Source organism: Leucopleurus acutus, assembly GCF_964270905.1.
Source record: "Leucopleurus acutus genome assembly, chromosome: 16".
NCBI lineage: Eukaryota > Metazoa > Chordata > Mammalia > Artiodactyla > Delphinidae > Leucopleurus > Leucopleurus acutus.
Genome location: NC_139158.1, coordinates 44,284,031 through 44,355,533, shown reverse-complemented (window position 1 = coordinate 44,355,533; position 71,503 = coordinate 44,284,031). Strand labels below are relative to the sequence as shown.

General features: G+C 51.6%; 1 protein-coding gene across 2 annotated transcripts; it reads right to left on the bottom strand.

Annotated features, from left to right (window-relative positions):
• Positions 1-13,344: 13,344 nt before the first annotated feature.
• Positions 13,345-69,453, bottom strand: SYNDIG1 (synapse differentiation inducing 1; the record flags this gene model as incomplete). 2 transcript variants are annotated; one of them, XM_082858057.1, is made up of 3 exons in its annotated part: positions 13,345-13,503; positions 46,193-46,330; positions 68,977-69,453. In XM_082858057.1, 3 exons carry the CDS (start codon positions 69,451-69,453, stop codon positions 13,345-13,347), a joined length of 774 nt encoding a protein of 257 aa, XP_082714183.1. The 2 variants fall into 2 exon arrangements, with proteins under 2 accessions (XP_082714183.1, XP_082714184.1); XM_082858058.1 differs by lacking the exon at positions 46,193-46,330.
• Positions 69,454-71,503: the final 2,050 nt, after the last annotated feature.

Here is a 71,503-nt window from a genome sequence, read left to right as displayed (position 1 = left end):
AGGAGGGTTCCCTTTTCTCCACACCCTCTCCAGCATTTATTGTTTGTAGGTTTTTTAACGATGGCCATTCTGACCGGTGTGAGGCAATACCCCATTGTAATTTTGATTTGCATTTCTCTAATGATTAGTGATGTTGAGCATCCTTTCATGTGTTTGTTGGCAACCTGTATATCTTCTTTGGAGAAATGTCTCTTTAGGTCTTCTGCCCATTTTTGGATTGGGTTGTTTGTTTTTTTGATATTGAACTGCATGTGCTGCTTATATATTTTGGAGATTAATCCTTTGGCAGTTGCTTCATTTGCAAATATTTTTTCCCATCCTGAGGGTTGTCTTTTCATCTTGTTTATGGTTTCCTTTGCTGTGCAAAGACTTTTAAGTTTCATTAGGTCCCATTTGTTTATTTTTGCTTTTATTTCCATTTCTCTAGGAGGTGGGTCAGAAAGGATCTTGCTGTGATTTATGTCATGGAGTGTTCTGCCTATGTTTTCCTCTAGGAGTTTTATAGTGTCTGGCCTTACATTTAGCATTTAATCCATTGAGTTTATTTTTGTGTATGATATTAGGGAGTGTTCTAATTTCATTCTTTTACATGTAGCTGTCCAGTTTTCCCAGCACCACTTATTGAAGAGGCTGTCTTCTCCACTGTATATTCTTGCCTCCTTTATCAAAGATAAGGTGACCATAGATGTATGGATTTATCTCTGGGCCTTCTATCCTGTTCCATTGATCTATATTTCTGTTTTTGTGCCAGTACTATACTGTCTTGATTACTGTAGCTTTGTAGTATAGTCTGAAGTCAGGGAGCCTGATTCCTCCAGCTCCATTTTTCTTTCTCAAGATTGCTTTGGCTATTTGGGGTCTTTGTGTTTCCATACAAATTGTGAAATATTATGTTCTAGTTCTGTGAAAAATGCCATTGTTAGTTTGATAGGGATTGCATTGAATCTGTAGATTGCTTTGGGTAGTATAGTCATTTTCAAAATGTTGATTCTTCCAATCCAAGAACATGATATATCTCTCCATCTGTTTGTATCATCTTTAATTTCTTTCATCAGTGTCTTGTAGTTTTCTGCGTACAGGTCTTTTGTCTCCTTAGGTAGGTTTATTCCTAGGTATTTTATTCTTTTTGTTGCAATGGTAAATGGGAGTGTTTCCTTAATTTCTCTTTCAGATTTTTCATCATTAGTGAATAGGAATGCAAGAGATTTCTGTGCATTAATTTTGTATCTTGCTACTTTACCAAATTTATTGATTAGCTCTAGCAGTTTTCTGGTAGCATCTTTAGGATTCTCTATGTATAGTATCATGTCATCTGCAAACAGTGACAGTTTTACTTCTTCTTTTCCGATTTGGAGTCATTTTATTTCTTTTTCTTCTCTGACTGCTGTGGCTAAAACTTCCAAAACTATGTTGAATAATAGTGGTGAGAGTGGGCAATATTGTCTTGTTCCTGATCTTAGTGGAAATGCTTTCAGTGTTTCACCATTGAGAACGATGTTGGCTGTGGGTTTGTCATATATGGCCTTTATTATGTGAGGTAAGTTCCCTCTATGCCTACTTTCTGGAGGGTTTTTATCATAAATGGGTGTTGAATCTTGTCAAAAGCTTTTTCTGCATCTTTTGAAATTATCATATGGTTTTTCTCCTTCAATTTGTTAATATGGTTTGTCACATGGATTGATTTGCATATATTGAAGAATCCTTGCATTCTTGGGATAAACCCCACTTGATCATGGTGTATGATCCTTTTAATGTGCTGTTGGATTCTGTTTGCTAGTATTTTGTTGAGAATTTTTGCATCTATGTTCATCAGTGATATTGGCCTGTAGTTTTCTTTTTTTGTGGCATCTTTTTCTGGTTTTGGTTTTAGGGTGATGGTGGCCTCATACAATGAGTTTGGGAGTGTTCCTCCCACTGCTATATTTTGGAAGAGTTTGAGAAGGATAGGTGTTAGCTCTTCTCTAAATGTTTTATAGAATTTGCCTGGTGAATGTGAATGTGAAGCCATCTGGTCCTAGGCTTTTGTTTGTTGGAAGATTTTTAATCACAGTTTCAATTTCAGTGCTTGTGATTGGTCTGTGTATATTTTCTATTTCTTCCTGGTTCAGTCTCAGAAAGTTGTGCTTTTCTAAGAATTTGTCCATTTCTTCTAGGTTGTCCATTTTATTGGCATATAGTTGCTTGTAGTAATCTCTCATGATCCTTTGTATTTCTACAGTGTCAGTTGTTACTTCTCCTTTTTCATTTCTAATTCTATTGATTTGAGTCTTCTCCCTTTTTTTCTTGATGAGTCTGGCTAATGGTTTATCAATTTTGTTTATCTTCACAAAGAACGAGTTTTTAGTTTTATTGATCTTTGCTATCATTTCCTTCATTTCTTTTTCATTTATTTCTGATCTGATCTTTATGATTTCTTTCCTTATGCTAACTTTGGGTTTTTTTGTTATTCTTTCTCTAATTGCTTTAGGTGTAAGGTTAGGTTGTTTATTTGAGATGTTTCTTGTTTCTTGAGGTAGTATTTTATTGCTGTAAACTTCCCTCTTAGAACTGCTTTTGCTGCATCCCATAGGTTTTGGGTTGTCGTGTTTTCATTGTCATTCGTTTCTAGGCATTTTTTGATTTCCTCTTTGATTTCTTCAGTGATCTCTTGGTTATTTAGTAGTGTATTGTTTAGCCTTCATGTGTTTGTATTTTTTACAGATTTTTTTCCTTTAATTGATGTCTAGTCTCATAGCATTGTGGTTGGAAAAGATACTTGATACAATTTCAGTTTTCTGAAATTTACCAAGGCTTGATTTGTGACCCAAGATATGATCTATCCTGGAGAATGTTCCATGAGCACTTGAGAAGAAAGTGTAATCTGCTGTTTTTGGATGGAATGTCCTGTAAATATTAAGTCCATCTTGTTTAATGTATCATTTAAAGCTTGTGTTTCCTTATTTGTTTTCATTTTGGATGATCTGTCCATTGGTGAAAGTGGGGTGTTAAAGTCCTCTACTATGATTGTGTTACTGTCAATTTTATGGCTGTTAGCATTTGCCTTATGTATTGAGGTGCTCCTATGTTGGGTGCATAAATATTAACAATTGTTATCTTCTTCTTGGATTGATTCCTTGATCATTATGTAGTGTCCTCTTTGTCCCTTGTAATAGTCTTTATTTTAAAGTCTATTTTGTCTGATATGAGAATTGCTATTCCATCTTTCTTTTGATTTCCATTTGTATGGAATATCTTTTTCCATCCCCTCACTTTCAGTCTGTATGTGTCCCTAGGTCTGAATTGGGTCTCTTGTAGACAGCATATGTATGGGTCTTATTTTTGTATCCATTCAGCCAGTCTATGTCTTTTGGCTGGAGCATTTAATCCATTTACATTTAAGATAGTTATTGGTATGTATGTTCCTATTACCATTTTCTTAATTGTTTTGGGTTTGTTATTGTAAGTTTTTTCCTCCTCTTGTATTTCCTGCCTTGAGAAGTTCCTTTAGCATTTGTTGTAGAGCTGGTTTGTTGGTGCTGAATTCTCTTAGCTTTTGCTTATCTGTGAAAGTTTAAATTTCTCTGTCGAATCTGAATGAGATCCTTGCTGGGTAGAGTAATCTTTTTTTTTTTGAAATATAATTGTAGTGTTTTCTGATTTCTTTTTCTAGCAGGTAGATACGGTTTTGGGGGGAAGCTCCTATTTAAACATACCTAGATGGACCTAGAGATTGTCATACTGAGTGAGGTAAGTCAGAAAGAGAAAGACAAACATCATATGATATCGCCCATACGTAGAAACTAAAAAAAATTGGTACAAATGAACTTATTTACAAAACAGAAATAGAGTTACAGATGTAGAAAACAAACTTATGGTTACCAGAGGGGAAAGGTGGGGGAGGGATACATTGAGAGATTGGGATTGACACATACACACCACCATGTATAAAACAGGTAACTAATAAGGACCTACTGCACAGCACAGGAACTCTTGGGTAATCTTGGTTGTAGGTTTTTCCCTTTCATCACTTTAAATATGTCCTGCCACTCCCTTCTGGCTTGCAGAGTTTCTGCTGAAAGATCAGTTGTTAACCTTATGGGGATTCCCTTGTATGCTAATTGTTGCTTTTCCCTTGCTGTTTTTAATATTTTTTCTTTGTACTTAATTTTTGATAGTTTGATTAATATGTGTCTTGGCATGTTTCTCCTTAGATTTATCCTATATGGGACTCTTTGAGCTTCCTGGAGTTGACTATTTCCTTACCCATATGAGGGAAGTTTTCAACTATAATCTCTTCAAATATTTTCTCAGTCCCTTTTTTTTTCTCTTCTTCTTCTGGGACCCCTATAATTCACATGTTGGTGCATTTAATGTTGTCCCAGATGTCTCTGAGATTGTCCTCAATTCTTTTCATTCTTTTTTCTTTATTCTGCTCTGCGGTAGTTATTTCCATTATTTTATCTTCCAGGTCACTTACTGTTTTTCTGCCTCAGTTATTCTGCCATTGATTCCTTCTAGAGAATTTTTAATTTCATTTATTTTGCTGTTCATCATTGTTTATTTGCTGTTTAATACTTCTAGTTCCTTGTTAAACATTTCTTGTATTTTCTCCATTCTATTTCCAGGATTTTGGATCATCTTTACTATCATTACTGAATTCTTTTTCAGGTAGACTGCCTATTTCCTCTTCATTTGTTTGGTCTGGTGGGTTTTTATGTTGCTCCTTCATCTGCTGTGTATTTCTCTGTCTTCTCATTTTGCTTAACTTACTGTGTTTGGGGTCTCCGTTTCTTAGGCTGCAGGTTTGTAGTTCCTGTTGTTTTTGGTGTCTGCCTCTAGTGGCTAAGGTTGGATCTTGGGTTTTGTAGGCTTCCTGGTGGAGGGGACTGGTGCCTGTGTTCTGGAGGATGAGGCTGGATCTTGTCTTTCTGGTGGGCAGAACCATGTCCAGTGGTGTGTTTTGGGGTGTCTGTGAACTTATTATGATTTTAGGCAGCCTCTCTGCTAGTGGGTGGGTTTGTGCTCCTGTCTTGCTAGTTATTTGGCATAGGGTGTCCAGCACTGTAGCTTGCCGGTCGTTGAGTGGAGCTGCGTCTTAGTGTTGAGATGGAGAGCTTTTGCTGTTTGATATTACATGGGGTCAGGAGGTCTCTTGTGGACCAATGTCCTGAACTCGGCTCTCCCACCTCAGAGTGCTCAGGCCTGGTGAGAGCACCAAGACCCTGTCAGCCACATGGCTCAGAAGAAAAGGGAGAAAAAGAAAGAGAGAGAGAGAGAGAGAGAGAGAGAGAGAGAGAGAGGGAGAGAGAGAGACGGAGAGAGAGGGGGGGGGGAGAGAGAGAGAGAGAGAGAGAGAGAGAGAGAGAGAGAGAGAGAGAGAGAGAGAGAGAGAGAGAGAGAGAGAGAGAGAGAGAGAGAGAGAGAGAGAGAGAGAGAGAGAGAGAGAGAGAGAGAGAGAGAGAGAGAGAGAGAGAGAGAGAGAGAGAGAGAGAGAGAGAGAGAGAGAGAGAGAGAGAGAGAGAGAGAGAGAGAGAGAGAGAGAGAGATTAAGAAAATAAATAAAATAAAGTTATTAAAATAGAAAAAATATTAAAAATAAAAAAGTAATTTAAAAAAAAGAAAGAGAGAAAGAAGGAAGAGAGCAACCAAACCAAAAAACAAATCCACCAATGATAACAAGTGCAAAAAACTATACTAAAATAACAAACAGAACAAAAGAAAAAATGGGCAGTCAGAACCGTAGGACAAATGGCAAAAGCAAAGCTATACAGACAAAATCACACACAGAAGCAGACACATACACACTCACAAAGAGAGAAAAAAGAAAACAATGTATATATAAAAGAATTAAAAAAGGAAGAGAGCAACCAAATCAATAAGCAGATCTACCCATGCTAATGAGCTCTAAACACCAAACTAAGATAAACACAAAACCAGAAACAAATCAGATGCGGAAAGCAACCCCCAAGTCTACAGGTGCTCCCAAAGCCCACCGCCTCAATTTTGGGATGATTCGTTGTCTGTTCAGGGATTCCACCGATGCAGGTACCTCAAGTTGATTGTGGAGATTTACTCCGCTGCTCCTGAGGCTGCTGGGAGACATTTCCCTTTCTCTTTGCTCACACAGCTCTTCGGGTTCAGCTTTGGATCTGTCCCTGCCTCTGCGTGTAGGTTGCCTGAGCGCGTCTTTTGGGAAGTCTGAGGTCTTCTGCCAGCATTCAGTAGGTGTTCTGTAGGGGTTGTTTCACATGTAGATGTAGTTTTGTTGTATTTGTGGGGAGGAAGGTGATCTCCACGTCTTACTCCTCTGCCATCTTGAAGGCGCCCCTCTCGCTCTAATTTTAACTGCACTCTTTTCCAAGTGGAGCGGGTGTCTGCAGTTCTGGGCTCTTGGAGGATGCTGGTAGGTCCAACCTCAAGGGGGGAGGATGGCCAGGGCCTCCGTCACAGAATACTTTGAACGTTTCCTTTTAGGTGGGCAGGTAGATTCTCAGATGCAGAGAAAATCCACACTCTTGGTTTGGAACCTGTCCTGTGTTGCATTTTCCTTTGTAGGAAGAAGAAGCGCCCTGTCTGCTGAGAGGAGTTCCGTTCGGCCTCTGAACCTCAGTTTTCCTGTTTGTGAATCAGAGAACTAATTCCCGCCCTCCTGCATCACAGGGCCTTTCTCAAGAGGACCAGATTTAATCAGATTCAACAATCTATGTACAGCACTTACTGCTTCCCAAATGACCGATGCTGAGGGAATAAACAAACTTGTAAAATAAGATGTCCATCCTCGAAAAAACCATAAAATTCAGAGGAAGGTACAGTTATGTCAACAACCAGGATGCAGGGCTGAACTGGTGATCACGAGGCAATCACAGTCCCGGGACCCCGTCTCCATGGCAATCCTGCTACCCGCCTTGCCCCCACTTTAATGACGAGGGTCCATCACATGCCTGCAAGGGGGCGGCAGGACCCAGCCTGTCCTGCTGGGACTGGAGATGGTGACCCTTGGGAGCAGGGGCTGTGTCTTCTGAACCTCCTTGTGCCTCAAGCCCAGCAGAGTCAGTCTCTGAGTATTCTTTTTTTTTTTTTTTTTTTTTTTTTTGTGGTACGCGGGCCTCTCACTGTTGCGGCCTCTCCCGTTGCGGAGCACAGGCTCTGGACACACAGGCTCAGCGGCCATGGCTCACGGGCCCAGCCGCTCCGCGGCATGTGGGATCTTCCCGGACCAGGGCACGAACCCGTGTCCCTTGCATCGGCAGGCGGACTCTCCACCACTGCGCCACCAGGGAAGCCCTCTGAGTTTTCTTAACCATGAAACATACCATACACACAGTGATGTGTATAACAGTTTGAGGACCATGACCCTCCAGCCCGAGCTCACCTCTGCTGACTGCACCCCTCTCTACTTTCTCCCCATCATCTTTCATCACCTAAGGAAGCATCACTACCGTTTAGATTCTCCTCCTTTGAAGCAGATCTAAATGGACCACGACAGGCATCTTCTAAGACGTGTGTTTTCTGCTTGCCACTGTCTTGAGGTTCAGACAGTTGCCGTTCCCTCCAGGGCAGGGCTGATGGCAGTGGGTCCATGAATGCTGCTGAGTGAAGGCAGCGGGTGTGGGGGGTAAAGACCCCGTGTGCCCGGCAGAGGAGGAGGGGGGAGTCCTGGGCTTGCGGGAGCCTGAAAGCTACCTTGGTGACAGCTGCACCCCCTGGACCTTTGAGGATGGGCCTGACTCTGCTGGGTGCCTTCATGGGTCAGGAGGCAGCCAGGGACTCCAGCCAGACAGGGCACAATGCCATGGCATCAGCAAGGGCAGGGAGAGGGTTCGGGACTCCTGGGGCCGAAGCAGGACTTCAGTCCCTGCAGACACTGCTGCCCCCACCACCTCCACCATCAGAGGAGGCCCCTGCCCAGAGGGGGGGACTGGGCTGCCCACACCCAGGCCCCCTGGTGAGCTCTTGAGTCACCAGATCTCGGCATTTCTAGGTGGGGCCCTGAAAGTGGTCATTCACGAAGTCCAGGGACTCTTCCTGCTCTCTGCCTTTCAGCCTTTTCCTGTCCATGACCTTTCCCAGGACGAACGTCCACCAGACACAAAAATTTCACAGCCCTTCACCCAATTCAGTCCCGTGGCAAGAGCTCCATCCCCGAGGCCGACAGAATACGCGTGTCTTACAAACCTGGCTGGGACCACATCCAGGGAACGAAGACATTACAGTAGGTGACTGAGAAGATGCCCACTCTTCCCCAACTTGTCCCACCTACACATAGTTTGAGTCCACATGTGGATTCTCTGGTGTAGACAGACAGACAGCCGCCCAAGCCACTGTTTATTCTTCAGCTGAGTCACAAGTTGGGCTTTGGTGACCCGAGGGGTTACAACCGAAGGCCCTAGGGAATGGACAGCTGAGTGTCGTGCTGGGATTTTGTGAGACACCCCCCGCCTCCCACCCAAGATGCGCAGGTATTTTATCTATCGTCCATCTCTATCTATCTATCTATCTATCTATCCATCTATCTATCTATCTACCAACCTGCCTACCTATCATCTTCAAACTGGCCTCAAATGACCTGATTCCAATGAAAACACAAGCCCAGTCCCCTAGAGGCCATAGGGGCAATGGATACCCTCCCTGGCACTTAACTGGCCCCTACAGAGCACTGTGAATTCAATCAATCTCTGCTGGTCAGTCGAGTGCCCAGTGGAGGCTGCATTCAGATGCGTGAACCTGTCTGTCTGGCAGGTAAGTGTGGCCCCAGCTCACTGGTTGCTGGAGGGGAGTGCGCCTCTGGGTGACAAGGACACTGGGCAGTGCTCAGCTAAAGGAACAGTCATCTCGGTGTCCCTGCACGGCAGGACCTGGGGCAGCGGCAAACAGGAACCTCGGCCAAAGGCCAGAGCCATCCCAACGCTGCTGATGGGCTTGGTGGAGGCGGGAAGGCTGAGCCGTTTCAGGCCATGCACGGCTCCCCCCTGGAGAGCCCGGGCCCCCTCACCCTTGGGGTGTGTCCACCTGGGGCTTCTTCCTGGAGAACCCCACATTCTGCCCCCGTCACCCCAACTACCCTTCCTGATCCTGCTGTGTGTCTTTTCCATCCAGCAGAAGTGGGAAAATCTTTAGACCCCTGTGATTTCCCCGCCCTGTGACTCACTCAAGACACACTCTCTGCTATGAAGACCCACAGGGAGCCCCGCTCCCAGGGGTCACCATGCCCTGCCGTGTGGGACAGCTGTGCGTGCCCTTGTCATTGACCCTGGAGCCTGTTCCAAGGCTGCAGTGGGCCCCACCTGTCATTCCCGCAGCACCTTAAACGGCCTGTCCATCCTCACCCACGTGGAGCTCTGACCCCTTCCCGTGGGTCAGGGAGATGACAAATTCATGCTTGTCTGGCGGGGAGCCAGCCGTCCGCAGGCCCCGGCTGTCTGCGGGTTTGGCGTCCACCCTTGGTTTGCTACCAGGAACAGAATCTTCAGGTGAGATTCCCAGGGGGTGAGGTCCCGCCCCCTGTCCCCCTCCGGGCAGCTCAGTTCATCCTGAAGACCAGGGAGGGGCTTTCAAGAGGTCAAGGGGGCGACATCACAGCCACAGCCTCACACTACTTCCGGCTCCACCCGACTCTCCCAAGACATTGACAGCAGAGCACAGACGTGAGCCTGGCCTCTAGTTGGTTAGAGACGGGACAGGTGTGTTTCCGAGAGGTCAGGTCAGCTCAGGGTCTGAATCTACACTTAACTCTTTATTGGCAAATTGGGTCAACAGATGTCAACACCCGTGGCAACAAAGGCAGGTGGACTTTGAGGGGACGACACAAAATTGTCCTCAGGGCTGGAGCTGAAGCCAATCCACAGGGGCCCCTGGGAGGCCCTAAAAAGCCTCAGGGGCCCTGGAAAGGCAGCTCAGTGCCATGACCACTGGGCATTCGTGTCCAGAAGTGGTAGCAGCTGTTGGCCTACGGGAAGGCAGCTCGTGGATGATTTTAAACCCGGATGCTGCCCTGAATAAGAGGTGGCCTCCAGCATCCGGAGAGGCACAGGGTGAGTGGCAGGGGTGAGGGACACCCTGCCCTGGCTTTTGGTGTCAGTGGGACCCCATTCCCAGGCAGCTGTGTGGTCCCACTGTCTGTGGCATCTCTGGCAGCCGCTGATGGTACAGTGACCGAGGGATGTGGCCTCCCCGACAGGGTTCTCCTCGGTACCCAGGGTAGTTCCCTGGGGAGAGCTGGAATAGCTGGGCAACCGGGCACGCCTGGTGGGGGGTGACACCCGGTGGAGCAGGATGCCCAGGGAAGCAGGGGCAGAGAGGGGCCTCGGGGCGGCAGGAGCCCGGCAGCCTGTGGCGTCTGCAAGGATGTGGGCGGACCTCTGCTGTGCAGAGGAACCAGACACCCACCTTTGCCAAGACGACACTTCCATGGAGGTTGCCTCGGGCCCCCTCCCCACTCGCCCCACCACCCACTGGCAAAGACTGGCAGCGAACATAAACCAAAGTCCTCTCGGGTCCCTAAGAGTCCTGACCCACTAACGTCTGGGCGCAGATGTGATTCCTCACTGTTTCGGTAAACCACGGCTGAGGCCGCGTGCCGTAAGAGGGGGTGACGGGTTAGGGTCTGGCCATCTGGGTGGCAGCTGACTTTGCTGTTTCCGGGGAGCGCGACTTTGGAGAAATTACAGGCACTGGGTCCCCGCTGCAGAAAGTGTTTTGGCGAGAATGCAACGAGCTGGTGCAGAGCGGACGCTGTGTCTGCGGTTCCGCCAGGCACCCTGTGGCCTGGGGGGTGGGTGCCGGGCGGGGCCCGTCCTCACTCTCCAGACGACATTTAGTTGGTGCCGGGCGAGTTACCTGCTCTCACCCTCAGCTCTGACTCCCACCTGCCGGGGCTCTCGGGACTTTGTGGGGAAACTGGGCCCAGGGCCTGGGGCAGGGCCTGCCTAGGTGGTGCCTCGTCTGGGGCGGCTGCAGTGACAGCCCTAGGGGGGCGCACGGTGGCCCCCAAACACTTCGAAGATGCCGTGTGGGCAGCGGCCGCCCACAGAGGTACCTCCCCGACGAGGCCGAGCTGGTGGCGGTGCTGGGCCGCACTGTGTCCACCTGTCAAGTGAGCTGCGGGGCCACACGCGGCCGGTCAGTTGTCCTCGGACAGGCTGGACCCCGCCCCCTGCACACTCATGGCCACAAGGCACCACGTGTGGTTGTGGTGCGGGTCCTGGGGAGGCCTGGAGGAACCGAGAGGATATGGGGAGGGCTAAACATTTTAAACGGAGGCCAGGGGGAGACGGGAAGGGGGTCCAGGAGCCCAGAGGGGCTGGCGTAGAGCCCCTGACGGTGGCGGAGGAGATGGGGAGAGGACATAATCAAATCCAAAGATAGGCAACTTTGGGCACCCCTTGAACTAAAAATAGACAATTTAGGACACACACAAAGACCATTTCACACAATGGCTCACGATGAATAAACCCTAGAGATTGGGCTGAATAGACAGGAGGGCACAAACCAGCCGGTGGACGCACCCTCAGGGCCTGAGTGACGGGGACCGCCCATCTCTGCATGCCCGCGGCCAGGCCTGGCCTCCCCGCTTCCCCTACTGGCTGTCCAAGGAGGCGGCCTAACCGTCACCCTCCCCTAGAGATGAGGTCCAGAGAAGTGCGCCCACCTGCCCGGGATCAGACAGCTAAAAATCCCAGATTGGTTTGGTTCCAAATCAGCCCTCTATCACCAGGTTCCTCTGACTCGTCCCGGGATGTCTGGGCATCTTCCCTGTGTCCTGCTTAGGGCGTGTTTTTGGTGCCTCCGTAGATGCAAGTGCCTGATGGACCTCGGATCTGACCCAGGAAAGCAGTGCTAATGATTTTCAGAATATTAAGTGTTTAAGGTCGAGGAGAAGAGAGGCAAGTGAGGGGATCAAACCTGAGTCCTTATTCCAGGACAGTGGTTCTTAATTTCTGCTGCACTTTGTAATCACCAGGCTGCACCTCTGCTCAACCACATAAGACTTCTGGGGCTGGGACCCAGACAGCAGGGATGTTATAGGTGCTGTGGGTGGAACCACTGCCCTAGAGAGACGGCCTCTGTGTCCACTGAGGGTATCGGTATAATAATATTTACTAATGTGTTCAAGTGGGAACGTCAGCAGCTGGGAATGCTGTGATTCTCATCTCAGGACCCCCTGCTACTGCTTCAGCAGCTGAGCCCTGGCGGCTCTGCAGCTACTTCAACAACAAGGAGAAGGTATTAGTGAAACCCAAGGGTTGATATTAATCAGAAAGAAAAGCCTTAAGCAAAAAGGTAAAAGGTAACTTTTGTTCAACAATGAACACTCGTGAAACGGCAATGAAATGGTATTAAAATGTCTGTGATTACGTATTTCTCAGCATTCATCTGATAACTAAAGCAGCATGAAGCAATAGTTGCACTTAAAAAAAATGACAAGAAAATAGCTATTCATTTAGTTGACAGAGAAGGTTCGTGTCCTCTGTAAGATCACTAGTGTCACTGTCATCACCAAGGTGAATGTCAGCGCAGGCGGGTAGAAGCATCCCCCTGCGCTCGTCCTTACGCTGAGGGGGCGTCGTGGCTCCTTGGCCTGGAGTTCCTGGAGAAAACCTGGGTCCTTCTGGGAGGAGTCTGGGGAGGGGCCGGCCTGCCCTGGGCCCCAGGTCAACGAGGCCCCGGGATTGCATATTGCCGCGTGGTGGCTGCAGAGTATGGACACGTTCCAGAGGAGGCCTGACGTTCCTAGGCTGGGGACAGCGTGGAGGGAGTGACACTCTGGGCCTGGGAACGACTCTGGCTCTGCATTCTCAGGGCTGGACCCCTCTGGAGAGCCGTGACAGCTGGGGGTCCTGCCAGCAGCTGCTCTGTCTCTCTTGCCGCCCAGCCCTGTTGCCTTCCTGCAGGAAAGGCACGTGGCCTGGGGGGCAGTGCCAGAGGAGTCAGGTGGGGCCACAGACAGAAGAGCACGTGTCCCCTGCCCCCTGCCTGTTGCACCATATTCCATAAAAATAAACACGTGTTCCTGTACGTCTATTGCTAATGTTATGGCATTCCAGGCACTGGCACCAGCGTTAATCCACCAGAATCCATCCAGAGGCAGCCGCGAGGGTCGGGATCTATGGAGCTTCCACTTAGAAGGGTTAGCAGTGCCCATCTGTCCCATGCTCTGCACAGTGCTGTGAAAACGATATGAAAGGGTGAAAACAAAAGGAATCCATGGGCAGAAGGTCCCAGGGCTTTATGGCGTCGTTGGCGATGACTTACACTGTACAGCATCACGCAGGTGTGTCTACCTGTGTGTCCACCCTTGCCAGGCCCGCTCCTCTGCACCCGCACACAACTGGCCCAGGCTCTTCATGCGCATGCGCCCGGGGAGGCTCATAGGTGGTTGCTCTTGGAGAGGTAGGCGATGAGGGCCACGGCCACGCCCACGTAGATGCCGGTCCCGATGGTGATGGAGAGCACGGCCAGGAAGAGGGCCCGCCGGGAGCTGGTGCTGGCCTGGTGAAAGTCCCCCTTGGCCACGGCTTTGTTCGTCTGCAGCGGGAGGAGGGAGAGGAAAAAGGGGGCCAGGATGAGCAAGGTGAACCGAGAGGGACTCACCGAGGGGGAGTTGTGCAGGGAAGGCGGGGGGCTGTCGCTCACCACTGCTCCCCCCTGCCCTGCAAGGCAGTCAAAGCTTAAGGGAAAGAAAGCGAAGCCCCAGGGATACCCAGGCCGGCAGTTGTCAGCTGAGCACCAGCCACGGGAGTCCCGGGTCTCAGGCACCAGGACGCGAGGGCGGGGGCGTCACAGCCCAGCGGCCCCCTTCTGCCCGGTAAAGATACTGAACAGTTTTCTAAAGTGTGTTCACACTTACCTCCTCTGGTCCTTACAGTGTACGGCGGTGTGGGGAAGGAAACGGTAGTGCTCGTTACCGGAGAGGAGCCCGAGGCGTAAGATCCTTCAGTGGAGTGCGGGTACTGCGACTCCGCCCCTCAGCCGGCGGCGCGGGAATCCGCGTGCCCGATGCCCCCTCCCTGCCATGGCGGGGCCGGAAAATTCATCCACCAGTGAAATAGCTCGAGGTGAGACCAGCGCCTCTATCTCTGGTCACCCGATTGCACAGTGAGGTGTTAGTTTAGTAAGATTCATGTTGCCTCGGGGTCATGAGGCCGCTGGGAACATGGAGGTTTCGGGTGTTGTGTCTGATATGGCGTGTTTTTTTTTTTTTTTTTTCAGTACTCGGGCCTCTCACTGCTGTGGCCTCTCCCTCTGCGGAGCACAGGCTCCGGACACACAGGCCCAGCGGCCATGGCTCACGGGCCCAGCCGCTCCGCCGCATGTGGGATCTTCCCGGACCGGGGCACGAACCCGTGTCCCCTGCATCGGCAGGCGGGCTCTCAACCACTGCGCCACCAGGGAAGCCCTGATTTGGCGTCTTGTGCTGGACTCCACCTCCACCACTGCCAGCTCCCTCCTCCTTGTCCCCTCGACAAGGGAGGCCCCGGGCTGTGGGGACCATCATGTGATCCAGCTGTGACATCACGTCTGATGCCCCCTGAGTGATGGCAGATGAGGGTGGAGGCCAGCAGGGCAGGTGCCCCCGGAGTGTCATGGGGCGCTGACCCCCGGCAGGGCGAGGTCCTCCTCGTCAGGGCAAAGGCAGAGGCCACTCCCCATGTGGGACGTCCTGACCCCCTCAGGACCCATCTCCAGAAACCGGACTCTCACCGGATCCCATTTCCATGCGTGTTGAGTGTATTTCTACTTTTGCGGGCAGGATGGGAGATGGCATCCTGTTTACTCAGACACCGAGGTCCCAGACTCAGAGGTCACTAGGAGATGACTTTCCGTCCTCCGCAGCTCTGCCCCGGACCTGATGAGACGTCAGGTGGAGAAGGGCCTCCGGTCTGCTCGTGTCCTTTTATTTTTTCCTCTAACTTCTCTTTCTTCAGGGCCAGTTTTATGTCCTCGTCCCCAATTTTTGGGCTTGGAAGTGAGCCTGGGGGTTCCCTGTGGACGATCTTTGATGAAGCGGATTGAAGAGAACATGAGCACGAAGCTCCCAGGACAACAGTAACTACGTCTCAGCTGAGTTCACCCCAAACTCTCCAGGCCCCTCCCTGCTGGCCCCCGGCCTCTGTCAGGGTGGGCCCCCCAGCCCCAGCCCAGCCGGGGCTCTGCTGCAGGAGCCACAGACAGACAGACAGACACACCGGGAGGCCGGGCCGGGCATTCGCACCCCGCGGGGAGCTCCCAACTCCAAGGGCTGCCCGTCTCATCTGGGTCCATGCACGGCTGGAAGCCCCGGTGAGCTGCTTATAATGCCTGCATCGGCTGGGCTCCCCGAGGGCCGCCCTGGGACGGCCTGACCCGCGGGTGTGGGACCGAATCCGGGCGCTCCGTCCTCTCTCCTGATGAGTGGGCTCACTGTCCTCTGCTGACCTACATCATCCCCAGCCGGGCAGCTTAAATCAAGAACAAGCCTCTAACGTCTCCCAGGTTCCGGGGTTAGGGGTTTGGGAGCCCCTCGGTGGGTGACTCTGCCTGGGCCTGGAGGGGCCTGGGCTGCAGTCTCTTGACGTCCTGGCTGCGTTGTGGGCTGAGGCAGGAGCTCACAGCGTCCCCCTACTGGGAGCCACCCGCTCCTTCCTTGCGGCCCCGCAGCCCTCGGGTCCACCTAGGGTGCCCTCCCAGACGGCGGCCTGGCCTCACGGTCTCTGGGGACCAGCTCCTGGGGCCCCTGCACAGAAGTGGGGCTGTGGCTGGGGCTTGGCTGACGTTTGCACAGCTGAAAGGAAACTCTTGTGAAGAAGGACGCACACACAGGCGACACAGTGGGTGGCCCCTCCTTCCAGGAAGAGCAGAATCCCAGGGGGTGCAGCCTCGGGGCAGTGACAGATGAGGGTCCCGCTGAAGCTCATCCTGAGGGAGTCCCCACGGGCAGCTTTCTGTCCGTGTGGCCTCTGTGACCCCAGAGGCCGACCCCAGGGCTGCCACATTGGGCAGAGGGAGGGGCACGGCGTGTGTCACCGGACAGCCCCTCGGGCCCTGTCTGCAAATGGCCGTCCCACTCCCCCCAGGCTGGGAACGTCCCTGCAGCTGGTTTTCCTTCCCTGCCCTTTTGGCCAGAGATCACCAAGTGAAGTTCATTCCTTTCTTTTTTGAGGTCTTTTGCTCAGAAAACAGAAAGTGCAGGTGACTGGCCTGGTTCTGAGCAGCGTCTTCTGTGCGCCAGGGGCTCAGAGGGACCCAGAGAGTGTGCTGTCCACCCTCATGGACGCTGCTTGGAGTATACGTCACAGGCGAGGGAGAGAGTCTTAACTCAGGTGGGAGAGAGTCTTAACTCAGTTCGAAGAGAGCTGGAGGTCAGAGTCAGGGAGTGCCTGGGCCCCCGAGACACCGCTCGCTGGGCACTGGGTGTAGCCACCGCCCTGACCTGGGGAAACGTCCCCCAACCTACCCAGGACGTGCTGAGCTCACGCATAGCCCACTGGGATATTCCACATTCAAACATGTACTCTGGTTCTTTAGGTGAATAACTACCCTCACTCACCTGGTTTTAAAACTATGTAGAAAACCCAACTTTAAATTCAAGAGCAGAAGTAGAATATCGGTGCTAAAACTCATGGAAACACTGACTCCCTCCCTTGAATGAAGTGTTATTTAAATGGAGGAAATAAAAATCATAGAAACAGAGAACGCACAGCTGGGACCAACGTGCTTAGGCCAGAATTGACCATCAGAGCCGTGATCCAGATACAGCGTGAGGTCCGTCCCAGGTGCTGCCCCCGTCAGCCTCTGAGGCTGGGACGGCTCTAGGTCAAGCACCCACGCGGAGGAACCGGCCATCAGAAGTCGGGAAGGTCCTCAGACACATTTCAAGCTCGTTTTGTGCAGGTTTCTAGGGTGAGAAATGACCCGTTTGCAGGGGAACGAAGTCAAATTCACATCCTCGGCTGCCCTTATCCTCTGACACTTCCTCCCTCTGTGGTGATTGGGAGCGTTTAGGGGCTGGTTTCATAGCAGGCTCGTCTCCTGGTCTGACAGGTGCCAGACCCCCTTTCTTCTGGTGCTTCTGGTGCATCCAGTCTGGCCCCGACCTGCAGCCATCCTCACCCCCTTCCCAGTGCGCCCTGCCTCCCTCCCCCCTGAGGCCCGGCTCACCTGAGAGGTTTGTCTGGCCCTCGGCTCGGGGGGCCCAGGTCCTTACTCCTCCCTCAGCCCTTTCCTTCCTTCCTTCCTTTGCTCACTTGCAACAGCTAGAGGTTTGACATCGCGACAGGCAACGGCCCAGGATGGCGACGGGGCTGCACAGCCGCGTTTGCCAATTTCCAAAACGAGAACGGAACCGAATTAGAGGTTCTGAAGCCCTCCATCCCCCCGCCCCCTGAGGGGACAAGGGGCCGGGTGTGTGGAGGCGGGGAGGGGATCTGAGGGACCAGAATGCGAGTCCGGGTTCTCTCCATGAGGGGCATAGGCGCCGCCTCCCCCTTCAGTCCCACTGAGAGCAGCTCCGACGGGACACTGGGCGTCTGTCTTGATGTGTGTCCCCTGCATGGAGGGCAGGAGACCCTTCCCGCCTGGATGACCCAGAAGGTAGGGGTGGGCTGGGCAGCAGCGTCGGGGGGGAGCCGGGGTCAGCGCTCTCTGGGGGGACGGGCCAGCTCTCCCGTCGGTCAGGGGAGGAGTGGGTACTTCCTGGGGCAGACGCAGGCTGCCCGGGCTATCTTAGACCGTGTCCGACAGAGCCCAATGGAGGGGCAAGCAGACCCCGAGGAAAATTCCAAACTCTAGTCGAGGATGCAGAGTGTGCGGGTGTGTGTGTGGGGTCTGCAGAGAACCCGCCAAATGCCTGGATGAGGAAGAGAGCTGCACACCCTTTGCAGGTGGGAGGCCCCCATGGTGATGTGAGTGGGTGAGACTTTTCTACCCCCATCTGTCTCCGCTCGCCATGCCTCGCCCCAAAGTGGCAGACCCCATGGTGGCAGCCTGGGGGTGGGGAGAGACCACACCCCTCCTTCCCAGGAACGGCTCAGGCATACCCCACCCGGTACATCGTAAAAGAACAGTGCTATCTGCCACCCAAGAATGGCTCCAAGGGAAGAGAGACACAGTGGAAATCCACACTCTCATCTGGTCCTGCTGAGAGTGTGAATTCCTGTCACTACCTGGGAAACGCAGCACTGCTTACAGCTGGACTTACAGACACACACACGATACAAGTGTTCCACTCCCGGCAAATACTCAACAGAAACGATGCGTTTGTGCACCAAGGACACCTCCAAGCATGTCCGTAGCCATACCGACCATCAGAGCCCCCGCCTGGAAGTCATCCCAACATCCAACCACAGTAAAAGGATAAGTGACAATGGTACCCAATATGGTAATGAAATAAATGTCAGGAACATGACGTTGAACAGAAGAAGGCAGACACAGGAGTCTATTGCGTAGAGTACAAAACAGGCCAAAGTCATCTACACTGTTGGCAAAGGAGCCAGATTGGTGGTGTCCTTGGGGAGGGTCAGTAACCGGAAGAAAACACAGTCAAAACAATTTACTTTTACACCCTGAGATGATTTTAGAAATGATTCTACCAAGAGTTAAATGAACAAATAGGAACCATCTATAAAGAATAGAGAAACCCATTTCGTGAAACTAGTAAAATCTTGATATCAGAACCAGAGAAGGAAAGTAAGAGAAAAGGAAAGGAAGATGCTGATTCCCTACAGACGGATGCAGGTGAGATTCAGTGAGCGAGAGCCGGCTTCCTCTCCACGCTGCTCTCTGCCTCTGCATTTGCTGGGCCTTTTATGACCGTCCTTCACACCATTTTCACCCCTACCTCATCTATTATATGTCCACGGGGCTGTCCCTGCCCCCTGAGGGAGGGGAGGCCCCCGGGACTCCCGAGTCTTCATCCCAGGCTCACCACGGAGCATTGCAACGGCAGGTTCGCGGGCTCCGCGCAGGACCACTCAGTGAACTGATGAGCCAGCGGCCTTTCCTTCCAGCTCTCGAGGGCAACACGCTTTGGTCAGAAGCACCCCCATGTCCAGGAAGCCCTCGGCTGGTAATCGCGGGTCTTACGCAGAGTCTACGAGCTGATTAGGAGGAGACGCATCAGGCGTAGCCGAGAAGGAAGCGTTTACGACCACGGCTCCTTGCTGGGGTGGCTCTGCCAGGCACCCCCAAGGACCTGGAGGCCAGTGTGGGCAGGACGTGGTGCCTGCATGATGGAGGGGAGGGGTCCACAGTCCTCGGGGGTCCAGGAAGGAGGAGAGAGAGCAGCCAGGAGGGTGGCCGGTGGCTGCCGGGCAGGGGAGCGCTTCCACGATGGAGGCAGTTAATCTGTGCCGCCCCGCGTGGTGGCCACGAGCCACCTATGGCTACTTAGCACTTGGGATGTGGTGAGTGTGACTGTGAGTTTTAATATCATTTAATTTTAATTAATATAAACATAAATAGCCAAATGTTGGGGGCCACCACGGTGGGCAGCACAGACCCACCGGGCAGAGAGTCCCACGGGGAGCGGTGTGGTGGGCGGGATGAACCCAAAGGAGGTGGAAACCCTGCAGGGCGGTTCAGGCATCAGTGCTGGGGGGTGGGGGTTTCCCCGCGCTCGGGAAACTGCTCCACACACACCTGCCTCTGTGCATTTAACTGTGAATTTATTTTGGTAGCTCAGTGTCAGGTGGAGATGAAGGAGGTTGGGGTGGCCCTGTGAGAGGGCAATGCCCATGAAATCTGCAGAGGAAGGGGGGCCTTTGGACCCGGGGTGTGGAGTGGGCGTCCTGGTCTGGGGTCCACTGGCATCCCTCGCAGACGGAACCTATCAGGGGCTGACGCTGGGCCCCAGGCCTCCGTGACGTGTGGCAAGGTCCTGCGCTCCATCCCTGCTGGGGGACACCTCCCCCGAACCCCGGGAGACGATGCTCCCAGGGCCTGGTCCTGGACTGAGTTCACCACAAGCTTTTGTCAAAGTCCTCATTTCCTTTGGCTGTAAAATACCCACTGTTGTTTGAGTTTCAGGAAAAACATGACTTTCTCTGCAATATATCTCTCCTTTGTTTTTCTGTTTTGTTTTTTTAGCCGCATGGCTTGTGGGATCTTAACTCCCCGACTAGAAATCGAACCTGGGCCCCGGCAGCGAAAGCGCTGAATCCTAACTACTGGACGGCCACGGAATTCCCCTTGCTTTGTTTTTCTTACGGTCGCTTATTTTAGGGGCAGGGATCGCTAAGGTTGGAGGAGTCCACATCCACGTCTTCCACAGACTCGTGGTCCCGCTCCGGTCGAGGAGCTGGGTCCCGGCACAGCCGGGATGGCCTCGGCAGAACACAAAGGCCGGCGCCAGACCCCCGCCTCTGAGGAGTGTGACAGACACCCTCTCTCCTCCACAACCATCTCTCTGGAAATTTATAGCACTCTGGGTATTTTATGGCTCATTTTTCCTCCTGCACCAGTATCTGTCGGGCTGGATTACATTTCTCTGCATCATTGCAAAGCTCATTTCCCTTATTTATGACTGTCTACCGCTTGCTGTGTGCTGGCGGGTACCCGGGGCTGCGCTGGAGGAGGGGCCACGTGGCGGTTTAGCAGGCTCCATGGGGAGGAGGGAAAGCCTCTCAGGCCAGGGCTCACTCAGACCCACATGCACGCTGCTTTCCTTACGTGCTTTCGTTCCAGGAGCATTTTTATGACCTCCCCTCCCCCTTTTAAAGCAACCCTTCTATTTTAAGCCATGGAAAAAAAAAATAAATCTTGTGAGTTAGGTCTGAATGGCAGACAGATCAGCTATGAAACAAAGGTACCCCCTGTGCTTGGGTAAAACCGGATGGGAACACAGGCTCCCCTGGGTGCTAGCACCAAGCCCCTTCACCTGGCCTTGGCCTGGGTCACTGCGGGGGCGGGTAGTTACCCATGATGGTGTCTGAGGGCCCCTGTCATCAAGGTCATTTTGTAGGAAACACAACAAAAAACATCAGTACGAGCAACGGCCCCTGTGCCACCCTGTGCAGAAGCCTGAGTGACCTTGTTTCCATCCTCCAGCTGAGGTTAGAGGAGCCCCAGGAGCCGCGGTTCCTGAGAGGCCCCGCCCAGTGCTTCACTTCCCACAGCTCAGGCCTCCCCCCTATGCTGGCCATGGGGCTCTGCTGGAGAGAAGCCTGCCTTGGTTTCCCCCTGTGACTAATCAGTATGAACTCATGTCTAGCTTCATACAGGCACAGATGGATAATACAAAAATAATTATACAGATGGAAATATTTCTCTCTATAAAGATGTAGACACATGTATTTCTACATATAGAACTAATAACATGCGAGTACACACGTGTATTTCCTATTTCCTAGCTCTGTTACTGAGCAAACCCAGAATCAATGACACCCCAGTAGCAACAAGCACACCCAGTGCCCAGATAGTGGTTTCTAAAACCACTTTCCAATAAAAGGGGTCAGAACGCCATGGGGAAGTGGCTGATTTTAGGACTCAGGCAGGTAATACACAAGATGAGCCCGGGACGGCATTTTATAGTACAAAAGAGGAGAAATACTCCAAGATCAAAAGGATGCGGGCATGTCATGGGGACGCAGGAAATGCTCCCTATAGCCAAAGTGACAAAATAAATAATGTAGTATTGGATTATAAGCCAAAGTGTAAAATAAACATCCAAGGGTCCATACTGATATAAATAAACGATTGGATGAATCAGTTCACTGGGGAGAATAGACAAATCTCCCATATAGACAAGTTCCAAATAATCTATGTAGGTCCTCCGGCCTCAGGGAAGTAAAGCACCCTTTGAGGGTGGGCTGCGCAGTGACTTCCTAGGACAGAGGACGGAATGGACGGCGGGAGGAAAAGTGACCTTGCCGTGAAGAAACCCGACAGACACGACAACAGCCAGGCGACCAGGGTCAGCATCCGCAGTGACAGGTCATGTTGATGGGACGCAGCACTGACCCTCACCTCCATGCTCCTCCTCCACAAACCCATAACCCCGGTCTAAGCAGGAGGAAAGCATCAGACAAGTCCCGATAGAGGGACATCCCACACCGTACCCCACCAGGTCTCCTCACAGGTGTCAAAGTCATCAGAAACAGGGGACGCCTAAGACGTGTCACAGCCCAGAGGATCCCGAGGAGGTCTGACCGCCAGGTGCTGCGTGGATCCTGGCTGGGCCCCAGGGGCAGAAAGAGGGCATCAGACAACCGCTAAGGCGATCTGGACAGAGCACTTAGAGTACAATGGTGCAGCAACACTGGCCTTTACCTGGGGGACAGACGAGCCCCATGTGAGATGTTGATGGGAGTTGGTGGGTGACTGGGCTCAGGGAAGCCGCCAGCTCTGCACCCCTTTGTCCATTTTCTGCAGAGCTAAATTGGTCTGAGATAAGCTGTTTATTTAAAAGGCAGGGTGTGGATGGGGCAGGTGAGAGGCCTGTCTGGTGCAGGGGCACGTTCCCGGGCTCCGTCTCTGAGAGCCGGGGGCGGGGGGGTGGGGTGGGGTGAGGGTGGGGGTGGGGGGAGGCGGGGGGAGGGGCCGGCACACCTGCTCAAACCAGCACTGACAGGGAACTCGCTCATCCCTTTTGCGGTACGCGGGCCTCTCACTGTTGTGGCCTCTCCCGTTGCGGAGCACAGGCTCGGGACGCGCAGGCTCAGCGACCATGGCTCATGGACCCAGCCACTCCGCGGCATGTGGGATCTTCCCGGACCAGGGCACGAACCCGTGTCTCCTGCATCGGCAGGCGGACTCTCAACCACTGCGCCACCAGGGAAGCCCTACTCGCTATTTCTGTGTCCGATTTTACTTTCCTCCCTAAAGCAGAGTTATAACACCTTTCTAGTGGGTGTTGTGACAATGTCAGCACAGGACACCCTGACCTACTGCTCCACGTCGAGCTCCATGCCAACAACTCACTTGCCTGGCCTTACTTCCTCCTTCCTAACACCACAGAGAATGACTGCTGTTAATACTGGTTTCCATAAACGTACCCTTAATATAACAGTGTGTTAGGAAGATGTTCAAACACACAGAAAAGGTAAAAGAACCTGCAGTGAGCATATCAACCCCATCAGCTCACTATTAGCATTTTGTTTATGTTATTAGGTTCATCTATCCAGCTCTCTATCCATCCATCAACCCATCTTTTTTCTTTTGGATGCGTGTCAGGGTAAGTTGCAGACACTCCCTGCTAAGAACGTCTGCATATGACTCCATTGATGGAGAATGAGAGATGGGGAATTCAGGTTCGGTGTCAAGTGACAGAGCACCTGCCTCCTGGATCCTAACAGGTGCTCACGAACGGAAACTATTTCCATCATTTCATTCTTTACGCAAAAGTCCTGCTTCCTTTCTGGAAACAAATAAGGAGGAGATTAAAGATTTTAAAACCCAGGAGAGGAAAAATCAGACCTTTCTCTTTAAATACCCCTTGGGGACGAGAAAAAGTTTTAGGAACAAAAATGAATGTTTGGGCCCTTTGGACCCAACAGTGGACGCAGGCTGGCCGATGTCTGCCCCATGTGTGTGGCTGCTTTCACCATGTGTGTGACACCTCCGGCACATGTGTGGTGGCTGTGCTGTGCCAGCGGAAACCTGTCAGGTGCTGGGTCGGTGCCTCTACGGAATCTGGGGGCCCCCATGTTCCCTGCAGAAGAGCCCCCATGACTGGGCTTTGTCTTGCGCACAACAAGCTTCCTCAGATCGTTACATTACGGGTGACGTGATGGTCCTTTTATTTTCCTGCCAGTCCATGGCACAGAAAACCAATCACACAGCAAACAAAACACCCTTGTTTTAAAAAGTCTTCCCGTGACAGGGCCACTAGATAATCACAAATTATATTGCTCCAATGAAATTAAGAAAAGCTTGTTTCTTAAGAAGCAAAGATTTAAATAAAAAATGAAAAAAATTCAGTGTTCCCCAGTAGACTGGAAATTTGGGAGAAAATCTGAATGCTTTAAAAGATGAATAATTAAATAACCATGTTATATCCCTGTGGTGAGACATTAGGTCACCACAAACATCACTAATTACATGACAAGTACTCATGATATTGGTTACAAAAAGGCATATTTTAAACCCTAATCTTGCCTATACAGGGAATAATGCACACAGAAAGGACTGGACGGAACAGACCAAAGTCTTAAATGTAAATGCTGAGTATCCCCCTGTTGCTTCATAGTTTAATTCGCTGTCCAGAATTTCAGTGCCGGTAAACAGAAAAAAACCTGTTGATCCCACAGGTGTCATTTCCCATCGGGCCGATGCCTCGGTTTACCCTTCCCAGTGTGTGCAGCCTGTGGAGTCAGTGTTGGTCGTGGGGAGGAAGCCCTAGGGCAGTGACACCCAAGCTCCCCCCAGCACAGCAGGTGCTGGGACCCCCTGAGCCTGATGCCTGGGGCCTGGGTCTGGGGGGGAATCTCTCTGCCCCAGACTTGCTCTCAGGCCTGATCTGCAGCCCCTGATGGCTGATAAACCCGCACGGTCGCTGAGCTTGGAGCTGGAGGCCACCGGCTGGGGCCTGGTCCGGGCTCCGTTGGAGATGAGGCTCTGGCTGGCTGCCTGCCAGCCCCTCCTAAACCTGTCCCGGCCTCGCGGCCATGGCGCCTGCACAGAGACGCCGTCTGTGCTGCTCCACGTTCAGACGTGGGTTGCTGTGCTGTCCTTCCCGCGTGGCCTGGGTCGGCCTGGCGTGGGGACCCCGCCTGCTCCACCTCTGCTTCTTGGGCCCTGGAGCCCCTGGAGGGAGCAGGCATAGAACCAGGGCAGGTGGCCCTCCGGCTGGGTTCAGAGCTTCTCAGTGCCAAGCCTGAGAATGTGACCTTTGATCTTCAACATTTCTGGGCTGCCCTGAGCATCTCTCATAAAAAACCCAGTGTGTTCGCTCAGTGGCCTTGGGAAAGGAAGGGTCGTACACCCCAGGGGAGCCTTTCACGTCAGACCGGTTCTGGCTTCACACTTAAGCCACCGTTTATCAGCTGCCCCCGTCCCACGGTTCCCTTGGTTAGTTTGTTGGTTGGTTTGTTCCGGCAGCAATCGCACCTGCAGATATTCATGCAGTGGAGAATTTAGAAAACGTACACTTCTGTTTTTACCTTCCACCATATTGCTGCTCTTAACGTATTTGCACGTTTGTCAGTCATTGCGCTTCCTTTAAAAAATCTACTTTTTCACCTGCAGCAGCAGGTGAGGGCCACCGGCAGGCTCCCAGGGCCTTGAGGGCAGAGTCCTTGGCCGTGGGCGGCAGGGCAGTTCTGCAGCTCCGCCCTGATCTCTGTTCCCTTTTAGGGCCTGTCTTCCCAAGGCGGCTCAGGAGGGTGTGTCTCTCTCAAGCGCTTTGACAAACCTTGGCAATTGGCTCCCACCTCCCAGGCACGGGAGGGAAGCGAGGGCAGGTTCTGCCTCTGGCTGAGGTACTTAGGGTTGGGAACAATGGGATGCCAGGGGTGGCGTCAGGAGCCAGGCAGGTGGCAGTGGAGTAGGGGCTGCCGGTCGGGTGGCAGAGCCCGGTGGGGGGCAACCACTGGTGGACCCACAGACGGTGAAGAGTCAAGATGCCTCGTTTGCACGTAGGGCTGTGACATCTGCCCAGACCTGAGAGGAAATGTATGCTGGGTCTGGAGGTGAACTCGACCAGGGGGAGACAGCTTCCAGGCCTGCCTACTCACCGAATTTTTATAATGGCAAGGAACTTGCTGCAGGCCACCAAGCACATCACGTTCACATTAACCGCGATCCATCCTTTGCGCCTGAGTTCCTGGAGGGGATGAGGACCAGAGCAGAACACGAAGAACCACCAGAAATGATGGGGAAGAGTATTCTGAGCTGCGGAAGGCGATGGCAACTTTATTGACCAAGAAGAAACTAAGAAACTTCACAGGAGCCACGGTGTATGCTCCAGGGCCTTCTAACATGCTATGGCTTCTGACACATTTATTCCAGAAGTGAGGAGACAGTTGTGAGGCCCCGTCTGCCAAAGCCCGGGCGTCTCTCCCACACCCTCAACCTCTTGGCTACAGGAGACCTGTTTCCTTGTGAAGGCACAGCTGTTTGCTGCCCTCCTTCCCCCAAACACTCACAAAATATTCAAAAGAAAGGGCAGCGTCCTGCTGCCCTTCCCAGCTCACCTCACCAGCGGCCGAACTACCCTCTTGTTGCCTGGACTCCTTACAAAGCACGAGAGACGGGACCCGAGTCCCTGGGACGGTTCTGATAAAATCTCACTGAGATGACGCTGCTAGTGGTCTGCACACTGTCACTGCGTGATAATGTCATTAAGTTAGGTGCTCCGTCCAGGCAGCAGGGGCTCCACTTGACTGGAAAGGTTTAAAACGAACTGATTTCCAGTGATCTCCTCACTGCCCACCCCTCCCCACCCAGGCTGGCAGCGCCACCCACCACACATTTGGAAAATGAAGGGCTCTTCTGGTCTGGCCTGAGCGCACAGGATAAGACCACAGGGATGTGTTGGGTGGTCAGGGTCCTGGTTGGTGAAACTTCTAGAAATCTGAGCTCTTATCAGAACGTTGGGTCCTGGGTTTCAGAAACCGTCAACACCGCAAGCCGCCATCGAAGACAGGCGACGGTGGGGTACAGGTTAGTGTCATTACAACCCTTCCAAGGGTCCCTGAAAGCAATGCTGACCTCTCCGGACAGGGTTCTGCGTGCTGTCTACCGGGGGAGGCGCCGGAGACACCAGGAAGCACCAGGGCTTTTCATGCCATTTTCACAACTTGCTCCTTTGCAGGTGGGACCCCCAACGTCCAGACACCCCAGAAGACCTTACACCGTGAGTGGTGCTCTGAGGTCCGTCCAGCGTACTCCTAACCAACTCACCGTATTCCTCCTCGTCTGTGAGGCTAAAACATCTCCTTTCTTTGGAAATGACTGTTTTGGTAAATTCTTTCGAGACCAAGGAACGTTGCAGTCGAGGCTGATAGTCCTGGGGGCCGGTGAACGATGCTGCTGCTTTCTGGACGAGACCAGGAGGCCACGTCTGCAGGCGCGGGGACCCCCTGCTGGACCTCTGCCCTCACGGCCCGCACCCCCGGGGAGATTTCAGCTCCAGACCCGCCGCGGCTTAACTTCTCCACCTCACGGCTCAGCTGTGGGCCGATGCCAGGTCATGGTTTCAACCTGACCTGGGCCCACTGCCCAGAAATTCTGAGTCTGTTCTCCGATTTCCCCAAATGTCGATTTAAGCCACCCCCCCCCCCCATATCTTCCTGGGTTTCCAGCCTTCCTTGACTTCACAGACAGAGGCTCCCCAGACTGGCCTTTAGGGGCATATTTAATTCCCAGCATCACCCTGTGGGTGACACGGGGCACGGGTCCGTGACGTCCCCGGTAAACCCTTCTCCCTTCACATCGGCAGCCACGCTAGTTACTCTTCTACCTTAATCACGGCTCCTTGCTGCCCTCTTATCTCTGTAGTTATTCTCTGTCGCTCTTTATGGCTTTTCCCTTGAATTCTGTTTGTCTGGTGTTAATATCACTGCAACTGGTTGCTTCAGAACCACTTACCCTTCTGGCCAGGAGATTCCACAACTCAGGGGTTCTAGAAGCAATGGGAGAGAGGTGGCGTTCGCAGCGTGGGTGGCCCAAAGAGTATGAAGGGAACTGGTTCTGAAGGGTCAGCACAGGGGCTTCCAGGAACCGACATCTCAGGGGTGTGGGCGCCGCTGCAGCTACAGAGTGGGTTCTGCCAACCTTGAAACCGAGGGGCTCAGGCTGCCCCAACCAAGCTGACCCGGCTGGTAAAGCAGCTTCCATCCACAGAAGCCCTGAGATCAACCCTGGCTGTTTCCGGCTTTCCTGGTTGTTCCATTTTGGGGCTGTGACCAAGGATGCTGCTGTGAACAACCTCTGTGGCCACGTGGGTGCATTTCTCTTGGGCAGATGTCTAGGTGCAAAATAGGGAGAAGGATGTTTACATTTATAAGAAAGTATCACAGCATTTTCCACTCCCAACAGTGGGGGAGGGTCCCAGCCCGTGGGCCCAGTGATTCCAACATGAACCGGGTGCTGTGTGTGCCGGTGATTTTCATCTGTGCTCCCCTGAAGATGAATGATCAGAAGCCCATCTCCTGAGCTCCCTGGTCCTTCGTGCACCTTCCTTTGTGCATGAACGACAAAGGTTTCTGTTTCATTATTGATTTGTTGTCATTCTTTATAGGGTCTCCATGTCACTGTTTTTATAGAGGGGTGCCCACCAGCAGGTGAATAAAATGGGGGGTGGAGACGTGGGGCGTTCAGGCAGCTGTCCCCGGAGCACTGGGCTGGGGATCAGCTTCAGATGAGGGCCAGGGCCACACAGGGGTGCGTCAGGCAGAACAAGGGTGGGTGAGGGGCTGGGTGCCTCCCCGCGGGCACAGCAAGCTTGGCCACGGCCGGTCATCCCCTTTCTGACGGATTCTACTGGTCTCTCTGCACGCACACCATTGTCCTCCTTTGCTTGGAGGTAGAACACCTAAAACCTCTGAAACCCCAGGCTCCGGGTGCCAGCGCCCAGAGGAAAGCATTGTGCAGTTACAAGGCACGGACACCCTACCAGGTCCACGCACTTCCATGTGCCCTTTGTGCACTGACTACGACCTTTGTGTGGATGGCTTCTGTTCCCTCTGCTATAAATCGATGGGCCTTGAGGGGGTGACCCCTACTGATGGCCCCCCACCAACACACAGGCCAGGAGCAAGAGCCACACGGGGCTCCGAGTGGAAGATGCTCCACTCCACCCAGACTCCGGGTTCAAGGCCCGTGTTCGCTTCAGAAGAGCCCTGGCTGCCCCGGAAAGCTTCCCACATGCCCTGGCAGCCGGGGCTAATTCCTCTCCTCTTTCCTTCCAAGGGATTTTTATGTAGGAAGGGGGCTGAGCAGCTAAGGACGGCCTGGGAGCTGGAACAGGCAAGCTGTACCCACGACTCGCCCGTTTCAGCTGTTCTTACTCGGTTCCCTGGTTCCCAGCGGGGACCACTCCCCTCTCACTCGCGGGTGTAAGTACAAACCATCAAAAATGGTTTCACGTCCACATTGTACACCCACAATATGAATAAAAGATCTAAAGATATGCCACAGCCTAGAGCACCATTCTTCCATTTTTTATCACTACCTCTGCTTTCAGGCCCCGAGGTTCTCTGTGCCCAGTGACGTGAAAACACTTTATCCTTTGTGAGCCTTTGTACTGTCTACAGGGGGTTCCTGCTTCCGGGGTGGGGCTGGAGTCCTGAGGGGCCCCTTCCTTAGGATTCCTTCACCTCGGCATCAAACATAGGCTCACAAAGGTCCCTTCCACTTTGAGAGCAAAGCATCTTGCTGTTGAGAATCTAAGGTTTTCCATTTCTAAGCCTGAAGATGAAAACCAGTGTCAGCTCCAGGCACTGGGACTGGGGAGATGTCATGCTTTTAGCTGTTGGAACATCCACCAAGAGAAAGGCTTCATAAGAGCAGGGAACACCATTTTGCTCAAAGGATGTTAGAACGTGGAGACACCTGAGCGTCCTGGCCCCGCGCAGACCCTACCCCGACTACAGAAAGATGCTTACGAGGGGGCCCAGGCAACAAGAGCTGCTCAAGGTCTCCAGGTGATTCCAACATGCAGCCAAGGAGAGAACCGTCGCTTGCACAGAGAGATGGCAATTCCGGGGGAGCCAATGCTCCTTGCTTTCAAGCAATTGGTCCATTTCATCTGGGTTATTGAGTTCACGGGCACAGAGCTCTTCACACTTGTTGAATTCTCTTATTCTTCTCTTAACATCCAGGGCATCAGTAGAGATGACCATTTCTTTCCTGGTATAGGTGATCTCATTCTCTCTCTACTGGTTAGCCTGGCTAGAGGTTTATTAGTTTTACTGACTTTTCAAGTTTTGTTGGTTTTTCGTCTTTTCAAATCTTTTCAAATAGCTGGCTTTTGATTTTGTTGATTTTCTCTACTGTTTTCCTATTTTCAGTGTCAGTTGATTTCTTCTCTAATTTTAACTATTCCCTTCATTCTTTTTGCTTTTATTTATTCTTGTTTCTCTAGTTTCTTAAGGTGGCTGGTTAGGTTCCATCAAATGCATATATCTTTTTCTAATAGATGCATTTGATGCTACAAATTTCCCTCTAAGCACCACCTTAACTACATCCCACAAATTTTGATGTTTTATTTTCATTTTTAGTTCAGAATATTTTTAAATTTCCTGTGAGACATTTTTGGCCCATGGGTTATTGAGAAGTACATTTTTAAAGTGCCAAAAATTTGGGAAATCCCCAGCTACCTTTCTGTTACTGACTTCTATTTTAATTCTTGTGTGGTCTAGAATGTACTTTGTATTTTTTCTTTAAAATTTTTAAGGATTGTTTTTTTGGCCCAGCATACAGCCTATCCTGGTGAACGCCCCCTGTGCTCTTCAGAAGAAATGTGTATTCTGCAGTGTCGGCTGATTAACAGTGCTGTTCAGGTCATCTATATCTTTACTGATTTTCTGTCTGCTTCCTCTATCAAGTACTGACAGAGGTGCCTGAAGTCTCCAACTGTAACTGTTATCTATTTCTTCTCTTAATTCTGTAGTCTTGCCTCATATCTCGACTCTGGGGTTAGTGCATTCACTTTACGCTTACGATTGTTATTCGTTCTTGGAGAATTAACCCCTTTATCATTATGCAACACACCTCTTTATCCCCAATAATATGCCTTGTTCTGAGGTCGGCTTTGCATGACATTCACATAAGATACTCCAGTTTTATCTTGATTTGTGTTAGCATAGTATATCTTTTTCCATATCTTTACTTTTAATATTTACTTTCAATCTGTCTGGGCTTTATATACAGGTTTCTTTAAATGTAGACAGTATATAGTTTATAAGTAGACAACATATAGTGGGGTCTCATTGTTTTAAAAATCAATCTGACAATCTCTGTTTTAGCTGGTGTGTTCAGACCACTGACATATAAATGATTATTAATATAATCAGATTAATATTTACCATCTTTGTATATTGTCGCATTTGTTTCTATTTTCTTTTCAGCCTTCTCTGTTCTTTTTCTTTTTAAAATGTGGACCATTTTTAGGGTCTTTATTGAATTTGTTACAATATTTCTTCTGTTTTATGTTTTGGTTTTTTGGCCGCGAGGCATGTGGGATCTTAGATCCCTGACCAGGGATGGAACCCACACCCCCTGAATTGGAAGGCAAAGTCTCAACCACTGGACCACCAGGGAAGTCCCCGTCTTCTCTGGTTTTAATCGAGCATTTTATGTGATTCCATTTTATCTCCTCTATTGCCTTATTATTTATACTTCCATTTAAAATATATATCTCAGTTGCTAAGCCTACTTTCAAATAGCACCATATTGTCTCAAGTGTAGTGCCGGTACTTTATGATGGAATATTCCCAAATCCTCCCTCTCATCTCTTCAACACTGTCGTCACTTTTCACTTTTACATATTCCCTAATCGCCCAGTGCACTGTTACCATTCGTGCTTTAAACAGACAGCGATCTTTTAGAGAATAAGAAAAATAAAAGATTATGTCTCATCTTTATTTATTCATTTTTTGCTGCTCTTCTTTTTTATCAGTGTAGATCCAGTTTTCTGACCCATATCGTTCTCCTGCTGCCTGAAGAACTTTAATATTTTTCTAGACCTCAGGGGTGCTGGCAGTGAATTCCCCCAGTTGTTCGTTTGAGATTGTTTTTATTTATCCTTGACTCTTTCAGGATATTGTCCCTGGATATACACACAGGTTGGCAGGTTTTTGTTTATTTGTTTTATTCTTTCAACACTTTCAAGATTGAATTGAGCTGCATTCTTAGTTGTGTGGTTTCTGATGAGAAACTGGCCACAGTTTTTATCCTTGTTTCTCTGTAGGTAAGGTGTTTTATTCTCCTTGGGGAATCTTCAAGTTTCTTTTTGTTTCCTACAGTTTAAGTATAACACATCTAGGTCTTTTTGTTTTTGTTGAATTCTGCTTGATGGTCTCTCTGCTTCTTGGAACAGTGATTTGGTGTCTGTCACTAATATTGGAAAACCCTTGGGTATTATTTCTTAAAATATTTCTTCTTCTTTTGGTATTCCAATTACACATGTTACACCATTTCCTATGGTCTTGCAGTCCACAGTTTTTGGATGTTGTGTTCTTTTTTTTTTTCTCACTGTTTTCAATGTGTGTTTCAGTTTGGGTAATTTCTTTTGGGCCATCTTCCAGTTCACTGATGCTTTTCTCAGCTGTGTCAAGTCTACCAACAAAATAGTCTTCATTTCTGTTACTGTTTTTTACTTCTAGCATTTCTTTTACAGTTTTTATCTCTCTGCTGACATTACCCAGATGTTCATGCATGTTGTCTACCTTTTCCTTTAGAGCTTTTAACATATTGGACACAGTTGTTTTAAATCCTCTGTTTGATAATTCCAACATCTGAGTCATAATCAAGTTTGGTTCTAATGATTGCTTTGTCTCTTCAGACTTTTCTTGACTTCTAGCATGCCTTGCAATGAAGACATCTTCATAGGGCAGTAGATATTAAAGTAAATAGGCCTTTAGTGTGAGAATTTATGTTAAGCTGGCAAGAAGTGGAGCGTGTTTGATGTTTGTTGTAGCTTTAGGTACCTCTTCGAATGTCTTTATTTTTGTCTTTCCTCTTGGCTCTGGGGCTTTCCTGTGTACTGCCTCAAACACGTATACATCTCATGTCCCCCAGCTCACATCCATTGTTATCATACTGGACGCTTATACTCACATGGTGGAAGGGCATGGGGGAGGGGAAGCTCTGTGACCCTCTAAGTCTTGTAACTGGAGTGCACAGTGGGCCAGGGGTGCACTCCACAAAGAGGGATGAACTCCACGGTCTTTCCATCTCTCCTCCAGAGTAGGGTTGCTCCCCACCCCCCACCCCGCCCCCATCAAAAGCCTGCCAGAGACCACCCTGCAGCACTTTGCTTTTAGGATAACAAAGGAGATGCATGTTGGAGATTAACAAATGCTTTAAGGCGGGTCTCTTTTGTTGAGGTAGTTTCTGTTCCTCTCCTGTACACACACATACTGTAAGGCTGTAGATATTTGAAGAAATATGTTAACTTAGCTTATTTTAAAAATCACTTAGAATATTTAATGCTGTCACTTAGCCTTACCATCACAATGCTGTTTGCTTTGCTAACTGAAGATTCACAAGACTCTCAGCCCTTCTGTCTTCACTAGGCAACATCTTCATCATCATTGTCATGTGTGCCAGTGTGCATTGGATAAGTATAATAGCTTTGGAGTAAAAATGCCCTTTGCTTTTTACTATAATCATGTCATGACCTCATAAACTATTAGAAGGCATTTTAGGTCTCAGAAATTTTGTTCATTTGATATTTTCTTTCTGAATATAGTATTTAGGAAAGAAAGTTGTTCTCTCATTATTCATTTTCTGATGGACCTAATAATATAAACATGTTATGTGTATACTTTTCTTTCATCCCTGTAAATGCAGCTGTGGCAGATTATATTTTCCCTGAAACGGCTGCTGCAGTGTTTTCCATCCTCATATTCTTCTAGATCCTTGACCTCTATGTTCCTTCCCATGAGTCTGGGTAGAACTTTACCAAGGCCCCGGCCAACGGGGTCTGGTGGAGGTGATGCTGCATGGCTTCAGAGGTTGGGTCATAACAAGGTCTCATGATCTGCTCTGGTATTTTTGGGACACTTGCTTTGGGAGCCCAGCCACCATGCTGTGAGGAAGCGCAAATTAGCCCATGTGAAGGGACCACGTGGGAAGGCCAGGTACTGGGTGCCCCTGTGCTCACTCTGGGTAAAGTCCGAGCCAACAGCCAGCATCAATTACCAGACATGGGTGTGAAGATGCTGCAGATGTTCCAGGCTCGAGTGACCCCAGACACTGAGGAGCAGAGACAGGCCTTCCCCATGGCGCCTCCTGGATCCCAACCCAGGAAACCATGAGCACAATGAAAAGGTCATTTCATGCCACGAGGTTCAGGGCAGTTTTCTTTGCAGGAATAACTGGATCAGCACCCAAAATAAAACGCATAAGTTTATCAGAAAGCCAGGAGCAGGTGTGGTGTGCAAAACACTCATTGCAGAAGCAGGAGGAAGTGCGGGGAGATTGCGAGAGTTTGCTCCCCAAGGCAGCAGGGTTCACCCCTTCCGTAAAAGTCTGAGGGCATTTCTCTGGGAAGGCTGGGGTTTGTACCTCTTCTTTCTTGGTATACTTTTAACGAGTCCACTTAGACACGGGGCCTGAGTTTCCTCATGTGCAGACCTTGACGGTGCTCCTTGGTCCCTGCAGGGTCTGAAGGCAGAAGGCTCGGGTTCACTCCTTCTCTACCTCAGTGTTGCTCAACTGGAAAATCTACCCTCTGTGAAGTTAGACAAGAAAGTGAGGCTGGGTCACATCGCATGCGATTTGGGATAAGGTGTGTTCTAGTCACTGTCTAGGAGACAATCCTTCTATCCCTGGAGATTTGAAGTCTGATAAGTTAATGAAAGTATTGTAGTCAGTAAGGGCTATACTATTATACAGTGACACCACTATATCTATCTGACTTACAAACATTAAAAATAAGTACAAGGTATGGGTAAGGTCCTTAAATTGTGTGTGTGTGCATGTGTGTGCACGCACATGCATGGCCCGTTTATGCCGCGTAAAGACCAGCTCCCATGAGATCGTCTGTGGATGGGAACACACGGAGGGTAGACAGAGAAGGGGAGGGGAGAGCTGTCTTGGGCCCACACACCTTCTCTCTGGTCTTCCTTTTGTGTGTGTCTGTCCCTTTGGAAGCCTCAATATTCTTGCCACCTTCTTCTCCATTGTAAGAAACAAGCAAAATCTCTAGGAGAAAAGTGCCTTTCTGGCCGGGCAGTTAGAAACAACAGACTCATCTGAACTTTGCTCTTCCGTATTTCCCACCCCTTCCAGACAATTCCTTTTGGTGGGTCCCACCTTCGGGTCAGGTACAAGCAGGCCAACCTCTGTCTTATTTCTCTCATCACCTCCTAGAAGTGTAATATGTAGTTTTATTTGCCAAGTATACCTCAATAAACCTGGAAAAAATGATAAACTCAAGACCACAGCCTCCCTCGAGACCATTTGGCAGTTCTAAGTAACAGGGGGCTTCAGACAAGGGCCCTGGGCCGGGGTATGACCTGCACTTCCAGCTACATCCCAAGATCTCAGTCTCCTCCTCCAAGAATCTAGGACTTTGCAGAGGCCATAACTGGAGGAAAGAAGTGTGTCTGCTTCCTCTGCGTCCTTTGATAATTTTCTTTGCTGTTGTTTCTGGAAGATGGCCCAGTCACTTGCCTATAGGGGACTGAGAGCTGACATGCAAAGGGGAAAAAAAAGAGCGAAGGAGGAGGGGAAGGACCATGAGGGAAAGAAGAGACTCTTTCACGAAGAAGAAAGGTCTCTGCAGCTACTTTCAGAGTGTAGAATATTCCCTTAGCTTTATTGTGTGGAGGACATTAGCATATGCACAGCGGGAAGGAACATTTTAATACAGAGCATCTTTTTCCAGCTTCAAAGATGAGAGTAAAATATAAAGGTAATGAAACTGCTGTTGGGATGATGTCTTTTTCTCCTTGGGGCTTTGTGGGTTGGCAGAGAAACGGGCTGGTGGGAGTATAATTTGTGTGTCAGAAATGACCCCAGAAAGAGAAGGAGACAGGCTGAGCCCTTGGTGCCAGTGAGCCCCAGCATTCTGACCCGCAGAGACACTGCAGGACCACCTTTCCAGCCCCACTCCAGGACCACCCCTCTGGCTCCCCCAGGATCAGCCCTTTGGTTCCCCTGAGTTAAACAGTTTTCCCCTGGCGCTGGTGGCCACGCCCACAAACAGGAGAAATGCTGAATTTCAGTGAGAAGTTGGTGAAAATCATGATGAACTCGTTTCCCACCAAGCCCGTGCATGTCCCGGACGGCCTGCCTGCCCTCATGGGGTCTAGGCAATCTCCCCAGAGGAGGGGGGCAGGGAGGGCAAGACGATCCAGGTGTCCGAGCTCCCTGGGCTGAAAGGACGTCCAGGACTCTGGGGACAGGAGGAGACGGGGGTGAAGGTGGGTGGAAGTGGGTGCCTATCTCAGGAACGGCACGTGGGGGTGACTGTGTCCTGTATCGCCGCCCAGCCGCACAGGAGGGGAGACCCTGGAGGGGAGGAGTCAGCTCTGTGGGTCCACGAGCAGGACGTGCGGGCTCATTGGGGTTCCTGGTGCTCTGTCCCCACGGAGGTGTCCTCCCAGCTCTGTCCCTTGGAGTTAGGGTGTTGAGGTGTGGCCGATTGAACAGATGTTAAAACATCATCGAGGAAGTTGCCTCCCCTACTTAAGATACTAACGTCGTTAAGAATTTGATAAATGCGTACAGCTCATTGGCTGATTTCGACTATATGCTTTCGTTTATTAAAGGAGGCCACTGAAAGAACTCTTTTGAAAATAAACCACTAACTTCTAGGGGACAGAAGACCTTGGGAGTAATACTGCGGCAACATCTGAGGATCCATGCTTTAAGGTATTGTTACCTTCTGTTCATTGCTTTCCCCGACATGCCCGTTGGGTTACATTAATCTCAGTGTAATAAAGAACTCTATTCTGAGCATTTAAATGGGTGAAGCAGGACTCCTCCTTGACAGCAGCTTGTCAGTTAGGACTTTAACCGTGGGTCTGTCTTATTTATTCCCTGACCACCTCCAAGAAGGACCGAGGAGGGCTGACTGTTTCCCGAAGGCCAGAAACCCCTCCTCGTCCCATTTCCTCGTTGCTTCCCGAGGTCTCAGTGGACTTGTTGCCCTGACCACCACAGAATTCAGCCTAGGAACTTGGATGAGTCCCTCTCACAGTGCCTCTTTCTAGCCAAGAAGAGCGGGCTGTTTGGGGAAGAGCTGTCTTGGCCAGGCCTCTGGTTCCTGGACCTGCTCCCCCATCTCTGTCTTTATGCCAACCAAGCAGACAGAGTGTGTTTACTAAACTCCTGTTCAGGCCACGCACCACGAACACCACATCCTGGAGATGCAGCCGGACTGCAGCGCCCCCGTGGCCAACGCGCTCCATCCACAGACCACCGTGAGCTGAAACCCTTCAGGCAAGCTTTCTGACCATGACAGACGATTATTGTAATCCTCTGCTGGGAGCTGAGGGGGAAGAGCTCTGAGTTTAGATATATTTAGAAATATAGCTCAAGCTGATTCTGCTTTAAGCCTTTCCCCTGGCTTTTGAATTCTGTTAAGTTACTGGGAAATAAAGTTAATCATCTTGCAGGTTAGTACAGGCTGCGTCAAGAACACTTTTATGTCCTGCTGCCCAGGCCGTTCTTTGGTTTTACAGCTCGCCGGGAGCCTGTGTCGGGCCCGGGGCGGCCCATCTCCTCTCGCACCTGTGGGGAGACCAGGGCAGCAGGTGGGTCCCGGCAGGGAGTCACGATCTTCCCGATCAGATGGCGGGGTGTTTGGGGGCACATCTGATTCTGTCCTGGTGCCAAAGGGCAAAGTCCTCTCTCCTGAGTAAAGACAGCACACCCACATCCCCAAGCCCTTAGCTGGAGTCACACGGCTCCTGCCTGCTGGGGAAGGGCCGCCCTCTGGGGAAATGAACCCAGTTACTCAGGGCCTCCCTGGTCACAGGTGGTGACAAGGAGTACCAAAGACTTTTCAGAAAGAATTGGCCTTTCTCATGACAGGCTCTTAGGCCAAGAATGGAGGTGCCCAGAACACCCGGAGCATCTCCAGGTCCAGGCCCGGGAGCAGATTCCAGACACTCCTCCAGGAACCGTGCCTGAGAGCCGGCCCAGGACGGAAGCAGCCCTTTGACCACGGAGCTGAGCCGCCAGCTCCTGCTCCTGCTGCAGCTGCAGCCGCAGGACAGACACACTTCCGAGAGGCAAAGCTGCAGAGGGTGTTTTCCTGCACCCCGGGCTCCGGCCTCCGGGGATGCCACCGGACAGCTTCGGGAAGAGTGGCCACATGTACTGAGGGGACCTGCAACCCTCGGGGCTCCGGCCTCCTTCAGACTCCAGAGAGTCAGCCGAACTCTGTGCCCCACCCCCCATCCAACATTCACACATAATAAATCAAACCTCACTGTGATCAGTCCTTGCAAGACACCCTGCCAATTACCTGAAAATCAGCCTGAGAGCCAGCGCGATCAGCTGTACCCTCTGTGGGCAGAGCGTGACTCAGGCTCCCTGCTGTGGACTCAGGATCCCAGGTCTGACCAGCACTTGCCCCCTGTGCGATGGGACAGGCACAAGCGCACTCCCAGCGCCCCTGACGGGCAAGGCCCAGGGATCCTTACGTGGACACAGATGGCTCTGGATGAAGATTTGTTCACTTACAAGCTCCATTCTGGTTTTCAAACCCTGCATGTCATTTCCAGAGGAATGCAAGGCACTTGTTACACCTCTGAGGGCCAGGCAAAATGATGCAAAATCATCTCAGGAATGCAGAGAATCATTTTAGAATTGAGCTCTAGGGGCAGGGTCTCAAGATGGACTTACCACATCTCCACTGTGTTTAGATTCCCGGGAGGACCACAAAGCACTGCCAGTCTGTTCTTGGTACTTTTTGGGCCTGTGAACCATCCTGGACACCTTGGAAGCTCTTGTGGCTCTCGACGACCAAGAAGGGACCCCCAGAGACCCAGTCTGGTGGTGGTGGGCAGTGTGGGTCTGGGATGGGGGTGGTGGTCTTGGAGGGAGGCAGGAGTGGCAGGAGGCTGGGGTGATGGCAGAATGGGGGTAATGGGGAAGCTCTGGGGTTCAGGCTGGCTTTGAAACCTCCACTCAGTTTGGATGAAGCAGGCAGTGCTGGGGCCTTGAGGGGTGATGCTGTCCACGTGGGACTGAGATGGGCCAAAGTGGACCCAAACTGTGGCACTTCCTGGAGAACCATGGATGGGCCGGGATGGGGGATGGGGGATGGGAAGGGTCCAGGGCCAAATTCACCACCTGCGTGTTGCTGTCTCCCAGCGCAGGGCCAGTTCTAAAGGATACTTTCCGCCTCCACGTGTTGCTCTTTCCTGCATCCCCTAAGCAATCTGCATCGTGTCATCTAAGAACTCGCTGCTTCATCATTTATCTTTGAATTACTTTGGAGGCAGCCGCCTCCACAGCTCTCCCCAACCAGCTCACGCTGAATACGTGGGGCTCCTTCGACCCTGCCCTCGTGTGTGTGTGAACATCGCCGCAACGCAAAGCTCAGACCAAAGTAAACACGTGCTGCAGTTGTGTTTCAAGGACTCCTTCCTAGTTATATGTATCAATCATTTAAATAAAACCAAAGGTTAGAAATGAAGAATCCCTGTCTAAAAGGAGAGAAGGGAAAGTAAGAATGAGAAGCTTTACACACAGGTAAGAGACTGCAGGTCTCAGTACATGCTGTGCTCAAGGTAATTTTCCAGCTCGAAATTCAGCATCTTCTAGGCTCTATGTCTGGGATTCACGCAACCCTCAAGTGCCAGAAAATGCCAAAGCTCATCAAGGAAGCAAGAAAAGAGGGGACCTCCTGAGAGCAGCCCACCCAGAGTCTTGAGCCAGGGTCCCGTCCTCTCGCTGCACCAGTTTTTACAGCCAAGGTGCAGGTGTAATGTCATCAGTACTTTTGACTCCCATGTACAGCTAGCTGGCCCCATGGGTGAGGTAGTCCAGTGAGGGGTCTCTCAGTGAGAAAGACTTAAATTTCATTATTGTCAACATCAAAACATCAGAGATGTACCCCAAATGACCCTCATTCCCACGAGAATCTATGATGTGCTCATCAACCAGTGACTCATCACAACTGTTCTCGAATTTCTATGTTCTGTTGGTATCACTATACTTGGGAGTCCAGACACAGGAGGTACTGTCCTGCCTGTGAGGTGAGGCTTCGTGCTGCAGACAGTGAGATGGATCAGTGGCCTGGCCTTCCCCGTGGCCATATCCAGGGACGCCTGTGGTGAGACTGGTGTCTGTCATGGACCAGGGCATGTTCAGCTAAGTGTGTCTAGGCTCTGGGCAGGCTGGACTCAGCCTTCAGAGGCACAGCCACTGCACAGAAGCAGGAGCTCCTGGGACTGCACCTTTTGTTTGGTCCTTGGGATGTCATAGGACCTGTGCAGAGCCTCAATCTCAGAAGACATGGGAAAGAAAAGACCAACCATGCTTTTAGGGGCTACGTCCTTACAGCTTTAGATACATCATCTAAAAGCAAAAAGATCACGCATTTGCAAACGTAATTTGAGGTGAGCATGAGGCCAGAGGGAAGAATGTAACACACACTGGGATTTGAACTCTGGACTCCCAGGCACTGTGTGGGCTCTGCCCTTGGACAATCAACGCACGGGTTTCTCTGCTCCAGACAAATAATCACAAAATCGAGATACTAATTACTGAGACAATGCATAAACGATAACTGCAAAAAAAAAATCCATCTAATACGCTCCAGGGAACAGAACAGATATGATGCATTTGTTCATCTATCCACCAACACAAGCTGAGATCAGTGACTCAACTCCAGCATGCGTTCTGGAGGAAGAAAAATAGATCAGAAATCTGATTTGTCCTGGCTGCACCAGATCATTAATAGTTATACAGAATTGTTTAGATCCAGAAGTTGCAAAACAGCTCTCAGAAGCTACAATCAGCATATCAAATACACATACGGAGAGGGAGATAGAGATGGGGCAGGAGAGATCCAGGGAGGAGGAAGGAGGGGAGGGAGGGAGAGAGAAGGGGGAGGGGAGGGGGAAAGTGATCACTCCAGACCATTAAGCTGTGTTGCATGTTTTCCTGATACAGGTTAAAATATATCCATCTGATATATCAGGCCATCCTTCTAGTCATGTTTATACTCCATTTCTGCAAAGTCAGTGCCATTCCCGCACCTGGTGGGGCTCCTGCAGCCTAGCCGCTCCCTCACCATAACCCTGGGGGGAGAGGTGGGCCTGGTCCAAATCCTTCCCACCCCCTCGCCCCCTTGGTAGCATCTTTCTTCCCAGGTGGTCCCATCGCTCCTGCTTCTCCACACCTCCTGGGGCTGGAACAGGCTGTGCCAGGTCCTCCTCTGTGACTCCAGCAGAGTTCATGGCTTTAGTACTTAGTTACCCTGCTAAACCAGATGATAACTCCACCTGTTAGAGGACCCGTGACTCTCACGTATGAAGTTGGGTCTTGTGCTAATTCTGAATCTGCTACTGCTTACAGACGCAGTCACCAGGCGGTACTCAACTTACTATAAATCAGGGGGCATTGGAGAATAATGAACTTGAGGATAAAAGAGGTGCATGGTGACATATATAAAACATTTCCTCCAGACCTACGGATGATTATAAACCACACCACTGAGTGTGTGGAGGACACGGGGTCCAGTTTTATGTAATGCACCTGTTCTAAGCACACAACTTTGAAAAAAAAAATGAGCATTTCCAAAATCTGTCTTTGTGACAAGGTTTAGCTAAGAGAACGTGGAAATGCCGGTCTCTCTGGTGAGATGAATGGTTAGTGATGGACAGGCGACAGCTCCTAAAAGCATCTGAGGCATCTGCCACTCAAGGCTTTGTTGTAACTAAGCTCCTGGCGGATGGGAGGGTGGAGGGAGGTGAAGAGGCCTGTCTCGCTGCATCTGTCTCATGCGACCCCAAGGCTGCGCAGGAGAAATCCACGGAGGCCCCGCAGTGCCTGACACACGTGTCTGCTTGCTTTCTTGTGAAAGGATATTCTGCTCTGAGTTGACTCTATTCCAGAGAGTGCTGCTTCCGTGCCGTGTCCTCTGACCACCCTTTATGCTGTTGTATTGCCCACCCTTATTCTCTGGCTTAAAACGCTCAGTTAATAGACAGACTCCAGTTTGCGTTCAAGACTCTCCGGCCCTGCCCTGTCTTCCCTGGCCCCCCAGGTCACCTCTGTCTCTGTTGCTTCCTCCTGGGGGGAGCCCTCAGCCTACGACTGGTGGCAGCCCCTCCTTGGCGGGCAGCTCAGAGGAGGGAGCTCGGCACTGTCTCCAGGGCGCCCAGAGGAGGAGGGGTTCGTGCTGGCTGTTCACCGACCTGCGTGTGGCGCGTGCCCGGAGCATTTAGCAGCTTGACTTGATATTGAGCCGTGGTGACTCCTCCCAGCTGGGTCTGGACACCCTCAAGAGATGCCACGTTTATCAGCCACATGGTTCATCTTTACGAAACGACTGAACAGAACACGGGTGTGCAGGTCTCTGCATCAGACACACGTGTAGCCGGGACTCGGCGAGCCCCCCGGGGCTTTCCATCCTTTATTCACACGGCGACGCCACTTCTGAGTCTGAATAAGGCTCCCATGGGCTTTGTTCTCTTTGTCCCATTGCACCAGGCCACTCATGCAAAGAGCCAGGGCGAGTTCCTGTCAGCGCTGGAAGGAACGGGAATTCAGGTGACAGAAAATCTAAGTTCCTCAACCCAGCCTTCAATTTTCTAATTAAGAAACATTCCTGTTGTAAGAGGAACACGGTCTCTGTAGAAGAACTATAGATTTCTGCTTCTAATGATACCACTAGTGAACCTTCTGCAGAAGACAGCTACAGATTCTTTAGGAAATATTAAAGAATACTTGAAACGCTGGTGCTATTTATAGAATTCATAATCTGACGCTTAATTCCCTTTTCTCATTTAATTATAGTTATAATAATGCAGTTAAGAAAGGAAAGAAACATTTTAGGAAGTGAAATCAAGACATAATAGATGCTCAAATGTAGAAGATGCCTGAGGCCGACGCAGTGCACGGAGCCCTCAGGCCTCCCGCCAGCGGGAGCTCCGGACCCACGGCCTCGGGGCAGCGGAGGTGGGCTGGGGAGTCGGGGAGGGTCTTCCAGCTCCAGTCTCAAACTCACACCTGCCCTGCTGGTGAAGGTGCCCAGGTAAGCTCCCAATCCCGTCTAGAAGGCTTCTCTTCCTCACTGTAACACGCTCCAAGCAGGTGGGGACAAGATTTAGAAGCGAGAACTGTGCTTTTCTATTTTTGTTTGCAGATAAAAGTCAAAGTTATGTTGCAGGAAATTTGATTTTAAGTGTTAGAAGCATTGATAGTTGCATCATGTATCCATACTTGCTACCTCTCTGATTTCTGTGTTATTTAATCCCTTGAAACTTCAGTCTTTTCATCCATAAAAATGGGGATAATAAATTCCCACCTTTCAGACTCATTGCCAAGATTAAATAAGATAAAGTGGGCACATCAACTAGCTCACAGCCATCGCGCAGCAAATCTGGGGTCCTTTCTATCTTCCACATCATTCAGAGCATCGTTTTCTGGGTGGACCCACCAAAACTACACACAACACCTTCCTCTATAAAAAGTGTATAAAACTTGCCTGCACTGGGAGCTGGATCAAATGATTAGCACTGGAGTAAAGTGAAGCTGTGGACAAACGCTGCCCTCAGGCCTCCACACTAAGGCCGGGGGCCAGGCCCACCGCCAGCAGGTCTGGCCTTAGGACGCCATCGCCTTCACTGACCCCTGATTCCATGGCCACAAAGTGACGTGATGGCAGTGCCCTGTCATGGACTTCCCATGAGATCACGCGTGTGCAACTGCTCAGACTACGGCAGCATCAGGAGCGGGGGGAGGGCTTGTTCAAAAGCCGGTTCCCCCCCCCCCCCCACCCAGTGGCTCTGATGCAGCGGGTCGGTGGGCCAGACAACACGCCTTTCTAACTGAGCTGGGGGTGTCGACACTGCTGGCCAGGACCACCCAAGAAGGCAGGTGTGCGGTGTTCAACGCAGGCCGGGGCCCAGAGGTGCAGGTGGTACCCACCTCTCTGACACTTTTATCACCACTGTTACTGCTACTTGAGGCCTTTTTCGAATCATAAAATCTGTTGGAGAAAAGATCCCACGTCTCCTTCCAGGTGTCCCTTGACCTGGGGACCCACGTGTGTGCCGACAATTCCGATTTCCTGCGTCTACAGTCAGGCTGAATAGGCACGAACAGAAGGCCTGGCGGGCTCAAGGCTGGGCTGAAGCACCATGTGCCAGGGGCTGCCAGCCTCCTGGGCCTGCAGTGCAGTCCAGAACCACGCTGACCCTGAAGGGACCCGCGCGCCAGGGTCTCAGCCGCGAGTTCCCGTGGAGATGTGTCCACCAAGGGGTGCACGCTCACAGCACAAGAAAAAGAGGGGCTGAGGGCCAGGGACCCCAGAGCCCCTTCTCTTATTCCAACAGCAAAGGCAACCCCGCAGGCCTCAAAATGCTGGCTCTTCACCCCTGAGAATGTGACCAGCGGCCTCCACGGAGACTGTTTCACTTGCCGTTAACAGATGATCAGAATCCTTTCCCATCAAATGTATTAAACATCCTGACTCATCAGGCCCGAGTCTAGGAGGTTCTTAAGGTGTGAAGAGTAACGTTACTTTCTGAGAAGAAGGATCTCATGCCAGTCTCCTCTACTGTGGCTGGATTTTTATTGTATTTACCATCTTTTAGACAAGGATGCTGTGCACGGCTTGCCCTGCCCCAGAGACAGGCCTCCCCCAAGGTACATGGAGAAGCCAAGACCAGGGATGACTTCTGCATCCTGGCACGTAGACAACATTTCCTGGGCAGCCCCCACCCCCAGCCCACGCTTATCCAGGGCTCACCTGGCCTCTGCCGGCAGGTGACAAGTGACACCAATGTCCACTTGCATCTCTCTGAACAGGGAGCATCTGCCCTGTGGAACCCATGATAAAAATATGAGTCCCGTTCTACAACTTGGCAATCAGAACACAGCTCTGGCTTGGAGGGCACGCCCTGGGGGTGATGGGGTTTGTCAGTAGGCCAGGCTGGGAGGCTGGGAGTGGGCCGCCCCCTTCACCCCTCCATGTGTCAAGACTGGGATGCAGGGGGTGGCTGACGTTACACTTGGGCCCTGGTTCTCTGGGCTCTGTCCTCCTGAGCTTCCTTCTCCTGGAGAAACCCTCTTGCCTGTTTGCAGCGCGTTAACCCAGGCTCAGGGCGCAGCTGACACGGGGCGCTGGGCTCTGGGCCTGGGGTCTTCTGGGGACACCATCTGCACATCGAGGGCATCTGTCTGGGTCCCGCTGTGCGTCCCAATCCTTGGTGCACGCAGCGACCGCGGCCACTGCTTGGGTCTGGGAGATCCCGGCCTCGCTCCACCCACAGCTGCTCAGGCCCCTGACAGCCTGGAGTCTTGCCCTGCAGCCTCGGCTTGTGCCCCCAGAGCAGAGGCCTCTGGCATGTGTGGGACAAGGTCGCAAAAGAGAAGCTCAGACACATCCTCCAGGTCAAAGCTGGACGTGACACAGCCACCTGACCCAACCCCAGCGGTGCAGGACGGTCCCCATCACCCCTCCCCGTACCCGTCCATCCTCCAGAGGGGGGACCTCAAGCAGCGGCCCCGCCATGTCCCCCTGGAAGGGCCTCTGGGGCCTCTCAGTGTCCCTGTGAAGAGGTGCCTGCCCTCAGGGGGCCACCAGTGTGTCCTCTTCTCCCCCTGCTCCTCGTGGGGTCAGGGGACACGGGAACACACATAAAGGGACTCTCCACTCACCCAACAAACCGAATCAGTACTGACAATGGCAAGAAGCAGTGAGAGGCCAGGGGTCTGTTCTCAGGCCTAGAGGAATCAGTGCTTTAAGCGTGAGACATGGCCGGTAGGCCCGAGAGCCCTGGATGCTGGAGAGGGAGCCCGGTGCCCTGAGGATGCGGTGGGCTCCGGGGCCAGAGGAAGGGGCTGCCTTTATCTCCCGTCTGGTGGGGATGACAGGTGATGCTGAAACTCATGCTTTAATTGGCACGTACACATCTTCCTTTGATTAATAAAAACGGGAATGTAGATCATTTCTGAATGAAGGCTCCCCATTTGCTAGAGGAAATCTTTCAAAACCTGGGCTCCGTGAAGGCACATGGAGGACGTTTGCTGTGAAAAAGGGCTGGGAATCGATGCCCTTAAAGCACGGAGGGCACGGTTACCCACCAGACAGGCCGTTTCCTCCAGAACCTTAGTTTGGGATAAGCACACAGGCGCCGCAAGATTGGACTCTATTTTACGTGTGAGCCTTTCACGAAGAAAACCAAACCCGCTTTGCCTCCGTTCCCAGTGTGTACCAAGTCCGCGCCCAACATGGGGTCAGTCCTGCTGGTGTGGAGGCCGGGCTCCCAACCCGCTGCTTTCCCAGTGGCCACTGTCAGAGGATGTGTCCCGGGCCTGATGGGGTGAGGCTGGGCACCCCCTGCCCGGTTCCCCCTGATGGCTCTCCACCCCCAAGCAGGCTCTCCTCGATGGCCTGGGTGCACCAGCCGTGTGCGCGTGATCCACAGGGAGGCCTTACCTCGTGCGACAGGTAGAAGGCGGCGATGCCCAGGGGCCAGAAGCAGCAGAGCATGGAGAAGACGCTAAGGCCCAGGTGGTCCCGCGGGGGCATCACGAGGAAGTTGTCCTCGCTCTCTGTGTCACTGGAGTAGTCGCTCTGCCGGGAGAGATGGGGATGGAGAGCGAGGTTACCAGGGGTCTCTCCATCATCCCCCGAAGTGGGGCTCAGGCCTGGCAAGTCCTCCTGGCAAGTGTGTGTCCCCCACAGGAAGAGAAAAACCCCAAGGATGGGCTCTGGGTTGCTCGATGGGAGATTAAACCTCACAGACCTGCGGATCTCTGGGATGGGGTGCGGACAGCTGGGTGAAGGTTTGACCGTCGGAGGACGGGGCTGGGTGGGAAGCGCACAGGCAGAGTTGGAGTCCACTCTTTGTTCCAAGACTTCAAGCTGGTTTTAGGGTGAGGCAGGGCAGGTGTCGGGGCCAGGACCTTCCCTGAACCCCCTTCTTGCCTTAGACTCTGATCTGAGTAAGGACGTCACTGGGCCTGGTCTCAAGCCCGGGTGTCCCTCCTGTTTTGGTTAATCAAACACGTGTAAAACTGCCAATCAGAGCCTCTACTCAGCCTGTGCTAGAAGCTTCCTGCTGGACTGTTTGTGTCTCATCTGAGAGAAAACAGGTGAATTTGGAGGGGCTCACCCCAATCTCAAACAGGGACTTTCTCTAGGGGCCCAGGATGGAAGTGGGTGATGCACTGTCCACACAGTGCCCAGCTGCCCCCCGCATGTGCACACACACACACAAACACACACACAGACACACACACACGGACACAGAGACACACATAGACACACACACAGATACACACACATGGACAGACACACACACAGATACACACACAGACACACGTGCACACACAGATATACAAACACACACAGATACACACATGGACACAAACACACAGAGACACACACAGATACACAGACACATACAAACACACACAGACACACCCACAGACACACACAGATACACACACATGGACACACACACACGCACACACAAATACACACACACAGACACACACAGATACACACAGACACACACACACGGACACAGAGACACACACAGACACACACACAGATACACACACATGGACAGACACACAGATACACACACAGACACACGTACACACACAGATACACAAACACACACAGGTACACACACGGGCACACAAACACACACAGATACACACACGGACACAAACACACACAGACACACCCACAGACACACACAGACACACAGACACACACACAGATACACATGCATGGACACACACACGCACACACACATACACACACAGACACACACAGACTCACACACACACACACACACACACACAGAGACACACACATGCATGCACCCCATGGGTCCCAATCCCAGGCATCCCTTCCCAGTGAGGACCAGCTCCTTCCTGCAGGGCAGGCTCTTGCCCTGGTCGGTCACCGTCCCTGGGGTCGTCTTTCCAGGACCCTGCAGCCTCCCCTCTGCTGGGCCAGGTCTGCGGAATTCCTGTCTTTCCTCTGCAGCATCACCTCTCAAACAATAAAGGGAAAGGGAAAGGCCCATCCTCACCGCTGCAGAGAGGGCACGAGCAGCCTTCAGGGAGGCATCTCGCTCGGTGGGATCTGGGGACTGAGGGCTGAGGGGCAGACGCACATCTGCCGGCCCGCAGGGAGGCCAGAACCTTCCATCCAGGTGAAGGACGCCAGGCAGGGTCCCCAGGACGAGCTGCCCAGGAGGCCCGCGGTGTCCACGCTGGGAGCACAGCGCTCGGCGCCTCAGGCTGGGCTGCAACAGCCGACCTTCCCCGATGGCCCTCTGCACGGGGCCTGGGGAGGGACCCTGAAGCGACGGTTGCAGGGCGGGATCCGAGGCCCCCGAGAGACACGGAGGACGGGGCCGAAGGACAGACGTCCCGGAGGATGCGCGTCATTCGACGGGTCTGGATGCACCCAAGCCGCAGCTCTGTCTGTGGGCACCTGTTCAGGCTTTTGGCTGTGGTGGAGCGTTTCGGTTTTGTTTTCGTTTACTGAGGGTTTAAATACCTGGGCTGGCTGGAATCTTACTCCAAATCTGGAAATAGCTGCTGTGGCTATTTCTCTTGTCATTTCTACTTTACAAAGGACACTGCTGGGATCTGGGCGGTTACGGTGTCCCCAAACTACAGAACCGTCTGGCCAGTGGCCGCTTACTGCAGACTTCTGCGCTGTCAGCTGTCTGGACACCAGCGTCTGGCCACCAATCAACCCCACTGCCCTTAGTTGCTTCTTGCCTAAAGCTGGGGTGTCCTCTCTGTACCCCTTGGCCCTGGGATTTTGATAACCACTTCTCGACTGGTCTGTTGGTGGCCAGTGGCCAGGGTGGTCAGTGGAAAGTTCCGCAATCAGTGAGCAGTGGCCACAAACCACACAGGGCTGCCTGGGCGTCGACCCCCATCTTTGGAAACAACTTCAAATGACACCACCATGCCTGTGAAGCAAAGGTTCCCCCCACAAAGTCGTCACAGACTTTTCCATAGAGCATAAGGGAAACACATCTGTAAACTACAAAGTCGTGGCTACACGGCACCAAAATAACTAGTCCATTTTCATTAAAATAGGTTTTTAAAAATTCAGACAAATGACAGGGCAGACAAAAACAGCCCAGCCCTCTGTACCATCTCCCTCCCATCCACGGCAGTGCTGTGGGTACAAGCGGCCATGGGCATCGCACCAACAGATAGAGGAGAGGAGAGGAGGACCCTGGGGGCGGGTGGCGACGGAGACACCATCAAAGCGAGTAGAGAAAACACACCACGCACAGCAGCTGTTTCTGAAAATCCTCTTCATGGGGCGTTAGCTTAGAATATCTGCAAGGCAGGGTGGACGCTTCCAGAGACATTCACAGTTCACGTGGTTGAAGGAACAGATACTATGAGGGGGCAGAGCAGTACAGGGGCTGCTGTCCTCCTCCCCCAGCCCACCACTGCCCACACAGTCCGCCCTCGTCCATGACCTCCACGCAGGGAGCTGGCTCTCTGTCCCCTGGGGTTCCTTCCTTGGGAAGATTGACTAGGATAATCATAGCACCAGGCGGGATGCACATCGGCCCTGTGAGCACAGCCCCGAGGGTGAAGGGGTGCAGGGGCTCGGCCTCGTCCCTCGTCTCTCTCAAGGTCTCACTGTCCCCTCACCACTGCCCGGCTCCCTGGAGCCCCACTCCCTCCTCAGCCCCTGGGCTTCTCTGCTGCCTAATTCTGGGGAGCGTCTCTGCGTGGCCTGGGCGGGGGCTGCGGGTGGAGACCAGGATGGACTCGGGATCGGGATGCCCTGGGGAGCCTGCACGGTGTGTTCCCGACAGCACCACTTCAAAAACGCAAAATCACAGAGGCCTCTACGTGGTCATGGAAAATGAGGATGTAGATGTTTATTCATTGCCCTGGAAAGGTGCTTGTAATAACCGAGGGAAAAACCAGGGTGGAAAGTGGAAGAAGTTATATTTCCTCCAGAAAGTCAGAAATTAAGATGCGTCTGGATGGCGGGCATATCAGTGTTTTTTGTTTTTTTTTCTTTTTGCATTTCTGGGGTATAGTTTTTCTACAATAAGCAAGGTTATTGGGCAATGAGACTCACCAAGACACAGACGTGCTGACAGGTGGGGGGTGCCCCCGCCCTCCGTCCTCCTGTGGAGTGGGATCCCTCAGCGCTTCCCTGAGGCCCTGCTTGGAGACATTGTGTCGGGGGCCCAGGGAGCAGCTGGCAGAGCAGGATGGGAACTCAGCACAGCACCCAGGCTCCCTGAGATGCAGGTCAGACCCACCAGGTCACTGAGGGTGAAGATCAGAGCCTCAGCCCGCGGAGCCCAAGTCTGTGTTGACCAGCAAGGCACCACCGCCCCACGGAGCTGCTTAAATTACCCAAATCAAAGATGCCCGACGTAGTTCCTCAGCCACCCTACCACCTGCCGGGGCCTCAGGTGGCACAGGTGGCCAGTGTCCATCACACGGGACAGCACACAGACTGCACATAGCAGGTACCAACAGCACACGTGTTGAACGCATGAAGAATTCCCAAGTGCCCTTAGCCGACATGGACAGCATCTGAGAAGCAGCCAGGCTCCAGGGTTTGCCCAGAATGCGTGGGAGGAACCGGGCCCTCAGTCCACGTGGGCAGTCAGCGCCGCTGCCCCAGGCTCCTCTCCTTCCTGTGAGCCCTAGGGTCCTAACCGTCCACTCAGGTGGGACCACAGTGGGAGGACGGTGACTCGGTCAGGTTCAAGGCTGTCTCATCCAGGGAGGCTGATGGACAGAACCGAGGACAAAGGCAGGTGGACGCAGCCCCCCATCCTCCTCATGTCGGTCACAGACCCTCCAGATGTTCTGGGGCTGCAACATCCCGTCCACGTCGGAGGAGCGAGGAGTGTGGGTGAGCGCCGCTGACACCTGGAGCTTCCACAACCGCGCACGGAAGTGCCTCTCCTGACCACTGTCTGGGTTGTGAGCCCTGAAGTCCTTGCAGGGAGGGCGCTGGGCCACACTCCCTCACCTGCACTGTCGGGGTAGCCCCACTGGTCCACTTGTTTCCACTTGGGGGTCTTCCATGGGCAGGTGAGCTATGGAAGACCAGATCCCTCAGCGCTCGGCAGAATCCTCTGGCCCAGGCTCCCCTGGCACCTCAGGCCCGCTGGCCTCTCCTTTACCCGGAATCAGATGAATCAAAACCAGACTCTGCTGGGGACCCACTCCGTGTATTTCACACGGGGTCATAGATGCAAAGAAGTGCAGGGGTCTGGGGGCTCAACGGCATGGAACCTGGGGGACATATTTTAGTATCTAAACACGCTGTGCCGTAAATTCTACCGGGGGGCTGTTACTCAACTTTCCTGAATTAATTTAAACACCGTTTTCTCACCAGCTATGGTCTTCAATCCGATGGTTGGGTTACGATGACAGGCTCCCTCTAAGACTTGCCCTTCTTCTGATCTGGAAGTGCTCAGGGGTCCTGAGGACGGTCCTACCAAACGTTCTCAGGACCCGTCTTAGTTTAGTTCCCCCAGAAGCAGATCTTGAGTCAAGGACTGGGTGCACTTGTTTTCTTGGTAGAGGACCATGGGAAATGCTGGCAGGGAAGAGGGGAGGTGGGACGTGGCCAGACCAGAGTCTGTAAAGGGCGTTTTACCAAGGCAGGTCCTCTGTGGGAGCCTGGAGCCTGGTCCCTCTGGGACCTCGGGGGCCATGTGGTAGAGGGAACCCCCGGGGAACCGCCTCCTGGCAGTTTTGGCGAGTGCCTGGGGGCAGAGGTTCTCCCACATTGTGGGGAAGGCTTCAGGGCCCAGAGAAGGTCCTCAGGTGGGCAAAGGCCAGGCCAGGGGGCTTCTCCTGCAGGGGTGATACTCGGGGGTGGGCTGAGAGCATCTGCTGCAGAGGCTGTGGAAGAACTGGGGGGTTAAGACACCCTAAAACTTCAACCAGGGCAAGACCACCACACTCAGCGAACGTCTGGGAGGGTGAGAAGATGGGGACACAGAGGAACGTGGACATCCAGGATGATGAATCCCATCTACCTCCAAATAAACAGGCACAAAGAACAAATACACATCGTGTGTTTTCAAAGACAGAAGACCTGGTTTAAAATAACACTACAGGCATCAGGTAAAACCAACCTGCATGTAGCAAGCAGTCAATCTATGTTGGAAATTATATTATTTTTTCACTGTCGTGTTTTTGTTTTCACAGTGTGGATATAATCAGGTTGTTCACTGGACTTCAGATTTTGTCCAAGAAATTGTGACTCCCCTCTGAAGGCCCCTTGCTCGGTAAGGAAGTGGGACTAGCGTGTGCAAAGGCCCTGGGCCTGGAATGAGCACCGTACACACGCAGAGCTATAGGGAGTGAGGGGACTTGGTGTGGGAGAGGGGCCCCCAGCAGACCGTGTGGAGTGCGGGCCGCTTTCCACTGCTGCGACCAGGGCTTATCCCACATCAGACAAGAAACCAGGAAATACACACAGACACAGCCCTCCAGGACCAACCACGGGTGTGGGTGTCACAACCGAGACCAGCCCTGGCGTGTCGATTTATCACCTGCGGATCCAGTTTCTAAATGTGAATCCCTGCTTCAAACCTGCATTATTTCCACGTGTGATATTCTGCACCTAAGAGCTACATGTGCAACTGCATGAGGTGATGGTCGCTTCTTTAGATCTTGCTTCCCCTTTACGTTACGTTTGCCAGAGGGTAACCTACGGTTTGCAGACGGAAAAGTCCAAGTTATTGATAGTTTTGGCACCGTGGGTTTAGATTGGTTTGAACTAGGACTTGACTCACGCGAGTGCAGGGTCAGCATCTGAACTTTCGTGGCCTGGGTGCTCTGCTGGCCTCACCTGGTCCAGGTGGAAGGATGTGCATCCTCACTTAGAGAAAGGAGAATGAAAACCACACTGAGATATTATGTTTCACCTATCGGGTTGTCAACGATGAAAAAGCACAACCAGCCATCCTGTCAGTTAGGCTGTGGGCACACAGCCTGGCTGGATGCAAACTGTGACACCTTAGGAAGCAGATCTGTCGACATGCAACACAATTAAATACGTGCTGAGTTTTTGGTTCAGTAATCTCAGTTCTAGGTGTTATTCTGAAGATTCACCTCCAATCATAGAAAAATACAGACGCTCAAGGTTATTCATGGCAACGTAGTATGTAACTGCAAGATATTGGAAACGACCTAAATGCCCATTCGAACGAGAGTGGTTACATAAGCTATGAGGCATCCAGTGGTTACATAAACTAGGAGGCATCCACCGCATGGGATAAAGCGCAGGTGAAAAAAGAGTGTGTGGTAGTGGTGTGAGCTGTTTGGATGGGATTGAGGATATTAGTTTCTATCTATCTATAAGTAGATAAAAAATAAGTATGTCTGTGTACACACACATGATTACACAGGTGTGTTTATGTACCTATGTGCTACATGTTTCTCCTGGCTCAGTCTGCCGGAGGGCCTGGGAACAATGCGCCCACCCCCCAGGTGCTGAGAAGACCCAGTGCCCGGACGTTGGTTTCTAGACACGGCTCTCCAACACAAGGAGCCGGGGTGCTTTGGAGAAACGGCTGATTTCAGGGTCAGGGCCGTCAACATCCAAGACAGACCTGGGACAGCTCTCTGCGCAGGAAATAATGATAAACTGGCTAATGGATGACAAGCTGTGTCAAAAGGACACAGAGCCAACCAGAAGGGGCGCCTGCTCTCAAATCTGTAACAAAGTGAGAATAAACACACAGTAAATACCGTAACGGATGGACAGGAACCCATAAAGTAAGAATCAATGGTCCAGCCTGAAATGAAGTAATAAATGCCTACAAATAAATACGGGGGAAGGGAAAACTCTTCCCCACAGCTGAATGCCAGCTAATAAATACAGACGGAACAGTGGGGTTAGGAGCTTGTGAAGGACGTTAAGACCAGTAGGGGAACAACCAGTGACAAGCAGGATGCCCCATCCTCACACAGCACCTCCTACAAGACACTTATCAATTCCAGAGAAACGTGGCTCAACCAGGAGACACTTGGTAGGCACCGCCTGCAACACGGGATGGAGTCACCGCTGGTCACGGGCACGTGCACCAGGGACACGCCAGCGACACGATACGGGGAGGCAAGCATGTCCTCCGCGGCGGTCCTGCCCAGAGCGCTGTCACCTGAATCCAAGCAGCAGGATCCCCAGACGACCCAGAGGGAGGGCTCCCAGTGAAATAACCGACCTGTACTCTCCAAGCATGTCAAGGGAGTGAGGGTGGTGACAGAGAAGGTACCAGATTACAGAGGACTAAAGAGGCACAGCAAGAAGATGCAAGATGGGCTCCTGAACTGGATTCTGGGCCTGACTCTTGCCTTTCGCTATAAAGGACAATGTTGAAAGAACTGGGAAAATGTACATAAGGTCTATAGACGAGATGACAGTATTGTAACGATTTCAATTTCCCGACTTTTATAATTGAACTTGTTTTTAGAAAATACAACTGTCCTTTTAGGGGTAAAAGGACATCTTGTCTGACACTTTCTTGTGAAGAGCTCAGGAAAACATATGTACATTGAGAGAATGGGAACACACCCACGGTAAACCATTAAGACTGAAGGAAACCGGGTGACAACCATATATAGGGGTTGTCTGTACCGTTCTTGCAATTCTTCTGTCCGAAATTATTTCGAAAATAAAAAGTCAAAAAACCCCTCACACGTGTGCCGTTTTAGGAAGGAAAAAATTATACTTTAAATTGAATTTCTTTCTTTTGGGGATTAAAAATTGCATATGCTTTCCCCTCTTTTTTCATTATGCTTTAATGGAAACGCTGTGAGCCTTGCAGGGAAAAATGAAAAAAATATCAAATTCACTCTTTTCATGACACAAGAATAATTCATTTTACGCTGGTATTTCATCAGGTTTGTCCTCTTTATGTTTCCACAGAGAAGCTGCTTAGTAGTGTTGGATGTCACACACTTGCCCTCGGGAGCTCAGAGGCCTGCGGAGCCCAAGGCGGCTTCTGGAACAAAGCTGGGGCACTGAGCAGTCAGGAGGCTGAGCGTGCCCACCACCGGGGCCCGGGTCGCAAAGGTCTCCCGGGCGAATCTGGCAGCGGGTGGCTCACTAGGGCCCACAGGGATGCTGCCCTCGGCTGACAGGCGAGGAGGGTGGAGGGCCCAGCGGAGCACGCACCTCCCAGGAACAAGCTATGGGGATACAACGTCCATCCACCTGTCCTCACCCATCTGTCCACCCACCAGAAAGGCCCTGGCTCCCGAGGAAGTGCAAGAGCTACTTGGTGCCACGGGAGGGGCAGGTGGGAACCACGTGCCTTCCTCTGGAGGCTGGCGGCCACCTCCCTCCACAGACCCTTGCATGCCCTCCACCCTAGGCTCCAGAAGCCTCTCTGGCTTGAGTGGGAGTCGCGTCTGTGCTGCTCCGGTGAGGGCAGGCTGTGGATCCCCCGCCTGGCTTGTTTGATCTCTCCTTCATCTTCTCATAGCATCAGGTACTGGCCCAAGGCACCAGCCCCTGTACAGCGTGAGGCCCTTGGAGCTACGTCTCCCATCTCGGCAGCAAGGAGAAAGCCGTCTGCCCGAAACTTGGGAGCGGGGACCCCAGAGCCCATCACCCTTCAGCCCCTCGCCACTGACCATGGCCACTGCCCTGCACATTTGCATGTGCCCATGGCCCAGGTGGGCTCCCTAGTTTGTAAGAATGAGAATATCTTCTAAACCAAGGGCTGCCTCTGTGCAAGATCCCATTACAGAAAACCTCTGGTTGTGTGTCAAGGTACTGGCTGGGGCTGTTCTAGGTCATCAGATACCAGCCGTTTTTTAAAAATCACTAATTTCCCAGTTTCCGTTTCTGCAATATTCTGCTTTATTGAAAGGAAAGCAGATATTTAAATTATATATTAGTTAGTTTGAAGATTATAGAGTATTAAAATTCATTAAAGATGGCCTTGTACAATATGTGTATGTATGTATACATATAGATTATTTCACTCTGTGTGTGTGTGTGAGATGTGATGTCACATCTAAAAACTCTTCAACTAAGTCTTGGTCACAGAGATGCATATGTGTATACACACACACACACACACACACACACACACACTTACACATACCCTTTGAAACAATTTTAGACTCACATAAAAGTTCCAAAAATAGAGCAGAGTTCCTGTAGGGACTGCAAAGATAGAACAGAGTCCCACATCCTTGACCGCCACCTCTTACATAAGCACGAGCCAGCACCTAAATCAGGACACCGACCCTGTCCAATGCAAGACCCCCGAACAGCCCCCTCAGCACGAGGCCCCGAGGGTCACCCAGGCTGCTGGGGGTGTCAGCAGTTCACTCTGTTTTGTTCCTGCGTGATTTTCCACGATAGGGAGGTGCCGCTCTGTGTTCGTCCGTTCGTCCACCGAAGGGCGTTTAATTCCAGTTTTTGATTCTTACTAATAAAGGCTGTGATGCATTCGTGCAGGTTTCTGTGTGAACATAGGTTTTCGTCTCTTTAGAGTAAATACCCGGGAATGGGGTTGCTGGGTTGTTCGGTGTTGGTGTTTTTACAGGAAAATGACCAATTGTCTTCCAGAGAGGCCTTCCCGCTTCTGCGTCCTCACCAGCATTTGGTGGTGCCAGTTCTTGGCATTCCGCCATCCTAAGGGCCGTGCAGTGCTCTTTCATCTTGGCTTTAGTCTGCATTTCTCGGAAGGTAGTGATGTTGAACATCTCCGTGTGCTTATTTGCCATTTGTATCTCCTGCTTGGGGAAGTGTCCGTTCTCTCCATTACGTGGCAGCTGGGCTCCATCCAAACTCTCCTGCAAATCCCTGTCACCCCTACCTTAGCTTCCGCCTCCCAAATGTAGACGCTCTGCCCGCCAGGTGGACTCCAGGTGTTATGAGAAGGGACTCAAAGCTGGCAGATCAGTGGTTGGCCTCCTGTGGGCACCCAGCCCGTGCTAAGGACAGCAGATGGGGCTGTCATGGGGGGACAGTTCCAGCTGGAACAAAGGACAGAGCTGTGAGCCCGTAGGAGCACACTGACCTCCTGTGCACACGGCCCGAAGCCAGGACATAGCCCAAGCCTCCAGCAGCTACCCAGCCAGGAGCTCACCTGCCTCCTCTGTGAAGCTGCAGCAGTTGCTGCATTTCTAGAAGACAGGTGTAGAGGATCTCAAGCCATTCTCACCTTCCCCCTGCCACCCTGAGGCTAAGCGTGAGGCAGTGAGGACTCATGGAAAGAGACTGGCCGGGGGCGGGGACCGGAGAGAGGCAGCCAGTGGTGCAGGTGCTGCCCGGTAGCGCTGGCCGGCCTCGGGGAGGGAGGGTCCAGAAAGGGGGTCAGGGACCTCCAGTCTGCTTCACAGGGGGCAGATCACCTCCGGATCATCCATTTCTCGACTCATTTCAAGAGGGATTCAGAGCGACCAGGTTGGTGAGGAGAGTAAAGTGATGCCCTACCGGGAAGAGGGGGACCCCGGGGAGGGCAGGGTTGGGGGTGAGCATTGTCTCCATGTGTTAAGGGCCATCCTTAGAAGAAGGAGAGATGGGTCCTCGGGCATCCAAAGGGGTACCAGAGGCGGCCCATCTCTAGAGAGGGAAACGTTTCCAGAAAGGGTGAGCCTTGTACCTTCTCTGTCTGTGAGGTGGGTTAGAAGCCGCCTGGACCACTGGTCAGCGGAGCTCTCTGTGCTCACTGCTCACACAGTGTGGTCCAGGGGCTGCAGTGCTGGCCTTGCTGGGAGCCGTCAGGAATGCAGACGCCCAGGCCCCACCCCAGCCAGCCGGGACCTGCCCACGTGGAGGCTGCCAGGCTCAGGAGAGGTGTTTGGATGGGGAGTCACGGGGGATGCTCCATCGCTGGTGGCGGGGTCGCTGTCTCTCCACCGTTGTGTCAGGAACGTCCCCGGTTATCTGCCCTGCTACCTACCTCTGGACGAACATCCGCTTCAGCAAGTAAACAACAATGGTGACAAACTGTCGGTCCTTCTGTTCTCTGTCCTTGTGCATAAGAAGCACCTCTGACTACGTCCCTGTGACATGATGCTGGTCCTCCCCAGAGGAGTGGCATGGCTGCCACTGGGCGCTTTGCTCCCGCTCAACCCCATGGACACACCGAGGACTGGCCAGGGGCTGAGCAGGGCTGTCAGGGCACCGGCTCCTCTCCTCCCTTCCCCCTGCAGTTATGGGGCAGTTCTGTCCGGCTAGAATGACCTCACGATTTCTCTCTTTTCTAATGAAATGCCGATGGCACTGTGTTCATAACAGTCTTCACGTCGTGCTTTCTCCTTAGTCCTTACTTGGAGCCTGTCTTCGTTTTTGTGGTTTGTGGGAAACATGGTCTGCTCTTGTGTTTCAGCACAGAGTCAGCTGCTGCCAGGATGTCCCACGCAGAGGCCCCGGGGCTGCCGCAGGGCCTACGGGGCGCTAAGTACCAGAGGCTCGGGTCCCGTGTCTGCTCCGTGCACTTGACGTGGGACACTTTTTAAAGCACCTCATTAAACAAAGTCGAGGTCACATAAATGCTCACCGGGAAGACCTCAAGGAGCCTGGGTGCTCACACAGGTAGCGTCTGGCTTCATTTCTATTGAAAAAAGCATGACACTGACCAGGAGGGCTCCTCTGACAGTCATTCATTTACTAAGAAACCAATCGGCACAAAGGATCGTTAGGTGCCCACTCGGTGCTAAGCTTGGGGGTGTATCCAGGAGCTCCTGTCTCTGCTCCTTTCCCAGGAGGCTAAAATCCACTCGCCCACAGCCCCCAGAGCCATGGGGGCACTGCCCATACCTCAGGTCCCGAGGCCAGGCTGGGCCCCCTCTGTGCTCTGTCTGAAACCCCCTCCTTTCTCGACACACTGCCCCCTGCTCCCCCGCTGACCGGCTGGTCTCCCAGGGGACGTTTCCTAGTAAATCACGTGCTCATGAATCCTTGCATTGCGTCTGCTTCTGGGAAACTCAGCCTAAGGCGGCTCGGCCGCGTCCGACAGGACAGAAAGTCAAGTAAACACACACACACATAAACAACGGCATATCAGCACTGCGACCTGGATGCTGGCGAGAAGGCAGCCAAGTGAAGGGGAGGAGAGAACACTCTGGGTCCAGAGTGGGCTGCAAAGCCGCCTGGGGGCTGGGAAACGGAGGGGGACCAGGAGGCTGGAGGTGGTGGGGACAGAGTGAGAGGCGAGGCGACGGGGGTGGGCGATTGCTCACGGGGCCCCTGCGTGTCTGCATTTTATTTAACTCAGTTTGGGTGATCTGCTACCTAACGATGTATCAAAGGGATCAAAGCAAAAGTACTAGAAGAGGAGACACAGTAATTGACTAGCTTACCAAAGGCTTGAAAATCTCCCTATTTTCTAGAAGAAACACGAGAGGAAAATCCCGTACAATCTACCATATTGAACCACGTCCAGATTTCACCCAGCCTGGGCCAGCAGAGCACGGGATGGTTTGCTGGAGAGACAGGTATCCTCTGGGATCTGACCTCAAGTTACAGCTGTCCCTCCACTGCATCCCTGACCCTCCACCACCAAGGCTCCCTGAAACACCACTGCTTTCTCTGCTAAACCCTTCCTGAATCTGCATTTTACAGTGTAGACCTCTCTGGGTAACGTCTTGTGTAGGGTTATGACTCCAAGCAACGTGTTCTGTTTCTCAATATACTTCTTTCCACTCTGAGGAATGTTCCCTGACTTCTCAAGTTCTACCTGTTTGATGATTACACAGACATCCCCCAGACCCCCTGGTGGTTCTCACCTTTCCAGACTTGTCCACACGGCACTACCGCAGGCTGGTGTACGTTTTGCTTCATACGACATGAAGACTTACAGGTGCCTCAGATGAACCGTGCAAAGGGAACATTTTCCCACTAACACTGCTCTCAACAGCACTGCTGTGTGGATTTCTTCTTTAACTGGACAAAGGCTGTTTTCCTAACTTGGCCTCGTGTTTCTCCGGTGACGGGGCTGTGGTGCGCAGCGTGGTTTTCATTATCCAGGAGGAAACAGCCTTCCTTCTGGGACCCTTGCCGACACCCAGGCCAGGCCAGGTGGGGCCATCCCGCTTCCTCCCACCTGTGAAGGGGGGCAGCACCCTCCCTGGAGACAAGCCCGACGGGAATCCTCAGCACTTTGCACGGTGAGACCTCTTTCTTGCCTCCTCCGTGTCTGTTTCCTCCAGTGAGTATCAGCACCGAGCACCCGCTGCCCGGGGCCACGAGGAGGGCGTGCAGGCTCTGCATCCGGAACGATGGAGTCTCCCTCACCTGCTAACGGTCTGAACGATCTGATGATTCTCGCACCAGCCAAATGCCTCTTGTTAACAAAAACCCTAGCTTAACCTCAGCCCACGAGTGCCAGCCACCTGCACTGCCTCCCCCGTGTTAGTTTCTTTTTGCATCTCAGAATTCACAATGCACCCAAACTACCTGTGTGTCAGTCCTGTGAGCTTTTCCTTCTGTTTTTAAGAAATGCCGTGAAATGGTTTGTTAGGGAAAAAATGGAAAATATTGGCAGTCATGAAGTTGGGCTCATCATGGATTTCTGTGGTTATGCTGCCATTGTTTCCCCAGCAGCGGGACGGACAGAAAGCTGAACAGACCATAATATGGGGGTGACACTTCCCACGATTCCCTTAAAAAGGACGTGGTCATCACCAATACTTTGAATTCAAAGGATGTGCTTCTTCTAACAAACTTGAAACTTTCTTATGACATAATGTCATTATGACATTATGATGTGGCAGGTGGGAGCTGAGGGGCCAAGGTTAAATGGCATCCCCTGGGCTCCAGGCCATGAAGAGCGTTTTCTGCACACCTGGAGGTCGCTGAACGCAGGAGTTAGCGGCAGGCCCGTGAGGAGACACGTTTCATGCACCGTCGAGCAAATTTGCCCCTCGGGGACTCCAAAGGATCCTCTTGGTACCGAGTTTTGTTCACGAGTATTGCTTGAAATAGGTGGACCTTTGGCTAAGCTTGGGGAAACTTTATTAAATCACAATTTGGTTTAGAACAAAATTTTACTGGTATTTGTTCAAAACTGAGTATGGAAGAGATTCACCAAAGTCACGGGCCCGCCTTTCACTGTTATTCAAACCACATTTACCGGGTTAGCACGTTCAGCTCACAGCTACCCGTAAATACGCAAAAGCTGATTTCATTACAGCAACTGTAGTCTTACAACGATGAAAGATTCCAGTTCCAGGTGGCCACAGCTACAGGGATGGCTCTCTCCCACTTGCAATTCTGAGCAGGGGCTCAGAAGCCACAGCTGAGAGATCAGTGTGAGCTTGAATGAGTAAAAAGGCTTTTATTTCCTTGGCATACAAATTTGGTTTGATGTCCCAGCCCTTCTGCTTATCGGAAAGTGTTTCAGGGAAATGTGACGAACGATCCCCTTGTGTTCTTATGACAGATGGATTTATTACCTCAGAGGTTCTCTCCTCATCAAACGGCTATAATTACAGGCTCCAGTGCCTTTTCCTGGCACGTGTGAGATGAGAACATAACGATATTGATTTTTATTGTGTAAGAAACATGCCGCAAGTCCCACATTGATATGAGAGTTTTCCTTGACATAGAAAATTAAACCGGTAAATAGCGCACTGCTGTTCCAATCATGCTTGTATTTCACACAATAGTTTTGAATTTGTCTTTGGAAATCGTAAGTATGTAGGATGCCCTCAAAATATTTATTTCGTAAAGGTAAATTTAATTTCCAGGTGAGAAGTTATTCCCACAGGCCTCTTTACAGAATGAGGTGCTTGAGGAGTGCTAGGTAAGATGTGACTATAGGAAATAAAACAGATTTCCTGTGCGAATGGTCCACGCATAGATCCAAAGAAACTGGAATATCTAAATACATTTCTTTATTTACAGACTGTCTCAAGGGAGGAAAATGAGTAATTTAATTTCCTAATGCTGTAAGTGGATATATGTCATATTATTTAAAGATAATTAATTCGATTAAAATTCTTAACCTAACCACCAGCCATCTGTGGGCATTTGAACATATTCTTGTCCACATCTAGTGCCTGTTGGGAAATGCATCTAGCGCTTCAAATAATATCCTGCAAAACTTCTGGTATAACAGAGACAGGAGGCAGGCCTGTCCCTGAGAAATGACTGAACAGAATTGTCCAAACAGCCTCGTCAGGGCCCTCTGCACTGACCCAGGGCCAACGATAAACTGAGGGGCATGTGCTTACGAACCACTGCTAAATTCTGAGTCAGAATAGTGTGAGTCTGGGGTGTTCCTGCTCTGGGCTGATCTAAATCCACCACCAGCTTGGCCATGAAGTATTTCTGCTAGGGTGGAGCTACCCTTGGAGGCCAGAAGCTTCACTGCTAGAAGGAGCTGAATTGACTGGGGAGCACAGGGTGGAAACTCCAGTCCCAGATACAAATTGGAAATCTTGCAGCTCTCCCAAACTATGGCTCTAGTCCTGGTTGGGCCAAGTGGCAGACAGCAGGATAACTCAAGAATTTAACAAGGAGCTCCTGGAAAGGAGAGGACCACAGCGGCCTGGGGATCTCTCCTCACATCCCAGGCTGATGTGAGGCTGTGCAAATGCATATTTGCCACCAAAAGGCAGTAAGAAGAAAAAGAGGAACAACAATAACGAAACCAAGAAACATGTAGAAAACAAAAATCAAAATGGCAGACATAAATCCAACCATATACAAAATTGCAGTTAATGCAAATAGATTAAATACTCCAATCAAAAGACAGAGATTGTAAGACAATTAAAAAAACAAGACCCACCTATGTGTTTTCTATAGAGACACACTATAAATTCCGAGACAAAAATAAACTCAAAGCAAAATGATGGAAAAAGATACCTCGTGCAAACGGTAATAATAAGGAAGCTGTGGCAGCTATACTGATGCCACACAAAATAGACCTGAAGACAACAAATGTTATTAGACACAGAGACTGGCATTTTATAATGATAAAATGGTCAATATTCCAGCAACATAGAACAATTATAAATGTACATGCACCAACCAATAGAGCCCAAAATACATGAGGCAAAAACTGACAAAACTGATGAAACGACCAGGAAGATAAGCAACAAAGACAGAAAACGTGAACAGCATGGCCAACTCAACTCAACAAACATTCATGGGTTCTTCACACAACGACAAATACAAGTTCCTTCACAAATGCACAAGGCACATTTCCCAGAACACACTGTACGTTAGGCCACACGTCACATCTCAATAAACTTAGAAGAGAAATTATACAAACTATGTTATTCAACCATATGAAATTAAGTAAGGAATAAATGATAGCAAAAGTGTGGGAAATCCCTGAAATTTGGGAATTAAACAACATTTTTATAAATAACCCATTAAGAAAATAAATAAATAAATAAACCCATTAAGAAAATAAATAAATAAACCCATTAAGAAAATAAATAAACCCATTAAGAAAATAAATAAATAAAAACCCATTAAGAAAATAAATAAATAATCACATATTAGAGGATATTTTGAACTAAATCGAAAATGAAAAAACATATCAAAATTTATAGCAGGCAGTTAAAACAGTGTTCGAAAGTTACAGCTTTAAATACATATATTACGAAGGAAGAAAAATCTCAAATCAATAACTTAGAAACTAGGTAAAGAAGAGCAAATTTAGCCCATAGGAAACGAGAGGAAAATATCATAAATATCTGAGTGAAAATCATTGAAATGGAAAACCGAGAAGCAAGGACAAACCAATAGAAACAGATATTTGAAAAGATCAAGGAAATGTATAAACCTTTGGCTAGACTGAGACTGATCAAGCAAGAAATGGAAATTCACCAAAATTAGGCATGAGAAGAGGAGGCATTGCCAACTATACAGAAAGTGAGAAGATTTAAAGGGAATATTATGGACAATGTTATGCTGACAAATTAGGTAACTTGGATAAAATGGGCAAATCCCTAGAATGACACAAATTACTAAAGCTGAGTCAAGAAGAAAGGAAAACCTAAAGATTTGCTTTAAAATCATAGAGAAATCAGGTCTGATCAGTAATCAAAAATCTTCCCACTGAGAAGAGCCCAGGCCCAGATGGCTTCACTGTGAACATGAATGAATACCTGAGAAGAAACAGTGCCAATGCTGGGTAGAGTCCTTCAGAGAGAAGAGGAGGAAACACTTCCCAACTCGTCCTATGAGGCCAGGGTCACCCTGACACCAAAGCCAGAAAAAGACAAGAAAAGAAAGCTGTAGTTGTCAAGGACCAAGACCCCTCACGGGCACAGAAATAAACATCCTTACCGAGTTGTTAGCACATTAAATCCAGCAATATTTAAAGAGGAGCAAACACCATGGCCGTGGGGGATTTATCCCCAAATGTAAGGATAGTTTAATATATGAAAATCAGTTAATATAATAGGTCACATAAATACAATAAAGGACAAAATTTCCCAGCATTTGCCATTTTTTATATTAAAAAAACTCCTGTTTAACCAAGTCTTGACAAAGGCTGCTCCCTGCACCCGATTAAGAGCCTCAAGGACTTGGTCCTTAATCTGAGTCTGAGCACTGACCCCGAACCAGGAGTGAGGTGAGGACCCCCAGTCACCACCTCTGTCACCAGCGCACGTGAGGGTCCAGCCCAGGTACAAGGCAAACAAACCAAACGAAACCTGGCCTCCCCGCCCCACCCCGGAGCAGCCTCTCACATCCTCATAGGACGCTAAGATCGTGGTTAAAACACTGCCTATTATTTTCTGAGTGATTTCAGTTTCCTCTGGGTGCACTCTTCTATTTTTGTTCTTCTGTTCTTTGTTCTTCACGCTTTGGGGTTTTCGTCAAATGTTTGCGAGTCCTCCCTGCTTCGTTCCTGTGTGTGAAAGAGGCCTCTGCAAGGTGCTACCCTGAGTGTGAAACCCTGTCTCTCCCAAAAGGTTTCCGGTTTTTCACGGGAGGGCAGACTCAGGGCTTGGACAGCCCAGGTGAGGGCTCAGACATGAGGAGGTGGCTGTGTCTGAAACAGCCGTTCAGGGACCATAGAGTATCGCCATCAGGACACAAGAGTCTGACACCAGGAGAGCCACCTGGGACCCCTCCAAGCTTCCACCTCTCATGTGCAGCATTAGGGACAGAGCCTGTCGCCCAGTGAGGCTGCCGGGATCAGACGGCAGGGTGAGCAGAGGGGCTGGCACAGGGAGATGCTCCACAAACACACGTCGCCTTCTGCTTCCTTCCCGTGTCACTATTTCCCAGTGACGACATCCCAGGTGCTTTCCAATGGATGCTGGAGGCTTGGCTTTGTCACAAAAGGGCGACGATCACCCTTTCAACATGCAATGAGGCCCCTCCAGCCCTGACCCGCACCCACTTCATTTCATAACTTTAAGCTCAAATTGTATATTTTGCAGAACTGCTTTATTACTTGTGCCTGAAATCTCTCTGCTTGAGTTTGTTTGTGTGAAAAGGAGACGTGATTTCCTGCGGTTGGGGCCCCGTGAGCTGTGGTTTTAGCTGCGGTCGGGTACCAGGAGGAGGCCCCGGACCGTGCACCCAGAGCGTCCTGAGGGCCCCCGAGGCGCCTGCCCGGTCACCCTCCATCCCCTCGCACCCCTGCAACTCCCCAGGCTGACTCTCCGCTGTGACGGGCTCCCACTCTCCTGGCAGCGCACGGCAAATGCCGTGGCCGAGGCCTCCGCACAAGATGCTTTCAATCAGCTGCAGATCCGCTCACGCCAGCACCACCGCTCCAGAGGCAAATGAAGCTGCAGGAGCTCCTACAGATGTGCGCCCAGTGAGCGGACCCGTCTGGACCAGGCCACCTCCACTCCAAGTGCTGGGCAAGTCCAGGCAGAGATGGGGGCAGAGGAAAGGCTCCGGTGACAAGGCCCTGCTCCTACCAGGGCAAAGCTCTCTGAAAACTGTGATTTCCAGGAAACAGAATCGATCTGCTGTAGACTGAGTGAAGCCATGGAACTCCCCAAGGAGTCAAAACCACATTTTCCCTTTTATCGGAAGTAGAGCTGCCTTCTGGGAAGAGCCCCACATCAACACGGACCATGTTTTTTTTATTTGAGTAACAATACGACCAGGACTGTTCTCATTCTGTTCAGTTCAATGATCTTAAAAAGTGATGCTTGCTCTGTGGGAGCTGCTGCAGTCCTGGCCCTGTGGTTGGCATGTTCCTATCCTGTCACCCTGAGCAGCCCCTCCCACACAGACTTTTGTCTTGGCCACGTGACTTGCTTTGGAAGATAAGATGTATAACGTGTGCTCCACGGCAGAGACTTGAAAAGCCCTGGCTCCCTGCTCACCCTGCTCTCTGCTCCCGGAATCCCCACCACGGCTGCCACATGATGAGAGGCATGTGGTCCTGTCACCTCTGTCACCCGGGCCAATAGCCCAGCCCACATTCTCAGGCTCAGGCCAGTGGGGGAACCCGGCAAGCCCAGCAGAGCAGCCTCCATCCAGCTGAGGCCCCTGCAGAACGCTGACCCCGAGAATCACGAGCTCACAGGGCTGTTAGAAGCTACTGATTTGGGGGATATTTGTTACGCAGCAAATGCTAATGCGTACATGCCCATTATTTTTTCATGGAATGGGAAAACAGAACACTTCCTACCTGTAGGATGTGACCAGAGAGAGGGGAGACCTGAAGCCCACATGAGTGATGAAGAAACAGCGTAGGCAGGGCTACCTCTACATTTTCAGTCTACTAAGTGTCCCCCACTTTTCACTGCTGGGGATGTTATGTGTTGGAGCTGATTTCTAAGAACTTGTGACAAAGCTGAAAATCCTGTGCCAGCCAGCCTGGCCAATGCGGGGCTTGGGACCCTCTGTGCACAGAGAGGCCCCGACCCTTCCTTCCTATCTCCTCCAGACAATGGCAGGTACCACTTCCTGAGCATCTGTTCACTTGTAATGCTGCCCTGATTCTCTCATCCTCTTCTATGACAGGCCCCTCGTCCTGCTCTGCAGCCAGAGCAGCTCTGACGATGCACCCCTACCTGAAACACCCCCATCCCCCCAGGATCCCCTACACACGAGCCTGCACGGCGGCACCCTGGAGCTGCAGACAGGCTGGGCTCCCAGTCTCGGCCCCACCCCTCCGTGGGGCTCCTCTTGACCCTATTACTGTCCCTCCTGTCTCCAAGCCTCTGGGTTTGTGTCCCCACCTAAAATCCAGTCTCCCCGAGACGGCAGTGAGGTCCTCAGGGACAGGACCCCACGTCCCCTTGGTCCTGCCTTCCCGGTCCCACCAGGTCTAACCCCTCGCTGTCCCCGCAGATCTAGGTTGGACACCTCTGTGTGTCATCTGCTCACGACGTCCCTTTGAATCTCACCCCCTACCCCGATGAAGCTTCTTGCCGGAGGGTCTCTCTCTCCCCGGCCAGGTACAACCGGGCGCCTCCTCTGCAGCCACAACTGAGCCCCACGCTGAGCTTGGGGGTCAGCCTCTCCTTCGGAGGCTCTCGGAGCGGCAGGTTTCCATCACCATATAACTCCCGCGTTTCGCTGAAATTGCATCTTTGTATGTCTGCTTCCTAAACTCCACGCAGCACTTACACTTTGGCTTTAGGCAAAACCCCAGACCTTGGTAAAGGTGGACGCTCAACAGAGGCTCCTGAATGGCAGCTAAAGCACTCGCCCAACTTTCTCAAATTTCAGCATGGCCCAAGCTCACCCCCGCTCTGCCCCTTGACGGGGTCCCCCGGGTGTGTTGGTCTTCCCGACGGCCTCCGACAGCTGCCCTCCGCTCCACTCCCTGTCAGCTGGGTTCGGGGCTGTGTTCACAGGGTTTGCTACAAAAGCACATTTTGTTTTCCGTTTCTGAATATCTGTTTGGACTAAAACCACCTGTCCAGCTGCTTCTCGTTCTCGTTTTACCTCCGGTCCTGACGCCCCTGGTCTCCTGGGCCCATCAGGTCCCTGTGACCTCACTGACCTTCTCCCCAGTCTGGGCCCCCGCGGTGGGGCTGTCTACTCGACACCCTCCCTTGCTCTCTCCTGCCTCTCCCAGCTTGCAGGCAGGAAGCAACGAGCTTGCTCTGCCCTGAGCCTCCCCTGCTGACGGCCGGCCGTCACGGGGAAGGTCACAGCGCTCGGACCTGACCATACCTGCACACAGACCCCCACCCCCACCCTCAACGCTGGCTGTCTCTTCTAGGATGGTCGCTTCCCTGAGTCACCGCCCTGAGGGTCTTCACCCTCCCCCAGCTCCATGACCCTCCCCCATGTGGGCCCTCATCCCATCCTCTTCCACCTAGAGCACTTGGACTTGGTAACCTTCTCAGACAAGCCTTGTGTGGACTGCTTGAGAAAGATCAGACTTCTGCCTGGATGCCAACTCCCGCCTCCCCAGCCCCCCGGCATCCTCTGCCCTGGACGTTTCCCTCCACCCACAAGAAGTTCTCACCTATCAAAGTAGGAAACCAACTTCCTTTCCCTCTGACCACACGCTTCCTCCTAAAGGTCTCTCCCTCCCAACTGACAGAAACCGGCCCTTCTCTCCCTGCCATGCATGTCCTGGAGGAACCCCCTCTAGCCTCACAGCAGCAAAATGACTGCCCCCCGGCTTGGGCGCTGGCCTCCTGGGCTCAGACCGCTGCAGCCTCACCCTCGCCCTCCATGGGGGCGGCTGTGCATCACACCCCAGCCAACACGCACATTTCTGGACGTGTGATCTGACGTCGGTGCCTGCCCTACGGGAGACGGGACCCTGCAATAATTCAGCTCGTCTGCCCCTTATGCTATCAATTTCAACTGTTTCTTCCAGCAGGTTTCAGCTCTTTCAATGATCCTTAGTAGACGCTCTGGAATGTCAAATTAAGGAAACCACACGTAGCAGCAAAAACATCCCAAATTGTCCCCACACGTGTACTTCCAGCCTTGTGTGGCCCTAGGACCATGAGCCCCCCTCCCCTACTCGCTTTTGCCAGTGACCGGTCTCCCCTGTGGGCGGGGTGTCAGCAGAGCCCCACCCCCTGCCAGCACTGGTCAACCATTATATCCATCTTAGCCCTGTCCTGACGGCTGTGACCTTGTGCCCTCTCTGACCAGAATCTCTGCTGAAGCCCCCCGGGTCCTGGTCCTCAGCTCTTTCTCCGTCCCCGCATCTTCCACAAATGTTCTGAGTGAAGGGCACCCAGAAGACTTCGGTTTCCCTGCACTTGCGCACACTGGCTTCACGCCCCGACTTCTGCCTGGCACTCGTATCCCGCCGGAAGCCCACACCCTGCTCCCGAAGGCCCATGACAGACACGCGCTCTGACCTCCAGCTCCTGGAACCCCTCCTCCTCCACGTCGTAGGAGAGCGTGTGGATCTTGATGTCTTCGGGCGAGAGGTCGAGGAACTTGCCGTCGGGGTACTCCAGGCTCTCCTTGGCAGGCGACCGGTCCTCGATGAAGGTGGTCTCACAGCAGTCGGCCGCCACGCTGTCCCCCCAGGGGTGCAGCACACCCTCCGAGTAGAGGATGATGTTGGGCCGGTAGAGGGACTCCACCGACTGCTGGAGGGTGTTGGGGTCCAGCAGCTGCTGGACCGGCTTGTTCCTGCTGCCGTCCGGGGTGGCCGGCGCCGCGTTGCCCACCATCCGGCAGCTCTGGTACTGGGGCGCCGGGTACACGGACACCAGGCCATCCCTGCTCTCAGACACGAGGCTTCTGGTGTTGATCAGGCCATTCCTCTTGCCGGCCTCGCCGAGCTTGCCGCGCACCAGCCCGCTCTTCTGCTCCACGACTCCAGCCATGGCGCTGTCCTCCCGGCCGGGCGTCGGGCTGGCGGGCTGGACTTGAGGGTCACGCTTGCCTCACGGGGCCCATTTCTCCTGGAGGAGGAAGAAACAGAGATGAGACAAGAAAATCACGCCTGAAGAGCTGCTCATCAGCCAGACCCTGGCTGTCTCAGGGTTTCCCGGTCGCCAGGGTGCACAGCCGCTGGTCCGAGCCCACCTGCTCTGCCGAGTTAGACAGGCTCCATGGGGGCAGCGGCCAGAGGGAGCCAGAGGTGGACTCCTTGCATCTGTACTCTAGTCTCTGCTCCAAATGAAGGCGACTCTGCAGGAATTGGAACCACTGCCGCTCTAGAGAAACTCATGATTTCAACCGACCTGCTGAAACCCACAGGCACGCCTACCCTCACCAGCCTGGACCACAGGGGAAGTGGGGCAGTTCGACCAACTCTCCCAGGCCCACGGCTCCTCGTCCCAGCAGAAAACTCACACCAAAGAAGAGACGGCTGACTTACAAAGATCTTGTGACTTAGTACTAATGGAACAAAGAAATAAAGCAACTATTTTAGTTTTTGAACTTTTCAAACAGATTTCCAACAAACAACCAACCTACGACCTCTTGTGAATAAAATTTTGACTAGAGGGACATTAAAGTTTTATATTCTAATAAATTCAAGGATTTTTTTTGCGGTACGTGGGCCTCTCACTTTTGTGGCCTCTCCCGTTGCGGAGCACAGGCTCCGGACGCGCAGGCTCAGCGGCCATGGCTCACGGGCCCAGCTGCTCCGTGGCACGTGGGATCCTCCCGGACCGGGGCACGAACCCGCGTCCCCTGCATCGGCAGGCGGACTCTCAACCACTGCGCCACCAGGGAAGCCCTCAAGGATTTTTTTGAGTAATATATTTTTATCTTTATCATCTTTATTCAGGGTTTTTGTTGGTCTAGTATATCTTAAATATTGATCTATTTTATTTAAAAAAATTTTTCTGAAGAACTAAGTTGCTTTCGCATATAACTTACAATAAAATACCTCTGTGTGATAAAAACAAAAAACAAAAAAAACGCCCCACACAGATTTAGAAGTGACAGGAAGACCTACATGTTAGTGCTGTACAGGGACTAAGTTCCCCGGCTGAAGAAATCTCACACACACATTCTAGTATGTTCTTTCCTTGTGTTAGAATTATCTCAACGCTCACACTTGCCACTGGCCTTCAGCAGGGTCCCAGGAAGCAGACTGGAAATTTCCTTGCCTCAGTGGTGCTCGGCTTAGAGAAACAGCTGGGATACAATTAAGAAGTCTTCTAAACTGTTTCTCCCTAGATCATGCTCCTTTCTAGGGTTTCAAAAGTTAAAAAAGAAAAGAAGATACCCAAGCCTAAGATTTTGGGAGACAGCTTTTCCTCTTTGCAAATTAATAACTGTTATGTAGGAAAACATTCCCTCTTGGGGCTTTCAGGTGCTCCGGCTTTCTATGAGATTTAAGAATTTTCTTACATCATAACTGCTGGGTTTGGTGGTAGCTACAGGTATCCAAATTTTCAGACTGAGCAGAGGAGGAGAGAGCGAAGACACCCTTGCGACTAACTGGAAAAGAGCAGTTTAACTGAGTCGACAGATGACCAGTCGAGGGCAGTATATGCACTGGGAGGTGTGGGTGTCACCATTGTGACACTGTGTCACATGTCCTAGAGCAGGACACAGTATGGGCTCTGCTGCTGTGGCTCTAAGAAGCCCTCGGCCCTGGGGCCCAGTCACAATCCGAGAGCTAAAACCACCGCTTCTGAGCACCTGCGAAGCATGTCCTGTGTGTGCGCATCACCTCCGCACCCAGTCACCTTCCAAGCTCATCCAGGCGTTTCTGGTGCAAACATCCAGCTTCTCTGATCTTCATCCTTCCACAGCGAAGGGGCTGGGCCCCTCATGCAGGGCTGGATGTACCAACAAGACCAGAATAACCTTCTTGAAACTCAGTTAGGCTTCTCAGACTCAGCTCCTGCCTGGATCCGAAGTGAGTATCTCACAAAAAGACATTTGGTTACATTTATTCAAATTCCTCCTCCTGGA